Raw genomic sequence first — 72,089 nt, 5'->3', positions numbered from 1 at the left:
TACATGAGATTTTCGATCATAAATCTCAAATCCTTCGGGTTGCTCCACGTAAACCTCTTCTTTGATTGAGCCATGCAAGAACGTAGTCTTGACATCCGTCTGATGTAGGTTCCATCCTTGTGAAGCAGCAAGGGCTATGATCGAGCGGATGGTCGTATATCTGGAAACAGGTGCAAATATCTCATCATAGTCTATACCTTCCTTTTGGGAGAAACCTCGAGCAACAAAACGAGCCTTATACTTTTCCGTGCTTTCATCTGCTGCATGCTTTATCTTGTAAAGCCATTTGGAAGCAACAACAGACTTGTCCTGGGGTCTGGGAACTACTTCCCAAACATCATTCTTTATGATAGACTCATATTCTTCGGTCATAGCATCCTTCCATACTTGATGCTTGACGACATCTGAGAATTAAGAAGGCTCATTTTATATGATCGTGCTCATTATGGTCAGGTATCCTTGATACCTATTAGGTTCCTTACTTTCACGAAAGGTTCCTCGGGGTGCAGCATGTCCTTCAACATCATCAAGTAACCCCTTAAGCCATGAAGGCCTCTTCCTAGAAGAGGAAGGCTCATATGGAGGAGGATCAATCGGATACATGGGTTCTTCTACATCAGGCATTGATTCATCATCCTTTTCTTTTGGTTCCCTGGTGTCAGCTTCTTGAGAGCTCCTCAAAGTCGGAAGATTGATCACCTTGCTGAGAGCCATATCTTCGTCAAAGGTGACATCATGACTAATTATGACTTCCCTTTGACCGGCTACATAGATTCTATAGCCTTTAGTATTTTCACCATAGCCCACGAAAATTCCCTTCTTTCCAGATGCTCCCAATTTATTTCTTTTCTCTTTCGGCACATGAAAGTATACAGGGCTTCCAAAAATTTTAAAATGAGAAACATCAGGTTTCTTACTGGTGAATTTTCCTTCAGGAGTCTTGGAACCCAATGCTTGATGAGGGCATCAATTTTGTACATATACGGCAGTGTTTGTAGCTTCAGCCCATAGAAACTTAGGAAGACTTTGATCATGTAGCATGGCCCGGACAGCTTCCATAATTGTGCGGTTCTTCCTTTCTGCCACACCATTTTGTTCAGTATTATATGGTGTAGTAGACTCCCTCTTGATGCCAGCCTCTTTACAAAAATCATGGAACTCATTAGATTCATATTCAGTCCCATTGTCAGTTCTGAAGATCTTGATCTTCTTTTCGGTTTGATTCTCGATTAGGGCTTGAAGTGTCGGAACCAAGGGAACACTTCATCCTTATTTTTCAAGAAGTATATCCAGGTCTTTCGAGAATGGTCATCTGTAAAAGTGAGATAATATGAGTATCCTCCCAAGGAGTTCACAGGCATCATACCTGATATGTCTGAGTGAACTAGTTGTAATATATCAGAGGTTTTGCTTTGACTTGAAGGGAATGGTCCCCTTTTGAGCTTTCCTTCGGCACATCCCGGACATACTCCTTCTTTCTCTACTTGGAATTCAGGCATCCCTGTTACCATCTGTCTTACATCGGGTAGAGATTTGTAATGAAGGTGAGCAAACCTCCGATGCCAAAGTTCGGATTGAAGCGATGTGTCACAAGACATGACACCTAGCGGACTTCCACCGACTTGATATAAAGAATCAACTCGAAACCCAAGAGTGAAAGCATCTTTAACATCATTTTTCCATATGCGTACCTTACCATCGCTGAAGGTTACCTTATAGCCTTTGTCTTCCATTGCCGAGATGGATACCAAGTTCTTTTTTAGATCAGGTACATATAATACATCTTGTAAGTGAATCGTATTACTTTGATTCAGTTTAAGAGAAACATTGCTTACACCTTTCACTGGGTATTTCATGTCATCTCCAAGGACAATTTCCAAGTTAGTTTCTTTCTCTACCAGATTATAGAGTACTTCTTTGTAACCAGTGAAGTGTCTTGAGGCACCACTATCAATGAGAAAAATTCCCATTGAGTTCGAAGGAGTGGAGGTAGATAGAGTATCTGGTAGATAATATTCAGCCTGCTTATCGTCAACAGTGTTAGATTCATACCTGGAATTTCTAGCCTTCTTGAATGGTTGCCCTCTTCCTTGATTTCCCGCATTCCTTTTTCCTTTGTTGTTGAATTTTCCATTCCTTCGATTACCATGAGAGGGATTTTGATCATCGTCACGGTGAGAGTCCTTTCTATCAGGGCATCCCCTTGCATAGTGACCTGCTTTATTGCAAATGAAACATCGTCCTTTTCTTCCACCCTTAAATCCTTCCTTTCTTTTCGATTTAGACCCAGAATTATTTCTTTTCTTAGAATGAGAAGAAAAAGCAGCAGGAGGACCTTTAGGCAAGGGCATTTCCTACTCTTCTACCCTTGTTTGTTCTTGAATGCATCTAGCCATTAATTCCTCGAAACTAGGAATTACATTATTATTCAGAAGAGTAGTCCTGAAGACATACCATTCAGATGGTAATCCTCCAAGAGTTGTGAGCGCCATTTCTCTGTCAGTAATGGTTTCCCCAATAGATAGGAGATCGTTCTTGATCTCGGTGATTCTTAAGGAGTATGCTTGCATACTTTCATCTTTACCCTTCTTGATTTCCCTCAACTTATTTCTAGGAAACAAAACTTGATTTGCATCATTAACTTTAAATAAACTCATCATCTGTCGTAGATTTCCTTGGAGGTGTCTAGATCAGAGATGTAGGCCACCAAGCGCTTGTCGATAGAGTCCCGGATGATCTTCTTTTTTTTGACTTCTCCATTTTTCCATTTGTTCCAGGCAGCAACAGATGCATTTGATGAAGGCTCAACAATATTGCCTCTTACATGGTCTAGCACTCCTTGATCTTCAAGGGTTAGATCGATAGACATCTTCCATCCGTGATAGTCAGCTTTCTCACGGAGCTTGTCTTCGGTAGGAAAGAGTGTTGAGGACCCCATAGTTCTTTTAGGATAGCCTTGCCAATCTTCTCTTCAATGATTGCTCTTGCTCTTGCTCGGGCTTTGTCTTCATCTCAACTCTGATACCATGTTAAGTTATGGTATGTTCTATGCTTATAACAGTTTACTTCTTTTTCTTATTATATTCCACTGATTAGCAATCACATGTACATAAAGTAAAGTGCAGATAGAACATTAAACGATCGACAGAAAACAAGCCAAGATAAGAGACACAAGATGTGGCGGCTAGCCAGGGACAAACCCCACAATGTGTGGGGAAACCCTTTGATAAAATCTTCTTTTATCTTCAATAATTCAGCAAAGAGAAATAGTACAATAAATCTGATTCATATCAGCAGTAGCAAACCCTAGATCAGTAGCATCAGCATTAGCAGCTTCATTATCAAACTAGGGCAGACCATATCTCACAAACCGACAGTCGGATTGACTTCATTCCACCACCAAAAGTTTCAACTTCTAGAGGAGGTTCAAATGAACCTACAACGCAGTTCAGATGAGGAGATCTTCTAGGCCACGCAAGTCAATCTTTACTTCTGCAGTTGCAACTTCAGTTTCAGTAGTTTCCGGCTTCACATGTGTGAGAGAAAGAGACCCATTTCAGCGCAGTAGAGAAGAGACTCATATCTGCGCAGTAGAGAGAGAGAGATGTGATGAGATGAGTGAGTCTAAATGAGGAAAAGTCCTCTTATATTTATACACAACGTTGGTGGGTGAATAGATGCGACTGTTGGGCTTCTGAGCCTACATGAGTTGTAGGTCGGCTTGATAATAATTCCATAATCAAAATAAATTCAAATCTCCATGAATACTTATCGGAATTGGATGATATTTATATCAATCCTACACCTCTCGACGAGAGGAATCTAATAAAAATATTATTAGCCATGAATAAGATGACCCAATGAAGTTTTGCCCTGGTTGCCAATTTTAACAATCATTGGGTAAAATATATGGACCTTAATACACCTCCAAGCTTACTAAAATCAACTCTTCTCATAATTCTTTACATGTTTTAATTATAGTTTGCTTAATGAGACGAGTAAAAGTACGATGTTATATCTAGTGGTCTTTTGTGCATTGATTACAAGTTTTTGGGAGAAAATTATGACTAATTAAGGTTCAAGAACTCGAATGAGACAAGAAGGAGAGATTATAGGACATGGGTCTTCCTCATTAAATCCTCACTCATTCGAAGATCCCTCAATCGAATCTCACTAGCTCAGAGTTGTAGGAAGGCGAGTCATGAGGATCATTGGGAACCGAGCTAGTGATAGTTAAGAACCAGTTAATATTAATATTGGGAGCCAAGCCTCCCTATATTTAAGTAAGTTATTGGAAACTTCAGTTGTATAAATAAGGAGGCCTATAGCCTCATTAGGATTCATGTTTTTATGCAACAGAATATTGATCTTCATCACCACCGCCTCAAGTTTCTTCATATGAATTGTATGGATGCATCCTTGGGATACGAATATAGCATCATGAATGGAACAATTTGGAACAAAGCCAAATTGTTTGCCAGTGATATGTGTCAAGAGGGAATATTTTATCCTCTCTACAATAATCTTGGAAATGATCTTGTCAATAATATTGCACAAAGAGAACGGCTAGAAATCATAAAAAGGGGACAAGTTCGAGACCTTCGGAATTAGAGCAATAATGGTCGACTTAGTAGCTCCAGATATCTTCCACTTGTTTCTGGACTCCTCTACCATCACCAACATTTCCCCATTCATATTATCAAAGAAATGTATAAATAACTCCACCATCCATCTGTTTGGTACAGGAGATTTATCTCTTGCAAAATATTTGAGTACCAAAAGGAGTTCTTCCACCGTAATCAGCTTATATAGAGCTACATTTTCCACAACATCAAACATGATGGGATATTCTTCCAGTCCCTGTAAAAGGTCCTCATAATTAATCCCCTCCCTAGCATTAAACAAGTTTTAAAAAATGTGACCGCTTCCTTTCGAATTTCCTCATCTGAATATACCATGTCACCATTTTCCCAGTGATATTCCAAATGGAATTGTAGTTCCTCCTCTGATTAGAATATTGGTAGAAGAATTTGGTGTTATGGTCCCCCATCATAATCCATATGGCTCTACTCTTCAACCTCCATGTGGTCTCCTATTCTTCCAGGATCTAATTTTTCCTAGTTTCCAAAACATTTAGTCTGTTAAGTATATGTGAAGAGGGCGTCTGTGTAGTAAAGGTCTTTCCAGACTCACCTATCTCCACCAAAAATGATTTCAATTCCAGTAATAATTTTGTGTCTTTAAGTCTCTCCCATGTTCTAGTCCAACTTTTCAATCATTTGTGTTTATATATATAGAAGTTTGAGGTATGCTTTAATTATAGTATATTTATTCAAGTTGATTGATACAATCCATCATTTGAATGCTTGGAAACTAACACTAAGTAGAAGTTTAAATCTAACGGTGCAATTTTATCTACATTGTGCGTTCACAAATTTCATACCCAATTTGCATATTTTCTGGAGTGACATTGGATTCAGTAGGGATTCTCTGGGAGGTCAGCACGGGAGGTTTTATTGGGTCATGGATCTCAACGATCATGATGTGGCTATTTCCAGAGTGATATACCGATCATTTTCTTTTACCTTGACCAAAGATTTTTAAATTTTGTTTTGTATATTATTATTAATTTGTTTTCATAAGAAAAAAAACTAACTGGATATATATATTAAGTCATATATTAATTATTGAGATTTACCGAGATTTACACATAGGAATAATAAAATAACTAACAACAATACACATATATCCACTGAAAAACCCAACTCAATGAGATCTCATTACCTTTGGCGAAAAACCTCTCAATGAGACCTCATTATTTGATCTGAAAATGAAAATATTAGATTATTTTTAAGGTATTACAGACTCATGTGCATGGATTTGCCTATATTACTTGGTGCAACGGATCGATAAGATTGCGAATAGTATAGAAAATTGAGTAGTTAGAGAAACATAAGAGACAAAAACACATAAATACTACAAGTTTAATATGGAGTTCACCCAAAACTCATAGGCTACATCTCCTAGTCTAGCCTTTAGTGGTGACCTCTCTATTATGTCTTCAAGAGCAGAGTTTTAGAAAATCTAAGCTCAAATTGAGTCTCAACACAACAGATACAAAACAACAAGAGTTTTCTTGAATCCCTCAAGCCTCTCTGAGTACACAGACTCTCCCTCTCACTCTCTGTCGTTTTCTTTGCTCTGTCTCAGCACTGCTTGTCTCTGCGTTTGTTAGTCTGTGGCTTTAAATCCAATCGACGATGTCTGTTCGTTTCCCCTTCTCAGGCTCTCTGGCTCCCGGCCTTTGTCCACTCGAATTCCCCTTTGAGCATTAGCAATCATTGCTAAAATCCTTTTGGGATGATGGCCACCTATTTTGTAACGGAATGGACCATCGGTGCCTTTGAAATCCCAAAAATGATTGTTCTTTGTTTACACAGACAATAAACAGAAAACCTATAAAAATCTGCCCAAACGCAGTCTATCATACTTCAAAAATCATTAATTCTACCTTATATCCTTTTGGATCCGTCTTTGGATGCCATCGCAAGTAATCGTTGACCAACGTCGATTATTGATTTCGGGTGGCTAACATGCACAAAGATTACTCACCCGAAAAGGGTGGTTTTCTCTCTCCGGCGCCTAGCCATGTGGTAGTCAGTGTATGGGCTCGGGCAGAGCCCAGCCAAAACCACTTACCGCCTACGGCTCACCTGAAATCCCGCTCATTTTGTGGTTTCCCTTTGTATTTGAAAATACATTAAAACACTGAAAATATCGCAAAATGGCTTTATGGCGGACTTGAAAAGTTATGCAACTGCATTTACAAACCCTTTCGGGTCTAGTTTCATCACATCGGCACATTCCCTTCGCTTTTCGTTTATTTAACGAAAACACAAAAATACATAGAAAAATGTCGTTTTACGGAACTCAATATATATTAAATTTGGTTCATAATTCCGTCGGGTCCGGCCATCACATCGCATATATATATATATATATATATAGATATATATATATATATATATATATATATATATATATATATATATATATATATATATATAGATATATATATATATATATATATATATATATATATATATATATATATATATATATATATATATATATATATATATATATATATATATATATAGCCTCGCTCCTGTGTAATATTTTGACGCAATATTGCAATGGAATTATATTGTGATTGCATGTCTCATAGTCCCCGGGCCGTTTATAAGCGCTCCCCTGTGGGTTGCCGACGCGATATTTCAATTCAACTTGGGTCGTCGATCTACGTAGTTGATCGACGATCCTTGTTGACCGTGCTGATCACTATCACAATAAGTATGTGGTAGCCTCTGATAGCCTCCACCAATTGTGATATGCCAATCAGATCTGGACCGTTGATATGCCAGATCCCACGACTCTTATGCATCACTGTCCAAACCTCCGATAGGCTCTATTTCCGCTGTTTCCTTGTGTTTTTCACTCCTGATAGTGTAATCTGCCATTTTTAAAGGTTCTTCTTTTGCGATAGTTTTGCTCTTTAGAAGACTTTGAAGACTTAGAGGGTTTTCTAGGATCCATTTTGGATCATGCCTTCCCACTAAAAAAGCTTTTGAACCACCAAAAGATGGTTTTTAAGCATCAATCAAGTGAGGATACAACTTCCTCACTTGTCCAATTTCTATCCATCTTGCACTGCTTGGTTTTGAACCTTTGAGTCCAATTCTCAGGTACTCAACATCCCCTCTACACGTAGTTCTCACCTTCCTGTCCAGAACTGTGTCTTCCTACAACTCATTGAGATATTCAGGCAATAGGTCATCAATAGAAGGCAACAGACCTTGCTCTTCGGGATCTTCAATCAATGAAGGTTCATATAGTCTCAAGTTCTCTGCATTAATGACTAAATAGATATGCATATAAGCTAGCAAATCAAGGCGAAAAGCATTCTCACAAATTTTCTCAAGTATCTTGAAAGGCCCATACGTTATTGGCTTCAACTTCTTACCTTCACCTTGCATTCTGTCTTTGCTGATGTACAGCCAGACTTGATCACCAACTTGGAATCTATGCTCAATTCGATGCTTATCATGCCTTGCCTTATACTTGGCCTGGTTTCTCTCCAGTTTTTCCTGCACAGCCTAGTGAATTTCTTGGATTTGTTCAATGAACTTGGTTGCTTTGTCCACATCACTGTGTCCATCAACTATTATGTCTTTACTAAAGACAAAATCCAAGGGAGACCTTGGTGTAAAACCAAAACAAGTTTCAAAAGGAGACCTCTATGTAGAAGAGTGCTTGGCACAGTTGTAAGCATGTTGCACATAACACAAATGTTCATCCCAAAGCTTGGAATGCTTGCTGCAATAGCCTCTAAGCAACTGGATCACTATCATATTGACCACCTCTATTTGACGATCTGTTTGTGGATGAAATGTTGTGTTCTTCTTCAATCTGGTGTCCATTAACTCCCATAGACTTGACCAAAACTTCCCAACAAATCAGGAATCTTGATCAGATACAAGGGAAGTGGGTAACCCAAAATGAACCCATACATGCTGAAAGAACAACTTCGCTGTTTGTTCAACTGTAATATGCTTATTAAAAGGTATTAAAATACACATTTTGTTGAACCTGTCCATAATAACATATAAATAATCATGACCTTTTTTAGATTTTGGCAGTCCCCCAACAAAGTCCATGGAAACACTTTTCGAAGGACAAGAAGGAACTGGAAGTGGAGTGTACAAGCCTAATTTTCTATTACTCGGCTTGCTTGTAGCACACATGGTACACCCTTTAATATATCTAGAAACTATTTCATGCATTCTTGGCCAATAATAGAACCTTTGCAACTGTGCAACTGTTTTACTTACACCAAAATGACCTAATATTAGAGAAGTGTGTGCTTCTCGGATTATGTTAACTCTTTCAGTTTCAGGAATGCATAACTTTCCCAAATGATATAAGAGTTGGTCCTTAACATGATAATCCAATTCTTCTACTTGTTTTCCCTGACTTAAAGTTGCATATACATATTTAAAATCTACATCTTGAGCATATTGGTCAATGTACCTTTCATGCAATGCTGAATTATGCTCAAGTATAGTGGATGCATTTATGATTGGTCTTGATAACATATCTGCAACTTTATTGTGTATGCTCTTCTTATATCTGATGACAAGATGAAACTATTGTAGAAAACCTATCCACCTATAGTGTCTTGATTGTTGCAATTTAGTTTGTGAGTGCAAATATTGAAGTGGTTGATGATCTTTATGTATAATTGTTTCTTTTCCCATTAGGTAATGTTTCCACTTTTTCACACTCTGCACTAATGCATACAATTCTTTATCATATGTGGGATAATTAACTACTACAGAAGTAAATGTCTCAGAATGATAACATATGGGTTTACCATGTTGCATCAACACTACTCCCATGGTATAGTCACTGGCATTTGTTTCAATCTCAAATGGTCTTTGAAGATCTAGCAATGCTAGTACTGGTGTTGTACTAATTTTTTCTTTCAAAGTGTCGAAGGCTTTCTGTTGTTTGCCTCCCCACTGAAACACCTTGTTCAATCTTGTTAAAGCATGTAAGGGAACTGCAATCAAGGCAAAATTAGCAATAAACTTTCTCCAATATTGTGCTGCTCCTAGCAAACACCTAACTTCTGTAGCAGATTTGGGTTTAGGTCAGTTCACAATGACTTCAACCTTAGAGGGATCTATCTTCAATTGACCACCCCTACAATATGACCCAAATAATTTAAATATGTTTTGCCAAATTCACATTTTGATAATTTCACGTAGAGATTTTCTCTTTTCAAAACATCTAGAGTCTTCTTTACATGCTTCAAATGTTCTTCCCGTGTTTTACTGAAAACAAGAATGTCATCTAAATATACAATTACAAAATTATCAATAAAAGGTCGGAGTACATCATTCATAACTCTCATGAAAGTGGCAGGAGCATTAGTTAAGCCAAAATTCATAACCAGCCATTCATATAGCCCTTGCTTTGTTTTGAAAGCCGTTTTCCATGCATCTTGTTCTGCTACTCTAACCTGACGATAGCCACAATGCAAGTCTAACTTGGAAGAGTAAACAACTTCTTTCAGCTGATCTAATAGATCATCAATGCGAGGAAGAGGATAACGATTCTGGAACATTATTTTATTCACTACTCTGTAATCAATGCACATCCTCCATGAACCATATTTATTTCTCACCAACACGATTGGAGATCCACATGGTGATGTGCTTGGTCTTATGAATCATTTATCAAGCAGCTCCTGTACCTACTTCTTGATCTCTGCATTCTCTAAAGTGGATAACCTGTACATTCTGATGTTAGGCAATGGAGCATCTTGCTACAAATGAATATCATGTACTATTTCCCTTTTGGGTGGCAGACCTTTAGGTTCTTGAAATATGATATCATATTCTGAAACAACTTTATCTAAATCAGCTTTTTGTTTAGCATCAAAGCCTTCAAATATATTGGTCTTATCAGGGTCATTTTCCTTTACAACCATTAGTAAAAATTACTTGCATGAATTTACAATTCTTTTCATCTGCCCTGAGTTAATGAGAGTGTATTTATTTTTGAGCTGATGAGATCTTACAATATATTCTATTCCATTTTTTGTGAGTTGATACTTATTTTCAGTTCTATAGAAAATGGCTTTTCTATCATACAATACTTCCTACAACAATACCACATATATCCAAGGGAACTATATCTAACTCAACCTCATCTACAAAAGTTGACCCGATAACAAACCTAAGTTTACATTGTCTAGTCACTTGTAGCTTTGCTTTATCACATACCCAACCTAATGGATATGGCTTCTTGTGAGCTGTCGTTAGTAAGCCCAACTTCTTTACAATTGTTTCAGAAATCAATTTTACTTGTGAACCATTATCAAATAAAGTATTGATCATTTGGTGCTTGGAAATAACTCTAATATGAAAAATCTCATGTCTTTTCCTCTCATTATCTTCATTATCAATAGATTGTGCATAATTACTTGTAGATGCTTCAGAATTTTTACCTTTTATACATGTGGTTGTGACTGTTGTTTCATCACATGAGTCTGACCCCAAGTCTTTCTAAATAGTAGCAACAATCTTCTTCTTCTTATCACCGAACATCTTTGGTTTCAGCTCTGGATGGAAAGACTAGCAGTGTTCATCATCGTGTCCATCCTTCTTGCAGTGAGTGCATGAAGGTTTGTTTTTTTGTACAACATTTTCCTTCCTCTCCTTCCATTTTTGCTTCCTCTTTTCCTTGTTCTTACTTGCAATGGGTTTTGATGACCCCCCAATCGCTAGGTTCACATTCTTGCCTCTAGCCTCTAGATGTGTAGCCTAAACTGATATCTCATCTATGCTGGTAGGGTTAAACATGAGAATGGTGTGCCTCAAATAGCTATGCAGACTAGCTATATACTTCAACAATGTTTCAGGTGAGTCTAGAGAAATTCCTAGAATTAAAGATCTTTTTCTAAATTCATGGGTATAGATTTGTACACTTTTCCTCTTTAATTGGCGAAGAGTTTTCCAACTCATCATTGCTCGCTGCATATAAGCTAGTGAATAGAATTTATTTTTAATGTAAAAAACAAATTCACTCCAGGTAGAGAGAATTTTACCATGCTTCTTCAAATCATCTCGTGTCCTGCCTTCCCACCACACTAGGGTAGTTCCTCCAAGGCAAAGGCTAGCCAGCTGAATTTTTCTCCTTTCTGAATCGATGTTCTGCACCCTGCAATACACATCAATCTATCTAATCCAGTTATCTAGCTTTTCTGCATTTAATTCTCCATCATAGATTGGCAAATCAAACTTTACATCTAATTTAATCAAAGATGTTTTCTTCTTTTTATTTTCAGGGCTAGAAGGAGGTGTTGATGGAGGAGGCTCTTCCCCTTTCCCTTTGCCTTCTGAATGGGCAACTAGAAGAGGTTCCTCTACTCCTTTTCCTGTTTGAGATGCTGAAGTGCTTTCACCTCGACCTTTCTTAAATTCTCGATACATCTCTTCCACCATGGCTCTCATGGTCATGAAACTGTCCATGAACTGAGGTTTTGATTCAAAGGGAATCTCTTATGCCATTTTCCTCCGACGATAGACACTTCCAATTTCTGGATTGGCCTCAATAAGTTCTACTTTTCTCTATTTGAGCTTTGACCTAGTTAGCATTCAAAAAATCTAGCACAAGATTATCTAACCTTTGCAAACCTAAAGCTCTGATACCACTTGATCTGAAAATGAAGATCTTAGATTACTTTTATGGTATTACAGACTCATGTGCATGGATTTTCCTATATTACTTAGTGCAACGGATCGATAAGATTGTGAATAATATAGACAATTGAGCAGTTATAGAAACATAATAGACAAACACACATAAACACAACAGGTTTAATATGGAGTTCACCCAAAACTCTTGGGCTACGGCGCCTTGTTCGACCTTCAGTGGTGACCTCTCTATTATGTCTTCAAGAGCAGATTTTTACAAAATGTGAGCTCAAATTGAGTCTCAACACAACATATACAAAATAGCAGGAGTTTTCTTGAATCCCTCAAGCCTCTTTTAGTACGCAGACTCTCCCTCTCACTCTCTGTCTCTGTCTTTGCTCTGTCTTAGCACTGCTTGTCTTTATCTTTGTCAGTCTATGGTTTAAAGCCAATCAACATTGTCTGTTCATTTCCCCTTCTTGAGCTCTCTGGCTCCTAGCCTCTATCCGCTCGAATTCCCCTCTGAGCATTAGCAATCATTGGTAAAAGCCTTTAGGGATGGTGGCAACTTGTTTTGTAATGGAATGGACCATCGGTGCCTTTGAAATCCCCAAAAATGGTCGTTCTCTATTTACATAGAGAATACACAGAAAACCTATAAAAATCTGCCCAAATGCAGTCTATCGGACTTCAGAAATCATTAATTCCACCTTATATTCTTTCAGATCCATCTTTGGGCACCATCACAAGTAATCGTTGACCAACAACTATTATTGATTTCGGGTAGCTAACACGCACGGAGATTACTCGCCCGAAAAGGGTCTTTTTCTCCCTCCAACGCCTAGCCACATGGCAGGTAGTGTATGGGCTCAGGCAGAGCTCGGCCAAAACCACTTACCGCCTACGGCCCGCCCAAAATCCATTAAAACACTGAAAATACATTAAAACACTGAAAATATCGCAATATGGCTTTCTGGCGGACTTGAAATGTTATGCAACTACATTTACAAACCCTTTCGGGTCTAGTTTCATCACATCGGCACATTCCCTTTGCTTTTCTTTTATTTAACGAAAATGCAAAAATACATAGAAAGATGTCGTTTTACGAAACTCAATATATTATATTAAATTTGGTTCATATTTCTGTCGGGTTCGGCCATCTCATCGCATATATATATATATATATATATCTATATATATATATATATATATATATATATATATATATATATATATATATATATATATATATATATATATATATATAGATATATAGATATATATATATATATAGCCCCACTCCTGTATAATGCTCCGACATGATATTGCAATGCGATTATATCACGATCGCATATCGCATAGTCCCCGGGCCGTTTATAAGTGCTCCCCTATGGGTTGGCATGAATGTCAGTCTCATATGGAATTTTGTTGGTTTTTACCATGTGAGATTGATACACTTACTTTCTCTATTTTGCAAACAGGTATGTCGCTCCTTTGTAGGATTTAAATCAATACACTTTATTTCTCACCTTTTCTGTTCATTTGTATGTAAATAAATAGCTTAGCTGCTGTTAGAGTTACTAAGAATTCTTCGAATTTTTTTATATGGAACCTAATACATAAGAAAAATACTGTGTCCAATAAAAGTGCTAAAAGTATGGAAAATTGCAGGAACATATAAAATTCAAAGTGTGGAATGTGATGCAAATTCTTGAAATTTGTTATTCAGCATACACTAAATGAGGGACCAAATGAACAAATGACAAAGAAAATCAAGCAGAAAAGGAAGAATATAAATCCCCAAGATGAAATCATTATTATGATCCTTCACCCCTTCTTTAAATTCATAATATTGGCAAATAAATATTTCTTGACTTCTTACCTGTAAATGACATAAGTTGAACTATTAAATTTTTGGGAGTATTTTAATGCAATGTTATTCCAATCCCACATTCATGTGGCTTCTTGCAAATTGGATATATCCTATTTTAGTAAAACATTAGGGGCCTTAGATAGGTATGCTTCTTGTTGGTGGAGTCTATTGAATGGTTCATAACTCGTTCATTATAGTCTCTTTCTCAGATTGAATTTTATTATTTAAATATCTAAAAATAATTATGAGGTTCACTTTGTATTGTAGTTTTGAGCATGATAGATATATTTTGTTGTTTTGAATGTAATGCCTTGTTTTTGTTAAGATTTAGTTTCTTATATGAGATTCTATTTGTTGTGCAGATAGAAAAGTTGAGCATGATACATGTATCCTTCCTTTTTGAAGTTCTCTTTCAAAATATTCATTATTCAAGTAATACCAAGTTAAGTATAATAGTAGTGCTAGTTGGTGTAGCAATAAGTACTGTCACAGATGTCAGTGTCAATACTAAAGGATTTGTAGTTGTTGTGATTGCAATATGGAGAAATTCTATGCAACAATATGCATGTTTTAAATCATCCTTTGACAACACTTTTCTATGTATGTCAAAGACATACAATATTTTGTTGTTGTTTGCATATGAGGTACTCCAATTTTGTTGATTAGGCTAGTAATTTTTTGTTATTTTGTGATACAAAGCTCTTTTATGTTGTTGTATACACAGTATGTTCAGTACCTTCAAATCAAATACACATTGGGTTCTTTTCATATTCTTGGACATTCTGCGCCATTGCAATTAGCTACCTTGCTCATTTTAGGTCATTTTCTTGATTACTGGATCATAGAGAAAAGAGTGGATCTTTATGATTATTCCATAACTTCTACGGTAAGATGGAAAGGGAATAATTCCTATCTTATTGTTCTAGGTGTAGTATTTTTGTTTATTTGTTACATAAGCGAAATCACAGGCTCAAAAACTTGGGCACACGATATTCCTACATCATTAGGTTAATTAGAGTTCTATAACTAATCTTGTGTGTCATCATTGTTCAAATTTTCGTTACAATCTCATGCTTGATCGCAGTTAGCATCAATCTTAGCCAATTCATCTGCATTGACCAGTTCACAACAATCTGATTTCAAGTTCTTGGTCATATGAAGACTATCTTTGTCCTTGTATTGGAATTCATCTTTTTTGGAAAATAAGGGTTAAATCCTGGCGGTAAAGAACAACATATGTATCTGATTTCTAGTGAAAGGAACCTTAAACTTGGGGATTCCAAAGATGGAGGGCTTGCCAAAATTTAGCAAATTAGAATATGTTACTGCTTAGGTTGATTCTACACCTGATAACTTAGGTTTGCCCAATGATACACATTTCTTGTTGGATTCATTTGTTGTTGTTATAGATATTTGTCTTGGTTGGCATTACATTTAAGAGATTGTTGAGTAATGTGCCATGTGGTATAGTAACAATTTCTCCACAAATTTATTGTAAGAGCATGAATTTGTATAAGGTTGCTACCCTTTCAAAGATAGAGGAAGTAAAACATAAAATCTTTAATTCATCATCCTTGTAGTTTTATTTCATGCAAGAAAGGCTTCTACATCATCGTCTTTTTCTTGAAAAACACTCATATTTTATTGTATGTTTGTCAATTCTCAGTAAGTATTAGAGATTCAAGTCTCTTTTCTCATAATTGCAGTAAAGAGTATGTGTACGCGCTTCTCTCGTGAATCTTGTTTTGACATAATATGTTCTTGCCAATTCATTTTCTGCTAATTTATCAGAATAACTATATCTAATAAGCACATAAGAATCATTTGTGAGATGTAGTTCTTAGACAATTATATAAATAAGGGAAGAATGATTCGATTTGAGATCATAAGAGAATCATTAAGGAAATAATTCAATTATGCTATGAATGAATGTTTACTAAGATTTCTCGATAAAAGGGATGGAAATAGTGGTAATATCACTTTTGGTAGTTTTTCAAAGATGAAATCGACAAGATCATCCCTACCCCTCTGCGACTGAAAAGGGGAACTGCTGCTATATGTGACGTTGGTAAATCTAATAATAACCCCTGTAGTTGGAGTTCCTTGAGATGAACTGGGTAGGATTTTCAAAACCCCACTGGGCATTCTTCCTACTTGATGCTCTGCATAACCCTTGGACCTAAAACTCCCAATATGATAATTCTCATCCTCATCAACAATTTTGTATCCTTAAGTATACAGCTCCATCTCTTCTCTCCTTCCTTCTCAGATTAACATTGAGTCTTAACCCATTTATGGAAGGTGAGAGACCATGGATGACATTCACGTCAACAAAGAATATGTAGTTGAAGTGGTGCATCCAAATATGAGTGAGAATCTTCATAGTTTTCTAGGTCCAAAAGGTTGAATGCTTGTGTTCCATTTTTTTACTTAAACCAACGTCCTCTTCTTCCTTGTGAGCCCATAAAATATTCTTGTCATCATTTGCACGATTCAATTCTTCGCCTTTGTGCCTTCGAAAAGGGATTAGTGAATGTGGACTCCTTTGGCCATGAATTTCCACATTCTCTGAATGAAGTCACTGAATCATAAATTCTAGGATCTTTGGCACCTCTAACTCTCGGTTCCATGAGCTGGGGATGAGAAATGGAGTGCCTCTAGTTTTAGGATGCAGTGGGATCCATGGAATTGTGGTGAGAATTTGTGAGGCTAGGTAATGGAATGGCTTCATCTAACACTACACGCTCTTTCATCTATAAGTTCTTTTCATTTGGTAGGGAAAGAGAACCAGTCCTACTGTAACAACCTTGGTAAAAATTTCATGTAATAAAAGTTAATAAAGAAAAAATAAGACCACGGTTACGAGACACTTATTCCAAGATGAATGTTGCACAAATATATCCTAGTGAGCATCATTGGATGTGTGTTTTGGCTAAGGAAAATTGGAAAAGGCTAAGACAAAGGCACTAAAAGGAAAAAATGAATTTTTGGCCCATTTATTTATGAAAATAAAGGAAAATAAGAGAAAATTAAGGTGAAAGTTCACAGGTCGCATGTGAGGAGGAAATTGAAGGAAACTAATGGAAAATGAATAAATTAGAGGCCTTATTCATAAAAATGCTTCTGAGGATCAGTTGGAAATATTTTCCTAACATTTTTTCAGTTCAAGTTTGGATTAGTCTCATTATTCTCTCTCCATTTCCCACTCTTGGTCACTTAGATTTTTCTTGGAGCACAATAGCTAGGCTCAAGGAAGGAAAAGCAAGAAAAGGGAAAGGAAGGAAATGAAGGATCAAGGAAGAAGAGCAGGATCAAGAAACTTCAGCAGGAATAATTGCAGTTAACCTTTTGCATGTGTGATTTCCTAGTTGGTTTGGACATGCATGTATTTTCATGTTGGTGTATGTTTCTCTTGCTATCGGTGGAATGGTTTTTCCAGGTTATGGAAATGGTTTTTAGCCTAGCATTGCCTTTTTCTAGATGCAATGATGTTCGGATGTTTATTTCAAATTTTGAGCTTTGGTTTGCTGAATGGATTTCGGAATCTGGGGCAGAGGTGGTCTCAAGTTTCATTCCCAAAGGCCTAGGAATACCTTGACCAGTCTTGGCAGTATACATAGTAAAGCCTGAGTGAGGAGTCTCAGTTTAGGGCCTAGTGACCTGGGTTTGGATTGCAGTAAATCCTGAGAGACTAGTCTTGGTTTAGGGCCTAGTGATCCAGGATTGGATTGTCGTAAAACCTAAGAGACAAGGAGACAAAAAAATCCTCAAGGATATTGATGGATTCCAGATGGCTTCCCAAGTTCGGTTCAGTTGTGATCAAGCCACTGGTTTTGTTGTGATCATAGTGTGGTGAGGTTGGAGGTGGTTTAACCTCTGGGTTCCCTTGGTTGTTCTTGGATTGGTTTTTATATGAGATCCCACATTCATGCTTGGAATATGGAACGGGGGTGACTCGCTGAAAGAGAGAGTTGGTTTAGCCATGTCTATGGTCGGGTGGTACATGGAAGTCTCAAACCTAGTTAGATTTTTCTATGACTAATAAAAGCTAAGTTCTCTTACTTTTTCACTGGTTTATATGTGGATTAAATGGTTGTCATATCTCTGATATTTATATGATTTCATGTTGGTTATAAGCATGGCTAAATGATTGGGTCATGTCATGGTTATTTCATGTATTTGCTTGTAATTGTTAAATGGATGGATGCAAGACCTAATTGAGGATATAATAGTTCAATGGAGAAGGAGGTGATCCTTCTGGCTGTGTTTCATAAGTTCTTTCATTCATGTATGCTCTGTCTTGTATCCTAGACCTATAGATTGCATTAATGCCAAGTGTTTGACAGAATGTTAGTCCCAGTTGGGGATGCTCAGGATTAGTCATTGTTATCATGTCCTTGATGGATTTTGAAGGTAGTAGCAAGTTCTGGGCAGAGGTCAGGATTTCGGGCTAGAAAAGTTTCTCAAATCTTGTGGTCACTAGAACAGGTCTACTGAGAAAATTCCACAGTCACTAGCACGGAGGATTATGAGAGTGACTTTGAGTTGCTGGTCACTATCTTGCCTATAGCATAAGAGCAACTTTGGGTTAAGAGGCTTAAAACATCACTGGAAGCTAGGGACAGGATGTCTGGGTGGTTAACATGTCTCCTAGGGGTGTAATTGCTAATGTGGATGGGTTTGTTTGATGAGTTCTATTTATTTCATTTCCTTAAGGTCACCAAGGTGATTGAATCCCTTATAGTGACCTCTCTCATCACATGTTTTCCTGGCTTGTTGGATGCCTGGGTGGACCTGGGAGGAGGGCATGTTATAGATTAGTATCAGAGCATGGTTTCACTATCCTTGGGTGAAGGTGCTTAGTCATGCATGCATGTGAGTTGCATGTATGTCTCTTACACTTGCATTCCATGTGCTTGTTGCATTGCATCATGTTCATAATGATCGTAATAAGGTTAACATGAGGAATTTGAGTTGATTTTATGGAATGCATCGCTAGAAGTATATGATTGGGTACATGATTATGTGCATCTTGATTACATCCTTGTATGTTATGTTGAATTCTTGTATGTTTGATTACATGTATCAGACTTGTAGGTTGGTTACAAGAATTGATCGCTTATTCTCGACAATATGCGTTCATGTGTATGTGTAGTTGATTAGGCATTTCTTATGCATGTTGATGGTTTCATGTGGCAATGTGTACAATGGAGTAATGGTTGTTGTCATGCATGAGGTTATGGTTTGTGTGGTTGATATGGTCATGCATTGATGACTGGGATATAGCTAGATTGATGTGAATATGGTTTGGTACTCAAGTTTTATAAGTCTATATCCATTTTTCATGTATGTATGGTCTTGGTTATAGTTATGCATGAATAGTAGGTCAAACATGCTTTGTGAAGTCATGCTATGCAATTTAGGTCATCAGGGTGATATTCGTATGTTATGATGCTAATGTGTTGGATGAGATAGAATAGGAGATGCAGATCATCATAATGAGGTTGTAGCATTGGACTTTGGGGTAAGAATAGATCATCGTACAAGTATTGTATGTTTGGCATGTAGATATGTAAGTCAAGGATTGTTATATGCATTACATTTATATACATTAGGTTTATGTACATTTCTTTTGATGTTATGTTTACATTAATGATGGATGTTAGTTGATTAGTGTAGTTATATGCACATGCACCATATAGTAAAGAATGATAGTAACCTGTAGTTGTATGCATTGATATTGTTGTTTTATATTAGATAACTTAATGATTATGTTATATGTTGTTGATGAAGTATCTTATAGGTTAACTTGTTGTTGTTAAATGATAGTTAGAATGATGATTAGGGTTACAACATTTATACCTTGATGTTATACGTATCAAACTAAGTTGGATTGGCCTATGTAGATGGTTATGGTTACGATAGTCATGTATGAGCTGACATATTTGAGATATGGTGTTGTACTGATCTAGATTGACTTTGCATATGTGATTTCTATTCATAAATGATAATTGCTTATGAGTTAGGATGTGAACATGTTAGTTAGTGATAGTTATGGATAGCATGATATTATTTATGTTTAATTTGATGTGTTGAGAAGTTATATCATGCTAACTTGATTGATTCTGTATACAAGATTGTCTCCCTTAACATACATTAAGGTATGAGTTTGCTTATGTTGTATATTTGGTTCTTGACTGGTTGATTAGTCGTCTAGTTGATTTATTTAACATGGTATGTTTGCAAGTTGGTTGAATGTTTGATGAATTGCATAATATGAGTTTGTGTTCAAATGATCTTGTTTTGAGATGATTGTACTAATACATATGTGTTCAAACAGTTGATATGTACTTGAGTATAGTAGGTGACAGTTGTAGCGTTATGTCTAATGACTATCAGTTGACTATGGATTATGACATGATTGTTAGTCTTGCTCAATGTTGATTTCAAATTGATAGATATGATTGTCTTGATATTTGGAACATGTGGTTGACATGTGTGAGTAGTTATGGGAAGCATGTTGGTATTAGCCTGACAAGGTAATAGTTCATGTGTTTATATCACTAACAATCAGTGATGTGACAATGCATAGTAACACTCAATTGCATCAAGGAAAATCTCAAAGAAAGGAATTGTGCAAGAATTCCTTTAGCTATGTTTGGAAACCATAATTCCAAATGAATGAGTGCTTTTCCTACATGAAGTTTTCTTAACCTTAAACTTGTCTAACATCATGTGTATATATGCTAGATTCATGAACATGTACTTGAAAGATATGTTAGTTGGTCTCTAGTTTCATGTGGATCTGTTAAGGAATTAGAGTCCCTTGAGAGATGGCGTGGATGTGCTCAGTTGCAAGCAACATGCTTGGCACAACAAGATGAGTTAACTTGAGTATTGTTATGTCTATTTATGTAGTAACAATTATGTGTTTATGGTAGTATGATGCATGGAGTTGCATGGCAAGAGAGGTGCCATGAAATCTAAAATAAGGATCATGTTGAGCTTTCCTTTGGAAGCACTGGGAACCATGGGGATTGAGTCATCGTGTCTACTGCTAGTCTGGTGCTTTTGGTATTTTACAATTTTTGTGCTTGATTTGTGATTTTGTGTGTGTCTGGTGCATAGCTATGCCACTTTGCTGCAACGTTGTATCATTACTGGTTTTCATGATTTTCTTCTTGTTCATTTATTGGCTTTCCTTTTATGTTTTGAGTCTTGGGAATTGGTTTGGGGAAGAGGAAGAGTTGATGGAGCTTGGGGGAAGTTTTGTGGTACCCAAAAAATGATGTAAGACCCGAATGAAGCTCGATGCATGAGTAAGCGCAGTAGAAGGTAAGACTATGACAGTCGGTTGCACTGGTTGGGTCCATTATGGTAAATGGATGGTGGAAGCATAAACATGAGGAAGGTAACCAGAAAAGGTAAATTAAATGGATTTAAGGTGTTTGATTTCTTGGCTATGTTGGGAACCATTTTTCTCAATGCTGTGCATGAATAAAGGAAATTCTCTTAACCTAGATGTTATGTTCTCTGGTAATTATGTTATGATCATGATTATGCCAATGTTTATATATGTGTACATGTATGTATGTATGTCATTGTCTGACTGAATGATGATTGTTTTATGCTAATTATTATATATGTATGTATCCATGTATCTATGTCACTATTTGACAATGTCATCAAGGATTGTCCTTGTGGAGGAATGACTTCTTACGTAGACAAATGACAGGAAGAGGTTCCTGGTCTTACGAGGAATCAATTGAGAAGAGTAGTCATGAAAAATATACAAGGTCAATATCATATAGGTATGAGTTGACATTATCTGATTATATTATGCCTATGCTTATGTTATGGACAAGTTATACCAAGGGATACATCAACGAAATGAAATCAATGTGGTCTACACCATGCTAGGAAAAGCATGGATAAGACACTGGGAGCAAGGTTTCTTGATAGAGATAGTGTGCTTTTGGATGTGAGGTACTATTGTTGTGCATATGTTGTACATGTTGCATCTATGATGTTGTGCGCATGCAGTGTTGTGTATACATAATGTGTGTACATGTTGTTTATGTAATGTTATGTACATGATGGTACAGATAGTGTTTTGTGAATATTACATATGCAGTGCTAGGTATAGATGGTGCTATATGCGTAATGGATATGCAATGTTGTGTGCACATGGTGTTGTGAACATGTTGGATATGCAGTGTTGTGTACAAATGATGCTATGTACATGTTGGATATGTAGTTCTATGTGCATATGGTGCTTGATGCATGGTGTACATATGGTGTTGTGTGCATGATTGTACAAGTGGTGTTGTGAGCATGTCGTGTCATGTACATGTTGTACATGTGGTGTTGCATGCATATGGTGATGTGTAGATATCGCACATGCAGCCCTATGTACATATGGTGTCGCGTACATGTCGTGTGTGTGGTACTGTGTACATGTGGTATTGTGTACACGTTGTACACTGGTGCAGTTTACATGTGGTATTTGACTTGTTGTGACAAGAAGAAAACAAAATTTTAAGTGTACCTTTTTGATGAGTTACCAATGAGGTATGATTTGAGTTTATTTCAATTTATTTGAATCTAATGGAAATAATGTGATTGGAATAGGAATGCATGAAGATGCCTAGTTGGGTGGTTGAAATCGATTGCAAGAATTGGTAGCAGTGGAAAACGAAATTGGAACATACAACAATATGTTGGTAGGGTACTTCAGGAGTAGGGCCATTATGGGACACTGGTACCCAATAGTGTCCATTAATTTCCACGAGCATGCTATGACCTGTATGATGGTTTTGAGGCATGTATATGCCTTTTTTGTTGATATTATGATGTGAGAAAGCCTTTCCAAGGGATGGATCACCCGGGATAGGAGTTTCTGATGAACTTTGAAGGTGAGTGACTGCACATAAGGGGGTGATTGGATTTCCCAAGGGACTTTGTAGCAGAGAAGGGAAGGTCACAAGTGTATTTCTTTTGGTCATGATAATTTCAAGATGAAATCAGATGCACATTGGGAGTTCACCCTAGAACAATGAGACAGTAACTGTTCACTCAGGGGACAAGTGGCGCAAGATTGTAACGTTGGACATTGGATGCAACATTGACTTTGACAGTGGATTTTGGACTTCTTGGGAAGGAGGTGAATCCTACTTTGACGGTGGAGGTTTGAGCCTCTGGACTCCATTGTGTCCTTTTATTTGTTGGTTTAGTGGATGTGCATATGTGTATATCTGGTTATTATCAATACCATAATGAGTTTTATTATAAAGCTCCAGTATGTGGTATGTTGTCATGTTTTCATGATGTTTTTCTTTGGAGCAGTTCATTGATTACAAATACTGCAACGAGCTAAGTTATAAAGCTCTATAGGTAGTATATTTTCTTTTCAGTGGTCTTACTAAGGTCATGGTGTCGTTTAACACCGAGTTCAGTGTTTCCCAACGGGGATCATTCTCTAATAGCCCGGTTGAAAATTTCATGTAATAAAAGTTAATAAAGGAAAATTAAGACCACGGTTAAGGGACACCTATTACAATTTTAATGTTGGGCAAAGGTATCCTAGTGGGCATCATTGGATGTGTGTTTTATCTAAGGAAAATTGGCAAAGGCTAAGACAAAGGAAAAAGGGAATTTTTAGCACATTTATTTATGAAAATAAAGGAAAAAGGGAGAAAAGTAAGGTGAAAGGTTATAGGTTTCATGTGAGGTTGCATGGATTGTAGAATCCGGGGTGGAGGTGGTCTCAAGTTTTATTCCTAAATGCCTAGGAATCCCTTGACCAGTTTTGGCGAGATACATGGTAAATATTGAGGGAGGAGTCTCGGGTAAGGGCCTATGGACCCGGGTTTGGATTGAGTTAAAGCTTGAGAGAGTGGCCTTGGTTCAAGGCCCGGTAATCCAAGATTGGATTGTGGTAAAGCCTAAGAGACAAGGAGACGAAAAATTCCTCAACAATAGTGATGGATTCTGGATGGCATTCCAAGTTTGGTTTGGTTGTGATCAGAGCATCGGTTTTGGTGTGATCATGGTTTGGTGAGGGTGGAGGTGGTTTAACCTTTGGATTCCATTGGTTTTTCTAAGATCCAACATTCATGCTTGGAATATGGCACGAGGGTGACTAGCTGAAAGAGAGATTTGGTTCAAACATGTCTATTGACAGGTGGTACGTGGAAGTCCCAAACCTGGTTGGATTTGCCTATGATTAATAAAAGCTAATTTCTCTTAATTTTTCACTGGTTTATATGTGTATTTAATGGTTGTCATATCTTTTATATTTAGATTGTTTTATGTTGGTTATAAGCATGGGTAAATTACTGGTTCATGTCATGGTTATTTCATGTATTGACTTGCAATTGTTAAATGGATGGATGAAAGACCTAATTGATGATATATTAGTTCAACAGAGAAGGAGGGCATCCTTCTGGTTATGTTTCATAAGTTATTTCAGTCATTTATTCTCTATCATGTATCCTAGACTTGTAGGTTCCGTTGATGCCAAGTGTTTGACAGAATTTCATTCCTAGTTGGGGATGATATAGCCTAGTACTAAGGTTGATTTTTCATTTATCAACATTTTTATCATATCTTTAATGGATTCTGAAGGTTGTATAAAGTTATGGGAAGAGGTCGGGATTTTGGGCTAGAAAAGTGGTTGAAATCTTTGGGTTGCTGGCACAGGTCTGTTAAGAAAAATCCACAGTTGTTGGCACAAAGTCTTATGAGAGCGAATTTGAGTTATTGGTCGCTGTCTTGCCTATAGTATGAGAGTGAATTTGGGTTAAGAGGCTTAAAAAATCAGTGCAACCCAGGGACAGATGTCTGAGTGGCTGAGATGTCTCATGGGGGTTTGATTCCTGATGTGGATGGGTTTTTTTGATGAGTTCCATTGATTTCATTTCCTTAAGTCACCAAGGAGATTGAATCCCTTATAGTAACCTATCTCATCACATGTTTTCCTGGCTAGTTTGCTTCTTGGTTGGACTTGAGAGGAGGGGGTGTTACACCTGTGGCGCAATAATGACTATTGTTCGGGTTTCTATATCAATGAAGGTTGTATGCATTTTTTCCCTAACTGTTAGCATCACGCAACTATTTTTCCTAACTATTAATCTAAGGTCACAAAAATCTTCAATCGTCTAACATTTGATCGGAAGCTCCATACAGGGACACCGTGGCAACTTGGGGAGTTGTTTTCAAAGGGTAAAGCCTTACGACGTAAGTATTAATTAATAATAACAAATTATTAATTATTAATTACTAATAGATATCAAATCAGAAACGTTGACATCCTCTCCATTTTCCTAACGATCATATTTTATTTCTATCCCAATGGCAATATTTTATCACTATCCTCTATAATTTTGTAACAGTCATATATTTTCTCTATCCCTTCTTTATTCTTGGTTTAGCACCCTTAGTATCATTAATATGAGCTTTCTGTCCCTGAGGATGGGTGAAACCGAAAATGTAGATAAACATGAACACCATTATTCCTAGACTTCAACTAAAACAAAGAGCACATTGCATATTTTTCTAATTATTCTAATTTAATATAATTTTAATACTAATTTAATAATTTAAAATAAATATTTTACCATTTTCCACTTTAGTATTAAAATAAATTTGACCAAATTCATTATTTTATTAATTTGTTCCTTCATCCCATTTATTATATTTTTCTAATTCTTTTAATTAATATATTCTATGTATTCTATTTTTTTTAAACAGTGGTTCACGATCACTGAGTGGTCACTACATCCACGGGAAATATCGGGGAAGTTCCACCCGAAGGGATCTGCTCGTCGGCCAATCTTAACAGGCCTAACCCTGAGGGTGTCGAGGAGATTTGACCCCATGACCTCCCATCCGGGAAAGTACTTAGCAACAGGAACTCGACCAATTGAGCTATCCCTTGGGGCTAATATATTCTATTCTAAACATAACCTTTATTATATTTCATTTTAATAATAAAAAATTATTAATTATTGGTAGATATCAAATCAACAAAATTTAGATCCTCTCTATTTTTCTAACGGTCATATTTTATTACAACGTAAGGCATTCCCTTTGGAAAGAACTTCCCTCTAGTCTTTGATGTCATCATTATGCTTCATCTGATTTGATGTTAGACGATTCAAATAATTTTTACTATTGGATCAAATATCTTGCTGTCATAACTAACTTTTCAAACTACCCAACCATTTCCCTACTCAAGGAAGCATTCTTGCTCTCTAATCTTCGACAACTGCAAAAGATTCACCACGTCGATCAAATCAATTCACCATGGTAGATCGAATAACTTCGGTAGGCTTTCTGAATAGGCATAGTTGACATCTATTTTGTGTGTTTAAGTCTTCGCGACAAAGAAAATATCCATAAGTCGAAGCACCTATTCCTTTTTTTTTAAGTTTTCTTGTGTGGAATAAGGACTCTAGGAGATCCATCTCTGCTTTGTCCTGTGTAGAATTCGCTACGATGCAGAAGACGTGGTTTGACTCTATTCGCCACCATTTCTTTCACATATCTTTATCATGTTTTCATACTTAGAAAACATCATGTAAGATCGAAATTTATTATTAATAACAAATATTTCGAAGTAAGATCTCTCTAGCCATCCACTCGGGGTAGCTTAGTTGGAAATGGCCGTGGAAATGAAGTCTCACCAAACCGGAAGCATTGGGTTCAAATATTGTGCTATCCCCACCCGATCAGGCTGAGAAGTTGGAAATGATGAACATGTAGTCCTACCAAGCTTACAAACAAGAAAAGTTAAGGTCACTCTAGCTGATCATTGATTCAATCTTGAAATCCAAAAAAATCCTTTTGAGAGTTTTGAAATTATTGGGAAAATGAACTTTCAATTAACTCAATTGAATTATAAAAAGAATCTTGTGAAGAACAATTCATCTAATCTTGTTTAGGAGCCTCATCAAGATCATGAGAACCTAACATAACCAACAACAAAGGTTGAAGTGCATCAACTACTTGACAAGTATCTGAATAGTGTGATGATAAATCATAAAAATTTAAGGTCTTGGTAGGATTTACATATATAAAATAATTATCATCAGACATACCACTGAGAAAATGATTAATTAAAAAACAGGCGTTAAGGGCAGTGTTATGATTAGATCAGTCGGTTAAGGAATAATATTCTTTGTTATATGAATTATAGATGGATTGATTTGACCTGTTTCATGAATGCTTTGAATAATAGAATCATTTTCCTCCCATGTTGATTATCCAAAATCACTACCTTGTATCTGATCAAAAGAATTAAAATGAATAATAGTATAGGAAACATGGGAAATAAATTAGGATACAATGGATCAACATGTGTTGAATCAAATTCAACTTTTGTATCAACTTGAGAAATTAAATTGTCAAGTTGAGGAATTTGATTCACCAAATCACTCAATCATTCACTAAGTCTCAAAATGATTTCTTGTGCTAGAAAGAAAATGATAAGCATCATAGTACTCATAAGAAAGATAAGGAGTTGATCATTCACATAAACTGGTGATAACTTTTATCATGATAATCAAAATGATTAGCTTCATAGCTCAGAGCCTCCATGAAAGATATACATTCCAATATCAAGTTTGGTATAAGAGGCTTTCATGCAGATGAATCAACCAAAGAATAATTCTCTATCTAATAATAAATCATATCTTGAAAGTTATGAAAATTGACTTGGAAATGATAACAATATTTCAATAAGGGTTTCACACCCAATGAAACAATCTAGAGAAAAGAATTTTGCGAGAAAATACAAATTTGACATAGTTTTGGGATCTCATCAGGATCACGAGGACTTGGCATAACCATCAATGCAAGTTGAAGTGCTGCGAGTCCCTAACAAGTATCAAAACATTTAAATTTTGAATAATTACATTTTGAGACCTAAGTTAGATGGAAAATTACATGTGGACAACCACTATCAATTAAGTCAACAATATCGCTATTATTGAGATGACAACCATCTACATCACTGGTTTGATCAGATCTTACAACTTCAACAAATAGATTACTCAAGTCATAAGGTTATTCTGATTACATATCTAAGGATATATATACCAAAGGAATATCATGAGCAACCTAGACTAAAGAATTATCTTTACGCAAGAATGGAATTTGTGAAGAATGGGATGGATGCTTGATGATTTGATTAATTTCCTCTTCAGCGTATGCAACCTTCCCATTTTGTGTCAATTCAATATCCTACTTATTGGATTTTGAATTCGAAGAGCATGACCTATTTTCATCACAAGTTAATTCATTACAAGAAGTAGGATACAAGGGACAATGAGTTGGAGAAGAAGTGTCCATAACATAATCTTATTTGACCATATCATATTCTTGATTTAAACCTTTCAAATTGAAGCCTTTTTGAGGAATCAAGATATCAATTGATGTACTTGGGAATTGATCACCATATACATTAACGAGATCATTTTGATTAGGACTATGACAACCCAAGGCTTTAGATTGATTAAACATATTTATTTCATTTGATTGACTACCAAGATCACTATATTCTAAATCAACCAAGAATGAAGGAACATCATCTTGACATGGAGTATTTTGAAAGAGAGAAGAGGTATTAAGATTATCTTCACACTCCCATCCCCCTACTTGTGGAATGTGACCACCTTGTATTTGATCACAATTTGGACAAGCAACCTGAAAATCAAAAGTATTTGAAGAAGTATTGGGTAGAGCAGATTGATTAGGAAGATCAAGGTACAAAGGGTCATAACATATAAATGGTTGAGGAATATAGGTGTCCCTTGAAGAAACAACACTCTTATTAATGTTAGATTTAGGAATTCGGTTATGTACATTAATATAATTTGCGAGAATCAAGGAACTAATCTTCACCTTTGGTTTTCTCATGCAAAGAGGTAAAATGAGGATGGGATGAATGGATCAACAATCTGATTTTCAGACTTCTCAACTTCAACAATAGCACCAAAAACAACCTTGTTAGGTAATGAAAAGGGAGGAGGATAAGGGACAAAAGGAACAATAGGTTTCTCCGCAAAGATTAGGGGTGTCTCATGATTAATAAGAGTTTTGAGAGAATTATTTACCAAGGATTCAAATTCAAATTGTTTTAAGGAGATTTGAACCAAAAGCAGAAAATTTTCTTTGAAAAAATCCCAATCCATATCATCTTTACGAAACTCATAACACAAATGAAGAAATATATTAGCAAAATCCTCTATTAATTCATCATAATTGATTCTAATTTGATTATTTATTCTTTATAAACATCTCTTGGACTACTTTTTCACCTCAAAATATTAAAGGGATGGGCTTCTAGAATGTACATTTATGCTTTGCATAATTCATGTATTCCCATATATCTTAATGAAAAAGTGCCACATACGTCCAAACATTTTCTCTTATATGATATCTTGTTACTGCCAGTGCACACCACATTTCTTTCTCCAAATCTAGATATATTGTTAGAGGATTCCATATGAAATGATGTCTTAATGGTTCTAACCCATGTGTGGTTGCATTTACCCTTGATTTCCAATTTCCCTAGCTCTAGTCTATGATAATTTTGAGAATTTACACTTATTACCCATGGTTGTTCTTCAACCTCTGCCATGCATATCAGCTTATAATAGCGACAATTAAACAAAAGAGGCTCCCCCCCCATCAGTTTCAATGGCTAATGACATCACCATTTTATTTCGTTGTTTGTATAAACACACCAGCCAATAGAAAAGGCCATTGAGCATAAAGGGTTCCTTTATATGTGGTGTGAACATGTCATCCAAGTCTGGTATCTTTGTCCACGTGTTTTCCTTCACATCATAGATAAACATCCATGTAATCCTATTCGAATTAGGCCCACTTAGCATGCACCAATTTTTCTGAGAAAGGAAATCCCGATCAAGAAGTGTCACAGAGCGATTGGCATTCCCTTCGGTACCATCAAAATATTCCAGAGGTTGGGTGACATGGTATTATAGACAATTATTTTGGGGAGTTTGTGTTTTCGGTGACCCTTGAAGCACATGAATCCATCATTGGAAGACAAGTACAATGACTTTGGGCAACTGAAAGGAGGTATCCACCTAGATGTGCCACATGTCTCATCATGTATGAAGAAAATGGAATTTCCCAATGATATGGTTTTTGGGCACCAATCGATGAGATGGGAATGAAGGAAGAAATTTGGTACTGGGCGCTCATACATGGAAGCATGACAGTGGTCTAACGATAACAAGTAATTAAAATATTTACAAACCAGTCTTAGGCTCACCCATTATTTGAGGGACAAACCTTTAAAGAATCACACTTGTAGATAAATGGGAAATTTATCAAACATAATATTATATTGGTAGTGATCTTGTGTCCATTACTATTCTCGCACCAATCATTGGAATTAGCGAGAATAGTTTGTAACACAGAAATCAACATCTTTACATGGAATGGAACTTTGCAGCAAAATATGATAAATTCTAAATATAATAATCTACAATCTAGATAAAGATAATAGTCCAAAACTATTAATCCCCAACTCACTTTCTCATACATGAAAAATAATCTCAACAAAATTGTATGAGAGAAATGAAAGAGGAAGAGAATTTACCAATGCATTAAAAGAACTATGCACTCTTTTCTCAACCATGTTTTCTTATCCTCATTTATATATCTAGGTTACATTACAATGTATTATATTATATTTATAATTTCAAATTGATATATAATTAGAATCATTTAATAGTTATATATAATTAGAAAAAAAACTAGGAAATAAATAAGGAAAAACAAATAGGCACACGCATGTACATAAAAAAATAGAGTCTAATTTATAGATTAAACATGTTAAATTTAAAATATTTACAACCATATCAAAATAAGACTCCAATAATTTATAGATTACACATGTTAAATTTAACATATTTACAACCATATCAAAATAAGACTCTAGTCATTGTTATTCACTAGATGATATTTAGTATAGAATGCTTTTTGGAAATAACCATTCTATTCATGTTCATATATAAAAAAAATAGTGGTTTTCTTTAATTTTAGTATTAGATGAAACATCATGTTTAGTGAGAGTATTCATGCAACAACTCCAGTTAAATTTAGATAAAGAAACAAAATTTGTTCAAAGTTGATTGATTTGATTGCCCATGTGGATACTTTGAAACTGACACTTGGTAGAAGTCTTGAAATAATGGTCTTAGTTGTTGTGTGGTCGTCATTGTATTTACTATTTACAAATTAAAATTCTTCAGATTTTGATAAATATACTAATTTTCCATTGAAGTGGATGTTGGAGATGAGTCATTCTTAACAAGTAACCAGAAATGAGGTAAATCGTTTTCTTCTCATTTATTGCATTTTCATCACTTGGAAGAGTTTAGAACTGCAATATTGCCTCTCTTCTTTTTAACAGAATATTTTTAATTATTATTCACTTGTGAAGATCTCATGGTTTATGAGTTTGAATATTGGGTATTTAAATGAAGAAAGAAAGTATCTTGAGTTAGATGCTCCTGGTTATAATTCTCTGCATGCATAGCGGGAGGGAAACAAGTTCATTTGGATTCTTGTCTGTAGAGGATTTGAGAGAAGAATGGCTTGTCAATACTATTGTTGTATATAGTTTTCAAATGTAATTAGAAAGCTAAATTATGATCTTTCAAGTGCATCTGGTTAATAATATTTTCACTGTTGGAGGGTAAATTTTGAATTGTTTCTTTTATTCCAAAAGCATTGAAAACAACACGAGGATTTAAGAGGTACAATAATTGGTAATTGGTGTTGTGGTTGACTGGTTTTTTTAATGGTGGAAATGGATTCAGCACCATCAAGAACCTAGAGCACCCAAAACCCTAAATCAAAATTTTTGAAAGAAATAGAGCATAGCCATGAAAAGAAAATAAACTGCATCTACATTTGCCACATTAAAATACAAATACCAATTCCTAGAGTGACATATCCATCTCTCTTTGAGCATCTCTATTTAGAGAAAAAAAATTGAGTAGGTTACAAAATTTAAAATTATTTCTTTTGTTTCTTCAGGGTTTGATGAGTCCAAGTGGTGTTTCCCTTTCTAATCTGATAAGCTAAGGCAGTGTGGTTGTAGGCGATGTTGACTGTTTGAATCTGAATAAGCTAAGGCAGTAAAGTGTGATGGTGGGAAAATAATTATCTCTGACAAATTTCTACCATATTTTCTCAAAATCATACTAGAATTTCCATTGTTTTCTAACCAAAATTGTGGCCTAGTTAGACTACGGCTCTCATTGATAATTGTTGGCCTTGCAATCCCAAGTGGGAGCACCACAATAAATTATTGGCAGTCTGTGCCATTTGTAGGCATACCCGTAAATAAACTTCGTGATGGAAAATTCATTCATTGAAAATGAAAGCACACATTTATATATATGTAAAGTAGGTATGAGATAGTTCTGCCTCGATATCTTATTAACATCAAAGGAAAATTAATAATTAATTAATATTTTACAAAAATAATCCCGAAGGATTAGTTAACTTTCCCCCCTTAATCCAAAGGGAAATTGGACATGCCAAATAACATTTTTAACTTTTCAAACTTTTCACATCCTAATGATTTGGTAAAGATATCTATGATCTACTCTAAAGTAGGAAAATGTCTCAAATGAATTACTTTGGCCTCTACATAATGTCAAATCAAGTGATATTTGGTATTGATATGTTAGCTTCGATCATGAAACTTAGGATTCTTGTCCAATTGAATTGTAAAAGAGTTTTCAATGAATAGAGGAGTTGAAGGCTTTTGTTTCTCCTGTAGATCTTCAAGTATTTTTTGAAGCCAAATTATTTATTTTATAGCTTGAGTTGTTGCAATATATTTGGCTTCAGTAGTAGAATCAACCAGAACAGATTGCTTTCATGATCTCCAACTGATATTTTTTGATCTAAGGTTCATCAAATAACCAAAGGTAGAGACCCCATGCTCCTTATCTCCATCAAAATCAAAATCAAAATCTGAATAACCAATCAGATGGAAGTCTAAACCTTTGGAATATTTGATGCCATATGGCTAAGTATCTTTTAAATAGCTGAGCACTCATTTTTTTGCGATTAAATGACCTTCATAGGGTTGAAACATATACCTAGAAAGTATTCCTACAACAAAATCTATGTTAGGACGAGTAGTGGTAAGAAAAATAAAACTTCCAACAACTTTCATATACATTGTTGGATCTCCAAATGCACTTCCTTCATTTGAAGTTAGCTTTAGGTCATGCTCCATTGGAGTAGAAACATGATCACAATCTTTCATTCCAAACTTATTGAACAATTGTCCAATATACTTTTTCTAATAAATAAAGATATGCTTAGGTTTTTATCAACCTCAATTCCTAAATAGTAATTAAGAAAATCCAAATATGTCATATAAAAAAAAAATTGTATCTCCCTTTTAACAGATGTTATATAATCATCATTGTTCCTTGTGATCATCAAATCAAGAACATAGACAACTAGATATATAACAAAGCTTCCGACTTTATTGACAAAATGAGTTGCAACATCTAGGTCAAAAATTTTATGCTTCAACTTGACAAGATGTTCAATTAACTTTTCATACAATGCACGGGACACTTGCTTCAAACCATACAAAGTTTTCACCAATTTACCTACATTGCATTTTTTTCCTTTAACAAAAAAATCCTCTAGCTAAAACATATAGACATCCTCCTTCAAATACCCATTCAAAAAGGTATTTTTTACATCCATATTATGTATTTTCCATCCCTCTAGAGCTGCAAAATAAAACAAATTTCTAATGGTTCACCATTATCTATAGGAGAAAACATTTTGGTATAATAAACACCTTTTTATTCTACATACCCCTTTCTATGAGTCTTGATTTGTACTTGACAAGTGAAACATTTGCCTTATACCCTATTTTATGAACTCACTTACAAACAATGGATTTGATGCCAACTGGAAGATCCACCAACCTCCAAGTGCCATTTTTAATGAGAGCATCATACTCTCTCTACATTGCATCTTTCCATTCATCACAACTAGTAGCTTCTTCAAATGAAGTAGACTCACTAATAGTAGAATAATTAAATTCACAATGATGAGAACTATTACTTGAACTTGAGGTAACATTTCCATCATTTCCTTTACTCTATTCAGAAAAACTCCTTATATGAAAATATTCATATTTTGTTGGAAATGTCCTGCTATGTGTTGATCTTCGTAGTCATTGTTGTGGTGGTTGCTCATTTTGAAAATAAAATTCTAGAATAGTCTCTTCAAGAGCAATATTTGATCCTATAAAAAAATTATTATCATCCAATTTTTCTTCAGCAAAAACATTATTAGCATTCAATGTTAAAGGTGGGAAATTTACTGATGGAAAATCCATAGACTGATCTAGAATGGGAATCCCCCTTCAAGATGTGGAAGATCATTAACCAATTCATAATAAAACTTCTTAGAAGTGAATTTATCCAAATTACAGAGTTGTCTATCAATAGTGGAAGCATCTTTAGCAAATTCAAGAAAAATTACATCTCATGAAATAACAAATTTCGTGTTCTCCTCATCATACAACATGTAAGCTTTGGAAGTAGTAGAATATCCCAAGAAAATACATTTGTGACTCCTAACACCCAATTTCTTATGTTGAAGTTTAGCAATCAATGCATAACATAGAGAACCAAAAACTCTTAAATGTTGAATAACAGGAAGACGGTTATACCACATTTCATAAGAAGACTTATTATTGATGATAGAATAAGGGAAAATATTGCGAATATAGGTTGCACAAATTAATTATTCTCCCGAAAGCATCAACTTAACAATATTAGAAACACATCATTGATCTTACCATAATTAGCAAAGTTCTGTTCATATGTTCTGCAACACCATTTTGTTGCAGTTTATAAGGAAATCTAGTTTGATGTTTGATGCCATTGTTCTACAAATAATTCTCAAAAGCATGAGATGTGTATTCATCACCATTACTAGATTATAGTGAAAATGTTGAGTTGAGTTTCATTTTTAATCGATAAATGATTTTTTTTTAAGTTTCAAAAACTTGTGATTTTGTGATTTCTCTTTTAACAGATAAACCCAATGCATCATTGAATAGTCATTAATAAAAGTAAGCATATAGTTATTACCATTGGTAGATGGAATTGTCATAGGCTTACATAAATCAAAATGTATGAGATCTAACTTCTTGGAAGCTCTAGAAGTAGAGTTATGACGGTGTTGCTTACTGTTCTTGCCTAAACTACAAGCATCACATTGAATAAGTTTTCTTGTAAGAGTAGGAAGCCCTTTAATGCCTTTCTATTTCATAAGCATGATGATATCATAATTTATATGACCAAAATGAGCATTCCACAAAAAACTAGAAGACAAAGTATCACTTTGTTGTGTTAAATGAGTAGAATTGAATGTAGATCATGAAGTGCCTTTTAGGTTTCAATAGTTTATCTTCCTCAACACGAGTCATAATAATCATATTATCATATGCTCTATAGATTTCAAATACACCATAAAACATATGTATAGAATTCCCTTGCTTCCTGATATGTATGAGAGACATCAAGTTTCTTTCAAATTGAGGAATGTAAAGAACATCTTGTAAATATAATAACAAAGTCCTGATATTTTCAATCGAATAGATCCAATTCTTGAAGGATTTACTTGTGATTTATCAGCAAAATAAGCCACTCCATCAATAATATCACTGAAAGTTTCAAAAAAATCTCTTTTGAAGGCTATATGACAAGTGGCTCTAATATCCAATATCTAAGTATCTCGCCAATCGGAGAAAGTAGTGCTAAAGACATCATCTATATTGAAATTACAATGTGCAATAATATAGTGAGCACATTTTGGTGCTTTTCCTTTTTCAGGAGGTTTTTATTTCTCATGGTTTTGTTTTCTCTTCTCAGTAATATTTTCCCAAGGAGTGTGACAATTAGGGGAAATATGACCAAGTTTACCACATCTATACCATTTAACAATTTGTTTTATGATTTCCAGCTCTGAATGGGAGTCATAAAGTTCTTTTAAATTCTATAATGCTTCAAACATTGTGGTGCTGGAAAGAATATGTCAAATTGTTCTGTAACCATCACCTAAGCACTATTGTTTTCTTATGGTCATTATTAAATAAATCATTCAGTTTCAGTTCAATGGGTATGATTGTTTTATTCCAAGAACTTTTGTTTGAATGCTAATAATTTATGCTCAAATAAAATTGTGTCAAGCTATCTTGTAGGGTTAAATGTGAACAAATTTGAAACTAACTGCAGCATATGAACAAAACCTTATTGCTTTAAGCTACTAGCTATCTACCAGGTTAAGGTAATAAGTGTTGTGTGCTATATATGTCATATTATTTGAACTATTTCAATATTGTGGCATGAAATTATTGTTCTTATGTAATTTCTCCACTTGAATTTGGAGGTGTTAGCAAGTAGATGTTTGTTAACTATTTAGTAGGTTTTTGTTTGTATACATTTGTTTGAACAAGGATTAGGTCTTGGAACTATTTCCCTCGCCTATTACCTTTATCTTATTCCAAATTCAATATTTTTTGTTTCTTTTCCCTTTCGTTTGCATCTTTCTCTTGATTGGGGTAAGGTTCCATATCCCATCCTGATTGAGATGGATAAGTCTCCTCTTCTTGCATCTTAGAATAATTTTGTATTTGCAATTTTTCTTTGCATCAAGTCCTCTCTCAAAGAGGAAAATTCATTGTGGTTTGATCAAGCCTTCAAATTGATCAAACCTTTGTCTTGATCTTATTCTTCAATTTACTTCATTAAAGGATCAATATAAGGGAAATGTAATCTATTGTATATTTTGTATATGCATTTGTTCCTTTATTTCACGACTGTTTAATTAAGATCTATGTATAATTTTAATTTTCTTTGTAATATTTAACTAAATGAATAACTTTAATAATCTAGTTAGAATTAATATTTTCTTTTACTTTGATTAGATAGTTTATAACTTTATTAAAATACTAACATTACTTAAGATACTAATTTTTGACATTATAATAATGACATTGTAGAATATAACACTTAGAGTTAGATCTAACATTTAATTAAATAGTTAGTTTATATTTTATGATAGGAATATTAGGATTAACCCATAGTGAAATATATACATCCTAGTTAACATTAAGTTTTGTTATATGATAAAGTAACATAGGTATATTGTAGGCTTACACTAGATTAGGTTTAATATTAATATATATATCATAGTCGTTTAGTGTGTTTAGTACTACATCGGTAGCATTTAGGAATAGATTATATATAATGGATTATACATATTAGATTTAGTATTTTAGAAATATATATAGTTTAGTTAGTTTGTATGAGGATTATGTATTAAGTAATATTATTTAGAATGTGAGTGTAGAACTGGATATTAATATGTATTGATAAGTAAAAATAATGTTGGTAAACTAACATGCAATATTAGTATTACTTATTATAGTTCGATACTAACCTAATATAATACTAATTAAGAATAATATGGACATAAATATATATTAAGATAGTATTAATATAGTTATATAGATATAATTTAAAAGAGATATAGTAATATAGATTAGCAATCTATCTTAATATTACAAAAACATTAACATATATTTAACATAGTTTTATGTTAGGATTAACAACTAGAATTAACCTGACTTAGTATCATATATACTAATGTTTAGGCTAACATAAACTTTAGGATAGTTTTAGGTGATAGAGTATCTGGAACCATAACAAGTCAAAACCACCAGCTTCAATGGAAAAGGGTATAATTGGGGCCCAATCGAGTGGCCTCCCTCAACATGTTGATGAGGTCATTTTTTCCCATCATTATTTATGCCACAAGAAGGAGGGCCACATCTAGATGGCCTATGTGGAGCCTTGTTTTTTCTTTTAACAAATTATGGCCCCAATATGCATTCCTACTTTGGGTTATGCTCTTAGGTCAAACATGCCTACCAGAGACATACCCAAAAGGAAACTTGAATCCCTATCTGAATTGCGATATGACGATGAGAGTTTCATTTCTACATTAAATCATGTTGATCAGTTTATACATAAATGCCAATGTTTTAAAATCAGGTTTTTTACTCTCAATTTACAAAGAAGGATTCAGGAGTGGTACAAGATGCTACCAGATAAGTGCATTCACTCCTGGAATCAATTCATGCAGGTATTTTTCTTGGCTCATCATAATTATAGCTATGATAAATTGCACTTAGAATTTGATAACTTGATAATCTAAGAAGATGAAACTGTTAGCGATTTTTCTGATAGATTCATATTATTTTGCTACAGATTTCGTCATGAAGACTTACCCCATAAGAAAGTTTTAATTGAGAAATTTACCTCTATTGTTAAAAAACATAACGAAATAACTTATAACAAACATAAAGAGGAATCACCATTACTAAATCTTTTAATTACTTCTATTGAACACTCAAATGAAAATAATTATCTTCATCAACCATCAATATTGGGAGAATATCTTACATCTATAAATATTTCTATTGTATCTCCTTATGTTTGTGATAATGAACCAAGTTCAATATAATTAATTAATATACACAACATCAAGATTTAACAAATAATCATGATTATAATTCTTCTTCTAAAAATGAGCTAGGATCTATTTTGACAACAAATGACACATTAATAAACAAGGAAATCGAAAATGATAATCTTAAAGGACCTTGCCTTAATTTATTTTTCAATTATCATTATTTGAAATATAGTTATTTTATGGGTGAACCTGTTGGAATATCTGCTAGTTTAAGTCTTAAGAATGAATTATATCATGAAGCTCATAGGGTATCTTTAAATGATCAATTATTATTTGATATAAGTTTAGAAACTTTTATCCATCCTTTTCGTGACTATCAAGATTCTTGTAAACTATGGGAAAAGGATGTGATCTTTAACAACCATCCTAATATTTATGAGTTCATATCATTTGATTCATTTTCTAAGCACATACTTCCTTCTCTCTATTCTGATTTGGATCATCAACCCTCATTACAAGTTTTCAATATTAATCATGACATTCCTCAATACATTACATATTATGTTAAAGGCTTGTTGCAGTCATCTAACAACCCTCTTACTTTTGGAGATAATCATGGTTTTTCTAGTTGCCTTGATTCTTATGTACATATAATAGATAAATTTACGAATCCTTCTTCTTTTTCTCTTTCCTATAAAGATCAATACCTCATAGTGGAAAAATATGGTTCATTTAAACTTTTGGAGACAACTAACTCTAACATTTTCAGTATTATATAGTCTTCAAAAGAAAGCTCTTATCAGATTCTTAAAGGTTATCTTGCTAATTCTTTATCTTGTACATATTTAGTTAGATTTTAACTAGAACCTGAAGATTCTTATAATAGGATATTTTCTAATTATAATTTTATTTTATCTTTATTTTTGGGAATTAATGATCACTCTAGGACTTTTATACATAGAATAGTATTTTCTTCATCACTTTTACTAATATATGTAATGTATGTTTCTATAGGGAATAAACAGCTTGCATGGTTGCATTGGAAATATGACTATACCTAGTTATTTTCCCTCATCTAGAATTAGAATAGGAATACATTTAGCCTAGTTTAGTTTTTATTTTTACTTTGTTTGGATGGTTATTGAATAAAAAAGTGATTAGATTTCTAGATAATACATATTAATTTTTGTGAAATGATTATAATAATGTATTTTTTCTCTTTTCGCAAAGGATTCGTTGAAACAATTTCACTATAGTTGTAATGATACAATATTGGTATGCTTGTTATCAATCATTGATGGTTGTCTTTCATAGTCTTAATGCTTGCATTAGTTAAAGATCAATAAATGTAGTAATCACAACCATGTGTGAGAGTGTAACTTCTTCACATTTTTCCTTCAACTTTTAACTCTTCCTATGAGAAAGAAGTTATGCTTTTAGGATACAAACTCTTGGGATATTAAACCTCTAAGATAAATTATAACGTCTCTCTTGAATGTAAAATTCACATGTGTTTATTTTTGTCTTCTAGATTCATCTTCAATTTAATTTAGTATTTGTAATCTAATCTTTTATTTTATAGGTCTTCATTCAAGGCCCTTTCCTGTTGGCAACTTGGACCAAAATCTCATCATATGCCACTACATCAAGGGAGACTGTTAACTTTATTTTACAATATCCTTACTCTTGTGGTTAAGATTTATCTTTTTGTCTCGCCCGGTCTTGAAAATGGATTTTATGGAAATTTCACTTTGGTTTTCATGATTGAACTTGATTTTTTCAAGTAGAGTTAGTTTAGAATGATTCTTTACTTTCTTTTAAATAAATAAATTATAATTTTTTTTTGAGAAATCATCAAGTGAATAGTTTCTTGCTTATACATACTTGTAAGATTTAACATTAATTTTTAAGTCATTTAAACTTACAAGCAATTCACAATATGATCAAATCATTAAGCAAGATGGCTCACCTTGGTTAGAACACATGATTATAATTATAACTACATTTTAGTTAGGATTCTCAATAAGAAACCAAATTAATTAACACTAAACAAGACAAAGACAATTGAATCTTGACATAAACATCATTACATAAACTTTATTACATTAATCCCCTTTATTTTGTCTTGTAAGAATTTTCATATGGCTCGTTTTCTTGCTTATTTTCTTTTCAGTTTAGTATGGTTTGATTTACTTTCGATTTATTCTTTCTATTTTGATATAATATGATTTGATTGCTTCCTTTGATTTTGCTTTCCAATAAAACTAGAGGGGATTTCTTTTTGGTCCAACATCAATGAGTGATTCAAGGGAATTCTTAACTCTCTTATTTAAATGGGTTTTCATTTACCTTAAAGGGGAATCTTCATCGAATTCTGAGTCCTCTCAAATTAACTCTTTCTCTCTAGAGGAACACTCATTTTTTCCAAGTAATAGGATTCATCTTTTCAAGGAAAGAACCAACCCAAGTATAACTCAATGAATCCTACCCAATCCCCTACCACTACTAATAACCTTATAACTTATAGTTGCAGGGAAAGACATGGGAGTCAACCTTTTGAAATTATTATATCCATTTAATTTAGTCTCTTTTACCACCCCACCCCTTTAACCCAACAACATTATTACTTAGCTCAAAAATATAATTATGAAAAGGGTGTGTTATAGACATTTTTGGGCATTGCAACCCCAAGCATGAAATTTCCATAAACCAAGGGCTCCTAAGTCCCTAAAAGTGTTTTTCTAACCCCTAAAGGAACAAGGTCAACTGATTACAGCTTCTCCCAGAAGTTCTCCATGAAAAACTACTCAAAACTGGTCAAAACAGGATCATTTCAGCTGCTCCATAGGCAAAGTGCGTTGCATCTCACCTAAGTACACTTGTGGGTGCGTTGAATTTCAAAAATCCCTTCTATAGGGTGTGATGGGCGAGAAGTGACAAATGGCAGTGTCAATCCGCGAGGTGGAGAGCCATGGAATCTTCCAGAAACTTCTCCTGTGACACTTACTTCTCTGAATTCGACCAAGGATGAGTAAGAGATCATCAATCTCCAAGTGGAAGCAAGAACTATCAGAGGGAAGACACTAATCAAATCACAAGCTGACTCATCTCCCTTACAGATATCTATATATGGATCCCTCATCCCAGAGATCCAGAGGCTGGAATTTTGCATCTTGTAAGGAATTGTTGTTGGTTTCTTGAGACAACATCATAGTGTTGGGTGATCTAAGCTTTGTATGAGGTGAAGAAGGGCTTACTTGCTGAGAGGATGATGCTGGGTCAGAACAACTGGTTGTAACTCCCTTGGCTCTTTCTTGATTATCAATAAAATTTATTCAAGTTTTCCTCCATACTCTTGTGTCATTTATGTTTTATGCATTTGTATGGTCAATTTACATCTGATCCTAGATTGTTTATGATTATAGATCCATGTTCTTGTATAGTGTTATGCTACTATGATCCTACAGGTACTCTGAGAAGCTGGGCGTACAAGGGAGCAAGTAGCGAAAGACTATCAAGAGAGAGAGGAATCGAACTAGAAGATAAGCGCAAGACGGAGGTTGGTCTTCTGTGTTCTTCTCTCATCTATATTTCATAAAGGAAAAAACGAAAGTAGCTTTACTTTGTTTGTTTCTAAGGTAGCTACCACACCTTAGTGGGATAAGCAGTTCTGTGTAGACACTTTTCCCTGTAACAAAATGGCGACTCCACTGGGCACGAATTAGTTTGTTTGTTTATCTTCCTTGTTGTTTATTTTATAAACTTACAGACGGAGCCTGAAGTCGAGCCAGGTAGCTTTTGAACTGCATTTGCTATGCAAATTCAAAGTAGATAAATGTTGCTTCAGTCAATCTCCGGGTTTTGTTTAAAAATTAAACAACTGATTTACAAACTCTCTGATTGCCCCTTGTGGTAGCTCTAGTAACCTCCTTAGATCTACCCCTGATTGTTTCTTTATTGATTACCATTTTCTTAGCCAAAACCCATGAACTGAACTGCAAACTGTGACTCGGAACCCAAGCAAAGTCTCATCTCTGGCCCAGCGCAGGTTCTGTTCTGTGAATCTGAAATTCAGCGCAGTTCCCGAGTGTAGTAGGTGCGCTGCATTTCAAGTTCACTGTGCTACAGGTGCGCTAATCAGACTAGGCATTGTTCAGTTTCAGTTTCTGTGATTCATTCTTTTCAGTTCTATTCATGAATTTTGCTGCCTGTAATCAGTATATCTCTGTTTGAAACCCCTTTCCCTTAATGTTATTCCGCCTCCAATGTGCAAAGAACTGTAAATGTTTTTGTGTATTTGTTGAGTCATTTTCAGTTCTCCTTTGCAAAAAGTAATGTAATTGTACTGTCGTCCTTTGATTTGAAAGTGTCGCAAGTGTTGTTTTCAGTCATAGGAAAGAGTTTGGTTGCTATTGATAGTCAATTACCCTGTTACTATTGTATTTGGTCTGAATTTGTAGTTTTTCTAGTGTCGAAAGCAAGTATTCATTTCCAAATCGTAAAGTGTTGTGATTGTCTTCATTTTTTATTTTGAAAAGAAACTTGTTAGTAATTGTCGCTTGGAAAGTAATTCAAATTTGTGCATTAGCTTTCTTTTTACCATTCACATACTAAGGAAGTTGAAAACAAATACATGCATGTGCATTTGCATTTAGACTGTTTGATTGGTTTGATTTAGGACAATGCATTTAGTGTGTGCTCTTTGCTCTTTGTGAAAGAATACTGTCTCTCTTTCCTTAGTAGCTAGGATTTTCATTGCACAAAGAAGATAAAAGATTATTTATCATCATAGATTGCATTTTAGGAATTGTACATCTACATCTCGCGGTGAACCTGAAAGGCAAATTTCTTAAGCAAGATCAACTATAAAATAAATTTAATGAATCTAACAACGCTTTGGAAGCTAACGCACAACATCTAGAAGTCTAGGCTAGAGACGTATTCCGGTGTCGTAAAGCCTGGTAACTGTTGTTCTCACTCATGGTTGGGTGATTCCTCCACTTTGAAACGATAAGTGCCAGTACTGACTTGTGCTCCCACGTACCATCGAGTATATTTTGGGAGACCATAATAGGCTTAATCCTTTATCCATAGGAAGCCGTGTCTGCTGCCTTATCGATCGCAATGCACTGAACACAGCATTCGGGAAGATTGACTGCCGTACCGTAAAAAGTATTCTGTAGTTTTGCAATTGGTTTGGTAATCTCTCTACCTAGATTTCCAGAGCAGTCCCTTTCGTTCCTTTTCAGACTCCTTAACGGAAAAGGTCCATCTGAGCACTTGTCACTTTAGGCTCATTAAAAATCGAAGGCGACTAGAGTCATCTTTTGTTTTTTCTTGACTCTTAAAAATTGAAAAAACAAGTTGTGTCAAAGCGTCTAAAATTTATTTTAAACGGAATAATCATTACCCTTTCCTACGTTGATCTTAGGTTGAGAAAATGGAATCCACCAACCAAGGAATTCCCCTTGGAGGAAATCCTAGTCCTTTCTCCTCTTGGGGAGATGTTGGTGCACCCCATATGGCCACATTGTCGCTTCCAGGATTGACAATCGGCTTGCCCGTATGGCTCTTCTCAACCTCTGTCGTTCAGAACACCACAGTTCCTGAACAATCGAGTCAGAAACTAGACGATTCCAGAGTTGCCCACCAACCTTCTACTTCCTCTAATTCTTCCTCTCCTCCTTCCTCTTCGCTTGATGGGGCTGGTAAAGCCAAAAGTCAAGTACCTGAGAAGAAGAAGGAAAAGAAGAAGAAAGAGAAGAAGAAGAAGGAGCCAAAAGCGAAAGGGGGCAATCAAACATCGTCTAGCGAAAATCCACACACTGCACCGACCAGGCCTAAATCGCCATGTGTCATTTGCAAAGGAGACCACTATCATCGAGATTGTCCCTGTATCCCTCGGATCTTAAGGGACTGGTCTCCTCATTTGCACAACCTGGTGTCGTCAACCTCTGATGATCATGTTGAAAACACACCGTCGACTAGTGAAAGTGAAGCCCCAAGACAAAAAGGAAAATATAGATTTCCTTGTAAACTGTGCGAAGGCGATCATGTCGTCCATCGTTGTCCCTTCTTAGACGAGGCTAAAAGAGTTTTGGACGACCGCCCGGTTTCACCGTTACGACTTCCTCCTAGATACAAAAAACTCTTGCCGAGTCCGTCACTAGTTGAAAATCCGGCTAACCCACCCAGGTGGTTGGCCGAAGCATCTTTCATTGAAGACAAACCATATGAACCCATACCAGACGAAAGTCAAAAGGTCGAGGCGGCAGTTGACCCGGTCTTGCCTTCAGGGGTTCCATCTTTAGATGATACAGTCATAGAAGAGAATAAGGATGACACCGTCCAAATTCTTTTCGTAAGCACAGACTCCGATGAACATGGGGGAAATTTACCCATTCCTTTACCGCAGGAAGGAAGTTCATCAGAGTCATACCCGGCCGTCTATTCGGTCCCCCCTCCAAGCAACCTAGTTGTTTCCTTCGACTGGAATCAACTAGGGAGACCCCGTTTACCGGCTAGTGTACCATTTCGAATTATTGCTCAAATATATAGAATGGTTATGGCTGGTAACATCATAGATGAAGGGGCTTCTATGAGTATCCTTTCCTCGAGTGCTTGGAAAGCGCTTGGTTCGCCATCGCTTTTGCTTGAGATGAGAAATCTAATAGGCTTTGACAAAGGAACCAGTCGACCGTTAGGGATCCTTCCCAATGTGCCCATAACATTGAGAGGGAAAACCGTTCACATTAATGTAATGGTAGTTCAAGGACCCCTGGATTATAATCTACTCCTTGGACGAGACTATATTTATTGCATGGGAGCCATTGTCTCATCACTCTTTAGAGTAATGTGTCTTCTGCATGAAGGAAGAATGGTCAAGCTCGTAGACCAGCTTTCATTTCCCGGATCACACAGAGAAAATAGTCATATGCCATCCCTGAATGGTCTTTTCACACAAGGAATGTCTCATCAATCTCCAGTCCGTCCACCTAATGAGCGCGAGTGATTCAGGGGACATGACTGAAACCCAGGGGGCATGCACCCTAGTCTGCTTCGGCAAGAAAACTTTGGGTATAGGGTAGGTTTCCGCGAGAGATATATGACTAGACTGTACTCCCATCCGTGATTGGAAGAGGGGGTTAGACTGGAATAAGATTCTCTCATCAAAGTTATGTGAGTGGATTGTCTCACCTTTGTCTATTTCAGTAGACATCGCCGAAGAAGTGTTTTGTTTGCACTGTGAATACAACAATCTTTGGTAACCTGAAAGAGGTAGACCTTTCCTGATAAAACAAATGTTTTGTTGGAGATTTGAAAGGTGACCTTGAAACTCTGTTTTATACCTGGGGGCATGCAAACCTTTTGGCATGCAAGCGAAGAGTGACTATTTATTTTTTAAATTTGTAGGTCCTCTAACCCTTTAAACTCGTAGGATTGGTCGTTTCCTAACTTGAATAAAGAAAGGATGTGGGGCAAAACTCTAAAAATTGCCGTTTTTAAATGGGACATTCTTATTATATGACTAGATTAATCGAGCAGTTTTAGCACATAGTTCAGGCTCGTTAAAAAATAAACATAAGTCATGAGCAAATGTTTCCCCCAGTGTTTAAGCTCAATAAAAAAAAATGAACCGATTTCCGGTAAATAACCATCATGAATGCAGTACTTCAGCCTTTAAAGCCTTGGTCGTGTTTTCATCATCACCTCCACTCTGTATTGGCGGATCATTCACCTCCATTTGATTGTTTACCCCTTTTTGAGGAACAACTACAAAGAGTGATCCCACTAGCCATCCATGTAACACTATCGTGATTGGAAAATTCCAAACCTTACCTGGAATCAGCTGCTACCCAATTTTATCACTCGTTCCTCAAAAGACGAGTCTCCTTTAAGCTCTTTTCAACTAACTCATAAAATATGAAAAGATTGCCGAGCCATTAGCCTCTCCAGCTCGTTAAAGGGACCAGAAGTGCTATCCCTCCTTTAGATTTTAATCTTTTTGGACCTGAGGGATTATTACACAAAAAGATCGAGCACTTGTTTTGTTCGGCTCGTTAAAAGTATCGAAAATTCATTCCTTCTGTATTGTTTTATACTTTTTCGAACTTAAGGGATTAGATGACGAAAAAGGAATTTTGGAGTTTCCTTTACGTCCCTTTTCAGACTCTCTAAAATTGAAAAGGACCAAGTTATCTTTGTCGTTAAACTCGTTAAAACTTAATAGCGACAAACTTGTCCATAGCAGACAAGAACGAGTTTCACTATCGCTAGGCTCGTTAAAACATAGCGATGCGTTTGCCCGAAGGGAAAATTATAGAACAAGTTGCATATGTTATCCTCCTCAAGCTTGACAAAAACAAAGAGGTACTGGTCAGCAATGACTGGGGAAAAATTGGGAAGAAAACTTAAAGAAACTTTGTTGGTAGCAAGTCGCTCTTGAACATGACACTTTCACTCCACATCCAAGTTGGGTTGGGTTGTTTCATTCACCGGCCACATCACCATGGTCCCATCACACCATCCACATTTGGGGTTAATGCTACCAATCCATCACATCAGTGTCGCCGATATGTTCAAGAGAAGTCATTCAGAGAATTCACCTGTGTCTCACCCGCTACAATACATTTACACTCCATTCCTTCATGACCGCCACCCTGAACCTTATGTCATCATATCATTTTCACCTCCATTAAAATCATTTGCTTCGTTCTGTGTCATTGATGTGGGATTCATTAAGGCCCTCCTGTGACGGATCGCTTCTTGTCGACATCAACTCATTATCCAAGAAGTTGATCTAGGAACACCCCGTTCAGTACTTTGAAGCTTGCATGCCTCAATGGCAAGTTTCTCACTTCCGGCGACAGGTTTATGTCAATGGCCTTCGACCGAAAGATTTTGCGTGGTGTTCGACGTCAAGTCCTTTATTCACACCACGTGAATTGTACTGCAGTACCTTGAGGGTCATTATCATTATCGGTGATTCCTCTCACGCCTGTTAACAACTTACATCATTGGCTAGTAATCAGGCGATGTCTTTCCATGTTCGACTCTAGAACATCTCTCACATGGATAGACTTGTACTTCGAGTGAAGATCGAGCGAGATTGAAGACCTTGGATCTAGTTTCATCCATCCGGGCTGCAATATATATTCAGGGAAATAAAGACATCAAATGTACATCATTGCTGCACAGATAATCATCCAATCAAAGGGATGATGGCTCTACCAGAATCATCAGTCTACACTCAGACTATTGTCTGTCCTATGTACATGAAAATGAATTTATAAAGCTGAGCATGGGAATGCCCGCCTCAGCTAGATCATGAAAATATTACGAAGATAATGTATTGTATTGTATCTTATTATAGGTCTTCTCCCAGCTTGAAAGAACTTCGAATCCTCATAATAAAGCATTTCACCCGACATCAAAAGATTAACGACCTCATGCTTTAGGGGGCAACTGTTATAGACATTTTTGGGCAGTGCAACCCCATGCTTGAAATTTCCATAAACCAAGGGCTCCTAAGTCCCTAAAAGTGTTGTTCTAACCCCTAAAGGAACAAGGTCAACTGATTATAGCTTCTCCCAGAAGTTCTCCACGAAAAACTGCTCAAAATTGGTCAAAACAGGATCATTTCAGCTGCTCCATAGGCAAAGTGCGTTGCATCTCACCTAAGTACACTATGTGGGTGCGTTGCATTTCAAAAAGCCCTTCTATGGGGTGCGATGGGTGAGAAGTGACAAATGGCAGTGTCAATCTGCGAGGTGGAGAGGCATGGAATCTTCCAGAAACTTCTCCTGTGACACTTGCCTCTCTGAATTCGACCAAGGATGAGTAAGAGATCATCAATCTCCAAGTGGAAGCAAGAACTATCAGAGGGAAGACACTAATCAAATCACAAGCTGACTCATCTCCCTTACAGATATCTATATATGGATCCCTCATCCCAGAGATCCAGAGGTTGGAATTTTGCATCTTGTAAGGAATTGCTATTGGTTTCTTGAGACAACATCATAATGTTGGGTGATCTAAGCTTTGTATGAGGTGAAGAAGGGCTTACCTGCTGAGAGAATGATGATGGGTCAGAACAACTGGTTGTAACTCCCTTGGCTCTTTCTTGATTATCAATAAAAGCTATTCAAGTTTTCCTCCATACTCTTGTGTCATTTATGTTTTATGCATTTGTATGGTCAATTTACATCTGATCCTAGATTGTTTATGATTATAGATCCATGTTCTTGTATAGTGTTATGCTACTGTGATCCTACAAGTACTCTGTGAAGCTGGGCGTACAAGGGAGCAAGTAGCAAAAGACTATCAAGAGAGAGAGGAATCAAACTAGGAGATAAGCACAAGACAAAGGTTGGTCTTCTTTCTTCTTCTCTCATCTATATTTCATAAAGGAAAAAATGAAAGTAGCTTTACTTTGTTTGTTTCTAAGGTAGCTACCACACCTTAGTGGGATAAGCAGTTCTGTGTAGACACTTTTCCCTGTAACAGGGTGATCAAAAGGGGAAGCATGGGAAGTACAAGAAAAATCGACGGGGTACTAACCAGGCTCACTGACAGTGGGGAAAAGCTTGTACAACATTAAATACAAATTCGTTGGGGTATTGACTAGGCTTGTTGGAATCAAAATGATTTCAAAGACTATTTATATCGATGGATATATGATTTATTTGAAACTTCCTATTTGTGCTTCTTTTATCTATCACATGAGGTAAAATTAAAGTTAACGATTTCCCTCGAATATGGATTCATGGTTTTATACTTAGTTTGTTTCTAGTACTTATCTTTTTAAGAACGTCTATTACTTGATCTATTGATGTGAGACCCATGGGAAATGTTTTGATATGTGAATATTTCACGAAATTCATCACTTCAACCATTTGGTAAAATTAAACACATTACTTTTGAAAATAGAGATAACTAATTCTTCCCCGCGAGTCTCCATTATTATGGCCACAAGCCCCATAATTTTTTAGTAAAATCATGAGGACCCTTCATTTCACATCTCAAAAATTCTTTTTCTTGCCATATTATTGTTTGATCATTTCTTTTATTCTTATTTCTTAGCTTTTCATCATATTTTATCTGTCTCATTATGGCCATTATTTTTCTTATTGGATTGATTGGCATCTCTTTCCTCTCTTTTGCATTCATGACAACGCCCTCTTGATGATTACAAGAAAGTGATTGTGGCACCTTTGGTGACCACATCATCCCACATTTTGTGTTTGGTCGCATCGGTTATTTGTCTCCTCTATTTAGTTTAACAATTACATTAATAAAAAAATATATGAATAGTTATTTTTTGACCACATTGTAATAAATTTTAATATAAATTATAAATATATTCAACATATATGTGTTTGTAAATAATCGTAAAATATTCATAGTTCATCTTTTTATATATAGGTAACTTAATATATATTATAATGGATAAAAAGCATTGTTATGCATAAATTAATTATGTAACATATTGCAATTGATTGTTTTAATAATATTATAAAATAATACATATACTAAAAATCAATATATAAATTATTAATAACATTGTAATAAAATATAAATATTAATCTTTGTACTTAATTCAATTTCCTATGTACAAATATTTTAATTACTTAGCTAATTGTAAAATATTGCATATATAATAGTGTAAATTTCTTAAAATAATTTTTAACTAAAAACAAAAAGATCACATGTCACTATACAATAAAACATTGTTAAAGAAAGGAAATGAAATTATCTTCAAGGCAAGTAAACTTGGGAGTCCCTTGAAAGGCACCATATCACAAGCATAGAGTCTAGACCCTAAGCGCAACCCAACATTTAACCATTTGACCAACGCACGCACCCACGATATTCATCCGACCAACGAGACTCTTCCTTCATCGGAACTTATAAAAACTTATATTATCAATATGCACAGTGTATGTGGGATTTCAATACGATTTTTTCACAATGAACTTCGAGTGGACCGTGGAAAAAGAAATCACCATTTCGAAACTCATAGCTTTCGCACTCCAGCACTAATCACGACGTCCAATTTTAATTTGGAATTTCATGTTGCCTCCACTTGGCCTCGACACTAATTGATTTGTGAATGGGTTGCAGGTGAACGGATCTATTTGACTATTCAATCAGGAAATTGAAATTAATTCACCAATTTCCAATGGTGTGAAGACCGATTAGGTCTTGGAACTATTTCGTTGGCCTATTACATTTAATATCCTATTCTAAAGTTGACAATTCTCTGTTTTGTTTCCATTCTTTTTGCATTTTTCTCTTTCTCTGGATTGGGACAAAGTTCTGTATCCCGTCCTGACCGAGATGGATAAGTCTCCTTTCTTTGCATCTTAGAATAATTTTGTATTTGCTTTTTTTTTTTTACATCGAGTCCCCTTTCAAAGGGACAAATTCATTGTGGTTTCCTCAAGCCTTTACATTGATCAAACCATTGTGTTGATCTTATTCTTTAATTTACTTCATCAAGCTTTTACATTGATCAAACCATTGTGTTGATCTTATTCTTTAATTTACTTCATCAAAGGATCAATATTAGGGAAATGTAATTTATTATATATTTTGTATATGATTTTGTTCTTTTATTTCACAATTGTTTGATTTAGATCTGTGTATTGTTTTACAGTTTCTTTTCTTTGTCATATTTAACTAAAGGATTAATTTTAACAATCTAGTTAGAATTAACATTTTCTTTTACTTTGATTAATAATGTTGCAAAGCTAATTTTAGAATTAGAAATCAATTAAAAGAAAAGATGATTAGAAAGTTTATAAATTTATTAAAATACTAACATTACCTAAGGATACTAACTTTTTTGCATTATAATAATAACATTGTAGCATATAATACTTAGTGTTAGATTTAACATTTAATTAAATAGTTAGTTTATATTTTATCATAGGTATATTAAGGTTAACCCATAGTTAAATATATACATCTTAGTTAAGTTACATTAATATAAGTTTCTTATATGAGAAAGTAACATAGGCATATTGTAGTCTTACAATAGATTAGATTTAATATTAATATATAGAAGAGTGGTTTAGTGTAGTTAGTACTACACTTTTAGTGATAATATTGATGGAATATTTTATTTTACTGATAAATCACAAGTGATTCCTTTAAGAATTGGATCTATTCGACTAAAAATATCAATACTTATTGATTATATTTTACGAGATGTTCTTTAGGTTCCTCAATTTGAAAGAAACTTAATGTCTCTCATACATATCAGGAAGCAAGGAAATGCTATACATATATTTTATGGTGTAGTTGAAATCCATAGAGAATCTGATAATATGATAGTTATGACTAGTGTTGAAGAAGATAAACTATTGAAACTCAAAGGCACTCCTTGTTTACATTTAGTTTTTCTCATTTAACTTAGCAAAGTGATACTCTATCTTCTATTTTGTTGTGGCATGGTCATTTTGGTCATATAAATTAGATAGCATCATGTTTATAAAATAGAAATGCATTAAAGGAATTCCTACTGTTACAATAAAACTTACTCCATGTGATGATTGTATTTTAGGCTAGCATAATAAGCAACATTTTCATAAGTCTACATTGAGAGCTTCCAATAATTTAGGTCTCATACATTTTGATTTATGTCGACTTATGCCTATTCCATATTCCAATGCTAATAAAGATATGTTGAATTTTATTGATGACTACTCGATGATGCGTTGGGTTTATCTTTTGAAAGAGAAATCAAAAGCTTTTTATGCCAACTGGGGTATACTCTACATATACCAAGATAGGGGAGCAACATCTCTGACCCTATGGGTAAAAGATAGGGACAATACCCTATTGTCCAGAGATCCCTCAACCCAAGGAACCCTACATATCAATTCCTAACCCTGGGAGCTCAGACAGGGAGGAAGAGTTGTCTCAGTGTCCTCGATCAACCTAGACCCTCACTCTAGAGGGTATATCCATACATACATGTTTTTATCTATACATCAACATGCTCACATCTGGTACCAACTTAACCATCTCACTGAAGAGCTACCTCAAATGTCACCAACAAAAGAAGTACTATGTTTTCTTGTTCATGTGGGACATCAATTCAAACATTATGTTAGAATAAATATATGTCATACAAAGATATCTTATTCATCCTTCGTCTCAAGGAGGAAGTAACAACAAGCCTAAGCTTGTCCCATACATCAACACTATCTCAATCTATGAATATGTCTCAGTCCCAGATATATATGGGATTCTATGCCCATTGAAGACAACTCTTGTTATCGTAATATATCACTATCATATCCAGAGCCTTCTCAAAAAAATCTCCAAGGAGATTCCTTAACCAAACTGGCCCATAGATAGCCATGCTAGCAACAATGTACTCAATGTTCTCTTACAATTATCAATGTATCCATGAACTGAATACAACTCTTGTTATCATAATATATCACCATCATATCCAGAACCTTCTCAAACAAATCTCCAAGGAGATTCCTTAACCAAACTAGCTCGTAGATAGTGATGCTAGCAACAATGTACTCAATGTTCTCTGACAATTATCAGTGTATCCATGAATACTCATATATATGGAAGATCTTTCATCTCGAACTTAGTGGCGAGCTCCCTCTTAGGGTTAATCATCAAAGGCTCACTACCTATCAAGAATAGATCGTCAGCATATAAAATCAAAATCAAAGGCATGCCTAGGATTAACTTAGAGGTTCAGGTTAGAACTTATTCCAAGCTTCACTGGCTAACTGTTAATGTGGACATAGGCTTGGGGAGATTGCTTCAAACCATACAATGATTTCTGCTCATAAAACTCTCCACCATCTTGTCCATGACTATGGGTCTCTAATACTCCTGGTATGCTCTTGATCTTGTGCATATTAGTTCATATTTGGTTACCTACAGGCACAAACTCACCCATAAGCCTTCTTTTGTGCTTTCGTGAGGCCTATAACCACACTCTTAATCCTTTCTCCCAGCGGTTGTGGCTTCGACTGGGAGAACCCTTTTCTTCTTAGATTAGAAGTTGCCAAAAAATTCTTCAACAACATCATATGTTTATGCATGTCCAAAATCCTTCCTTCAATAGTCAAGTGTCTTTCTTTCAAATAATACCAGGTGATAAAATATCATGAAGTGTTTCTCCCTCTGAATGAGAAGCCTCTTCAATCATCGCTATTTGCATGTCAATAATATTTTCATGCTACAACAAAATTATTATATCACAAACTATATTAGCTTCTTATACATATATCATAACAAGTCACCATCATGCTATCAAACATTCGTCAAGGGTTAGTGTCATATAAGAGTATCTTCATACTTCAAGGATCATAATAATCAAGTGAAGGCTTCCAATTCTACCACATGTCAGGTTTACTAATCTTTACCATGATAAGAAATAGAATCAATATTATTGTCACACTTTTCTCATGCTTATCTTAAGAATTGACAACAAAATCAAGCTAACATATATAGAAAATAATGTTATAGCCTTCTATATGAAATCCATCATGTCTAAAACGTAATTTACTTGTCAAATATCAAGAGAACCAACACATCACATGTACCATAAATCAAACTTACTTTCATATGTATGCATCAACCATTTGTGAAGGTGATATTCTCATGATACTTTAGGTCTTACCTTTCCATCCAAAATTGAAGATGAAACATAATAGTGAAAGAATACATCATATATACCTTGTAGTATTCAGATACATATGCACCTTGACATTGACATCTAGATAATTTTGTGAACTTTTCATCATGTGCCTCTTTTTCTTTACCATCACTAGCTCTTCTCTTCCTATACTAGCCATCTTTCCCTGCACCTTAGATGATCCTCAAGAAGGATACACTTACTGCATCTTATCAAGAGGTTAGAAGTATCCCAAATCTCGAATATACATGCAATAAGTATAGTCTATGATTAAATCAATAAATCTAAACAAAAGTAAAGATATAAAGGAGTAACATAAATAGAAAAGTTCTTACCTTTCATTAGAGATGATCATTTCCCTCTTGAATGAACCTTCAAGAGTCATGACTTTCCATTGACTATATAACATTGTTGCCTTCAATATTTCAACCAACTTCATCAATAACCAAGACCTAATTGAGACTATCCCATCTAGGGCTACATCACACCTGTCACAAGTGCTATAACATATTCACATTGATCATGCTAGGGTTTCTATATTGGATATCTCAAATCTTTGTCATAATACAAGGTTTCTTCCAAACCCTAACCTCACAATATTCGTTAAACCCTAACAGTCAAATTGCCAAGGGTTTCCTTCAAACCCTAGCATTCATTTAGGTCTCCACCATATTCTCTTTCTTCCAACAAAGGTGTCTTCATAGGGGTGATATTCAATGACTTTTCTTTAGCACAACTTTGATTCCATGTTAAATTTTCCCTAGGGATATATTATTCTTTGCTTTGATAATTGCATTCCATTATTTGCATATTAAATTCTCCCCAAAGAATCATAACATTATTCAAATTTATATCATTATTCAAAAACATATGAAACTATATAAAAAGAGAAATATCATCTTCAATGCAGTGGAACATAAAGGAACAATACAAGAAAATAATTCACACATAGAGATACTAGGATTGGTCAGAGACTAGGGAAAAAGACAATGTGGAGAAAACCATTTCAAATTCTTCTTCTTATTATATTTTCGTTGAATGATTCAACAAAGAGAGAGTACAATGATCCATATCTTCAACCATAAACCTATCCAGGAAAACCAACTAAAAAGCTTCCATGAGATGAACCCAATAATGCTAATACTCAAAACCTTGATTCAGAAGCTGGTGATAAACTGTCACTATCTGAGGTCAACTACCAAACTTGTGGTCAACTGACAAAAACTTCAGTCAACTAAAAAAACCAAACACTAGGTCTCAATAGAACAAAGAGAAAGTGCCATGGGTGCAATTGAAACCCTTTAACCACATACATAAACCTACGTTCCTATGGTTATTGGTAAAAGTTTTCTATTACAAGCCTGCGAATGTGACCCAAAACCCTAGACATGTGTGCGAGCTTCAAACCCTATATTTTTGAAGTTGTGCGAGCCAATATCCATGAACTGTTTCAGACTTGTGTGAGCCAAAACTAAATAAAAGAATATATTAATGCTTCATGATCATTTCCAAATTAGGTGAGGTCACTTGTATTTATAGACTTCGAAGGGTGTCCAATTTTCTTTAGGGCTGACTTGATCAAATGTGCACATGTGTGCTATAATTAAAAAGTGCACTTTCCCTTGTCCAAATTGAGCACTTCAATAGTCAAAATTGGTCCTATAAAAATGCCAAATCTAGACCCATGATTGTAAGTTGTCCCTAAGCTTCCAAAAGTTAATATAAATAGTGGTACAATGGGAGTTTCAACCGAGAGTTTCAGCTAGGTGGGACTGTGAATTTTAACCATGGGTGCACCAAGAGATTTCATTGGGGGCACACTAAGAATTTCCTCAAGGGTGCCCTGGGATTTTTTCCTAAGGAGAACCAGGAGTTTTTTATAGGGGCAGACATAATTTTTTTTGGGGGCACATCGAGATTTTTTGTTGGCGTGAATTGGGTGTTTTTTCCATGGGTGCACCATGAGTTTTCACTGTGGTTTCATGGAGAGTTTCTTCCATTGTTCACTGGGAGCTTTTGCTTGGGGCACACTAGGATTTTTCTACGATGTTCACTATGTGGTTTTTTAGGGGCGCACCAATATTTTTCGTTGGGGGTGTACTAGGAGTTTTCGGTATGGTGCAACAACAGGTTTTGTTGGGGTCATACCAGGAGATTTTGTTGGGTTGTGACTAGGAGTTATAACTAGGGGTGGAGATGAGATTCGACATGTAATGAATGGGTCAGAAGCCATTAATAGGTTTCCATTAGGTGCTAGGAAGTTAACCACTTGGCATGATGACATGGGTCCCATGTGGCAGGGTCAATGACTTAGTGCCCTATGATTCATCAAAAACATAAAAGATCATAACTTTCATTCCAAAGGTCAAAGTGAGGTAAACTTTTATACTACCAAATTTTCCTTGATGAGACGAATGCAATGGTGATGCTTGTTTCTAGTTTTTAAGACATAATTTTTTTATATTATCTCATCTCTCTAATTGGTTACTAGGCATATTGGATTAGCAAGTGAACGTTATCTACCAAGGCTAAGGTGGGCGGTGTTGACACATGCATACTCTGTTTGAGGTGATTCTTGAACCATTGGAATGGTATCTATGTGTAGAATAGGAAACTGTGGCAGGGAACTAAAGCATCAAGGTTTTACCCCCATAAAATGTTATTTGATGCATGAAATTTCTCTAGGAAGGCTTCAAATCCCAATTTTCCAAACTGGGTCCCACTAGTAAAAATGGTCATGTGAGATGATTCATCCACTTTTTCCACTCTACAATAATAGAGATGGATGAAGAAAAATATAATGTTCCAATTCAGATCATACCTCCCCATTTTTGGAGGCTTTTATTCTCAAAAGGATTTTATTCAATGAGGTGAGAAAATTATCCCTCCACCTCCTCTCGTGTGTACCATTTAACCTTGCCTATATTCTATCCTTTGAGTATAATCTTCTAATGGGCATGTTGCCATTGTCTTCTAGTTCTTGAACTATTTTTCAAAATTGTATCTTCTATTAGCTCTTCCTTAGGATTTAGTGTCAAATATCCTTGAGAAACTAGGACCTAATCTTCTTCCTAATATAACATGGAAGGCTCATATAGTTCCATATTCTTTACATTCACAATTAAGTAAAATTCCAAGTATAGGGGTAGATTGAGTCAATAGTTGTTATCTCCCACCATTTCTAGTATCTCGAAGAGACCATACCATACACCCTTGATTTTGTTACCAAGACCCTATAACCTCTCCTTGTTCAACTATAACCATACTTTGTCTCCCACCTTGAACAAATTCTTTTTTCTATGTTGATTACACATGGATTTGTACTTTTCCTGTGACTTTTGAAATGTCTCTTGTACTTGTATATGGATTTTCTTGATCATTTCTAAAAATCTCTCTACTCTTGAGGAATTCCCAATAAGATCCTCCCTCACTCCTCCTTTCTACCCATCTGCAATGTCCAAAGGTGAAGGTGAAAAATATCCAAAACAAGTTTGAAACCAGGAATTACCAATAGAAGTTGTTATAGCTCAAAAATTCACCCCCTAGGGTCAACTAGAAGGGAACATCAGAGAGTCAAAAGTGGTTTGGATATCTCCAAAATGATGAATTTTGGCTTCAACCCTATTGTGGATGAGAAACATTAGGCCTAGCAATGCCATGTGTACACTGGGCCCTAGCCTTAGAAAACAATAGGCTAACAATTTCCTAGTGCCATTATGTTGGAGTAACAAAACACATATTCACAATGATAAGGTTTGATCAAGTCAAAATTATTTATCCAAAGAAGATAAGTATCAAAATACCAGACATGGTTAAGAAATTTTATATGTTTGATGTGATCACTCCATGAGAAAACCTATAAAAGAAAGCTCTCCATAGATTTAAAAGGAGGAAAAATATAGATATGTCAAAATGTTGTTGGAATATTAACCTATAGTTTCTCTCTGTGATAAGAAAGCATAACAAGTACAACAAATAGTGTGTGATAGTGTGGAGGAGAATACTGGTGAAGTCTACATGAGAGTGCATCCATGTATAAAAGGATTGGTCTAATACAAAGTTTCATATCCTTTCCCCCATTCTTTTGTGTATTTCATCAATCTTTGCGTGATTTAATATGAATGTATCTCCATGTATGTATTAGTTGTTATTTCAAGGAATATAGTTTAGTTGGTCTCTTTGTCTTGTGCAAGTATCCAGGAGAAGGGATAGGAGTTAAGATCTTCATGAGATCTCCATCAATCTCATTGCACCAACCAATTTTTCTCATTATAATAGTCATGACCCTTCACTCTCCTTGTGAATAATATTTTAGATATGCATGTTTGAGATTGGATTCAGATGTCTTTTGTTGTGATTCCTACACCCTCTATCTAGGTAGGTCTTGGATAGGCCTACAAGATTTAATGTAACTCATCATCATGAGTGAAATCTATCCTTAAAAATAATTGCCGACTCCATTGGGGAGACCTCAATATGTGAATTTTGGTAGCCTTTATTTTTTCTTTTAGTAGTGTTTTTTAACATTCCTCATTATTTCACAATATTCATAAGTCACATAATTAACTTGGATTTGAAACCCTAGTGCCCAAAATCTGATGATATAATATTTTCCCTTATGCTACTAGGATCTAGCTAGAACTAGAGCATTAAAGGATATATTGTTGCTCAATTAACTCTCGAACAAAGCATTGTTAGCTATTATTGCTTAGTTTTCTCTGCAACAGAGCATTGAAGCTTTATTCTATGGGTTGTTGAAGGGTTTTACTTGTATTTTCTTAGCTTTTTGGTACATTTTTTTCCCACAAGGTGTCTACTTTCAAATCCATATTTTTAATGTTTGATTATTGTGTAAATTTTCCAAATGAACTTCAAATAAGTACATTTAACTTTCTGATTTAGAGTTTTGAACTCTCTCTTGGATTTGATTCCCATCGAAGAGAATGGTTGCCCGATACCTCTCTCGTATCATTGTCTTGAAATTCCACTCTTATTTTCTTGCTTGTGAGTGTGATTTCTTGTTTTTTTTTTCAATTAGTGTATGCTTTCTTGTAAGATAGGGTTTAGGTTTTGAGTGCATCATTTTGATTTTTTTCTTTTGGGTTTTCTTGCTTCTTTCTCTTCATTTATAGTTGGTGATTATGTTTTGATTTATGTATCTCAGAGTTTAATGAGAATGAGTAAGGATTTCTTTCATCACTACATTTGTGTTAAACACACATGGACAGCAAGGGCAATATGAAAGATAATCAGGAGAGTACAATTTTTATTAACAAGAGATATATATTTATAGTACAATATGTGACCATTGGGTTTCACATCCCAAGGTCTCTTGGACTCCTTTTGTCCATTCGGCTTCCACACTAACCCATTGAGGATTAGGTGTCCAACATTCCCCCCCTTAATCTGAAGGGTTATGTATGAGTCCAAGAAGAGAGCTGAAATACAAAATGTGCAAAAATGCATGGCAGCACTAGGCTGAATGTGCTCTCTGAAATGTTGGTATAAAGGGCGGTGGTTTAAGGATGACCACCAACACTGGAACGCTTAGTGCAATTCCTGGAACTCTTCCAAAACTGGCAAGAAGCTCAATTCTTCTGCTAGAGGAAGTGCTCCTATTGATCTGAAGAGGGAAACCTTCAACCAATAGAGGGAGGTCTCACCCCACATAAAAGGGAGAACTTCAACCTGAAAAGGGAAATCTCGACCTGTGATGGTGTAAGGATGACCAACAACTCTGGAATGCTTAATGCAATCCACAGTGATCTTCCAAAACTGGCAAGAAGCTAGAGCCTTCTACTAGAGGAAGTTTTCTCAATTTTGTTCCTCGAATTCTTCCGAAACTGGCAAGAAGTTGAAGTCTTTTGCTAGAGGAAGTGTCCCAGATTACCAACTGAAGGCATGCTCAAGGGCATCTTTGTTTCTGGCTACAACTCTGAAACTGGTGTGGTAGGTTGTGGCTCAGGCTCGCTTGATGTGACTTTGAAGCTTGTAGATGACCATCATTCCCCCCCTATCAGATACAAGGTGAGATGATGGAGAAAAGTCAACTACAAGACTGTTCAATATTCTGGAACAAGTTCTGACATGTGTTTGGAATATCTTCTTGGTTGTTGATGCCCATTGCCAAGAAGCGATCCATCCAAGATGAATCTTTGTTCTTGCAGGAGGTTTGTTTTTGAAGAATCTGTTTGAAGAATGACTGGTTTTATGACAGTGCTTACATGGATGAAGATAAAAACAGTGATCTTTCAGATGGCCAACTCACGTCACAGTGTTGGCATTTCACGATCTGTGTTGTTGTTGTGGAAGAGGGGCAGAGTCTGGAACAGCTGAAGCTGAACTATCATGAGGAGCAGGTGAACTGTCATGAATGAATCCAACACTCTGAAACTGAATGGGCTTTGAGTGGTCTGGAATATGAAATGACAAGTCCTTGTCATATCCAAGACCAGTTCTATGCTTGTTGTGGACAAGCTGTTCCCAAGGTCTGACAATGGGCTTGGGAAGTGCAGATTGGTTTTTGCATCTGCATGTACAACTGCTACTTTATTGGGTACTAAATTTGAATCAACTGTAACATTATTGACTTGCTTCTGATGGGTTGCAGTCTCAATGTTCTGAACAGAAACATGTTCAGAATGACTCCTCTGTTTTAATTCTTCTTGCTATAGCTGAGATTCAAGCTGCAAAAATTTGATATTTTCCTGTGCATTTTGTAGACAGACCTGAATGTCTGTGAGAGAAACTTTGCTGACTTTTAATGTATCATGATTAGTAGACAATATCAGAGTTTTAAGGAACTGTAATACTTCACTGATTCTGGCCATTTTTTCTTCAATGTCTGATTTACACCTTAAAAACTTATCACAACTACTACTCAATGCAGAAAAGTAATATCCACTCATAGTACACAGCAATATCCTTTATAAATGTTAGCAAATGATCAGTGTGCAACACAAAAGATTACAATCAGCCCACCAAACTCCTTATGCAGCAGTCGAATCAAGGAATCAATGCATTATAATGAGTTTTAATACCACAACTGGGGCAACAGCAACTACAAACTTGCTTGGAACCTACATTGAATATTGGTGTGAACACAACAGTTGGAATCTTCGACGCACAACAAGGGTGATTCGTCGTACAACAAAGAGACTAAAGGGAATTAGCCCCTTTCTGCACTATTGATTAGACTCAACTAGAAAGATTCTCAACCTACAATTTACACAGCTGGAAACACGACCTCTTTTAACTGGAACTTTTCCCAAACAACCACAAAAAATACCTTATACAAATTAATCTCAATGTCGTCTCTCAAGTATAGAAGTCTGGAATAAAGACCGCAAGGATTCAAGGCATCAAATTTTAGTAGCCCTTAGCGCTATCATGAGCAGCAGTCAGATACTCAGCTCAGTACAATAAGATCAATTTGAAGGGTTCTTCGTCTTTAAAGATCAGCCATAAAGAAGCCCATGGACGTTGTCACTTTTCTCTTTTTCTTTTTTTTGAAAGGAAACCAATGCTTTGATTATAATCTCTCTTTAAGATACAACCCTCTACATTTGGATGAGAATGAATTTACAGAGGAATGAAAAATACAGAGATTACACTGACATTGTGCGTTTGTTGTTTAATTTGCTAACCTCGATGCTATTTTTAACATTCGAAAAGACGCTTCTCTAAAATCCATGAATCAGAAAAGAAACTTGTGGTGTAGATCGTTCCATAATTTGAAAGATTAATTTTCCTCAAAACACGAGCTACAAATTTGAAGACATTGTTGTGTACATTAAAACCTTGATAGATAAAATGTTGTACACTCAACAAACTTCCTAAAGACCCTTCAAAGCGACCAGTCCAATGTATATTTTCACACCAGCAGTGTTTCAACAGTGGTAAAGAAATGCGAAGTAGTTATTCGTTTCCTGGACCATCTTGATTAGCATTTCCCTTATTGGTGGTTGGTTTACCTCCTTTGAGTGCATTCAACATTTTCAACTTAATACTCAAAAACTGATCAACGTAAATATATATATGGCAAGCAGATTAATGCTCAACATTTATTGTATCATGATTCACGGACTAAACTTCCTGGAAAACTGTATTATTTATTAACTGACCACAAATGCTTATTTCATTGATCCACCTAAATTCTTGTTAAAGCAAGAACGCATTATTATAGATACCACCAGCAGAACTTTTATTCCACGCTCTGATTTTTATTTGCTGCCACGCTCCAATACCTTTATTTTTTGCTCTGATTTTTATTTGCTGCCACAATGTTTTCAACATAAACCCCTCGAATAGGAGTTAGGAATGACCGGCCATTGTAAGCAAGCTTGCTCAGCGCATATTGAAAGGAAACAAAATCATTCAACGCATGTTCATGCACCATTCAACGTCGGGCGACTCCCACTATTGGGCAGCTTGACTCCGATCCAACAGGGCCATGGGTTCATATCCCACTCTCAACCAGTTCCGCAACAACCTCTTAATACTTTCAGTGTGTTCAGAACTTAATGCAACAACAATTTATTTCCACCACCATTCAACAATAGTCGTGATTTGTTTCCACCAGCGTTCAAAACTCAAATCAACAACAATTTCAATCGCTGAATCAACCCATTTAATTGCTTAAATTTCGCAGAGCAGGGTGTACACACCATTGAAAGTAATAGTCATGCCCCTTTCAACGCAACAACAAAATAGTTTGCACACTCAGATTCGATGCTTCGAGAATCTATGAGACAAATATTTTCATTACAAAGAATAATGACAGAGAATATGGCAGAGGGAGCAGCATTTATTTGAAAAATGGCAGCATTCGATACCATTACATTCGCTATCATGAGCAGCATTTATTTGAAAAACGACAGCATTCGATACCATTACATTCGATATCATGAGCAGCATTTATTTGAAAAACGCATTGATACGCATTCATTTGAAATGCATTGAAACAGTCATTCATTTGAAACCATTCTAATTGATACGATGAGGTTACACCATTCATTTGAAACCATTCGAATTGATACGAATTGATACCATTACATTTGAAAAACGGCATTCATCTATACAAATACTCAAAGCAGCAAACGTATTTCAGGTAGCATGAAAAACAGTTATGTTACCGGTGGTATGTCGATTCAACAGAGGCATTCTTCTGCCTTCCGCTCTGGACCAAGTAATCATTCACCAAATTAATCCTTCAGAGGACAGAGGCGTTGAGGACAGTGCTCAGGTCAGAACGACAGAGGACAGTGCTCAGTGGATTAGTGCTCAGACCAGTTGCTCAGGGAATAACAACATGTCATTTTTTTTAACTAAGGGATAAAACCTGAGGAAGAAAACTACACAGGCCACACATCATGGCTCTGATACCATGTTAAACACACATGGGCAGCAAGGGCAATATGAAAGATAATCAGGAGAGTACAATTTTTATTAACAAGAGATATACATTTATAGTACAATATGTGACCGTTGGGTTTCACATCCCAAGGTCTCTTGGACTCCTTTTGTCCATTCGGCTTCCACACTAACCCATTGAGGATTAGGTGTCCAAAAATTTGAAACAAGAAAGATCATAACCCTTATTTACATAGGCTTCCTCAAAATCACTCTTTTTATGAGCATGTTTTGCATGGTTTATTTGAAAATACAAGTTAAAACACCACATAGGTTTCATCCAGATATCCTTGAATTAATAAACAACCGTAAAATAAAAGAATAATTAAAATTTATTCAATATTTTTACTTTATCAATTAGAAAACCCATAATATGTTAGGGTGGGGTCTTGGATTAGGGGAGTGAGGTAAAATCTCCAATACCATGAAAAAAAACCTATTATCTTGAGTTAGGGAGAGAAAATCCACTTGAAGTGACACATTGGCTAGGAAGTGATGGGCCTCCCAATTAGATAGAACATAAATAACATCTAGCCTTTTGCAAGCACATAAAAATTGTATTAGACCTTCCTTTTTGCACTTAATAGCATTGCCTTAGATTAAATAAGTTCTTAGGGAGGTTAAAAAGATTTATCATTCTTTGTGTGTCTAATATTACTGTTATGTAGGATATGGAGGATTTTTTTGCAAAGTCAACGAAAATATATAGTTAGATATATTTATGGGACCTTTCCCTTGCTATAGAAGGTTCAAACTCGGCTAGCTTGGAGAAATTAGTATTCCTCCCTATAGCTTTGAGGCTAGTTATGGAGCATGACCCTGATTTATAGGATTTTTTGACGGAAATAAATCCTCCTTTCAAGGATTTTTTCCCTCATTCATTTTTTTATAAATAGAGGGCTCAAGTAGCCCATTAGGAAACTTTTAGTGAGTAGAGGCAAGAGGATATAAATGTAGGAAGACTAGATTTCAAGTTCCACAACTTTTTTCTATGTATAAGAAATTCTTTAATCAATGAAGACATCCCTGGATTCAATTCTTAGTTTTCTTCTCCTTCATGGATTTTGGACTCCTTGGGTTAGGGATCACCCAAAGTGCTCAACATCCCTTCCTTATCATTATTATTTATGCATCTTGTTCATTTCTACAATTTACTCCTAAGTATTGTTTTATGTAACATTAATTAACTTGTTTCTAAACAATCTTTTCTTGCACAATATTTGAGAACTAGATGATAACATTAGTAGTGATTATATTTTCCAAGTAGAAAATTTATTTATGTATCTGAGTTCACTTTAGTAGTTGATGTTTATTTGTTTTCCATCATTTTTGTTTTGTTGTCACTGGAATATCCCATTGTTTTATGTCTACAAGTGACTCTACAACCACACTTTTTGCTGAATAAATCCTTCTACCATTGATATTATGATGTGGAAGTGATTGATTTATCATTTATTATGTTAGGTCCCTTTACTACTAGTGTAACCCCTTATTGTTATTAGTACAACCCCCTTACTATATTTTTGTACCCATGTAGTCTCCATATTATTATTATTGTACCCCATAGAAGCCCAGTATTGTTATTAGTGTGCCCTTACATTATTATTGTTATGTCAGCTCTGATTATATTATGACCCCTTAGAATCCTATATATAGAAAGGAGGTCTTGTCGTTTGTATCATCCAAGAATTGTTCATTTGTGTAATGTAAATGAGGTTTCCTCCTTGAATAGGCTTATTTTGAAGGTGTTATCTATCTTTTCTATCTTTTTGTGAGCTGGTTTCATAGCATTTGATATTAGAGCTTTCGATTCTGTTATAAAATTATATATTATAGAGCAATGGAACACATAAAATATTAGAGAAATATAAAAACTGAAAACACATAAAACAAGAGAGACACAAATATATGCGTTTCACCCATTTTGGTTTACGTCCACAAAGAAACAGCCAGTCCTTCATTTTATATTATCCAGCAAACTCAAGAGATACAAGCTACAACAGATCTATTGTAATTCCCTCTTCGCTCTCAATCTCCTCTCTCTTCATCACTTAGAATACAAATATACATAGACGCCATACAATTCATTCATATATAGTGAGGGGTTGCCTTCTAGGGAAAAAAAAACCCTAAATTAAACATAACTTCTACTGTTAGATGTCTGCCTAATGAATGACCCAGATTGACTACGAAATTACAACATTTTACAAGGCAATTTTATAATAGCCTCCCCCACTAGACCCCCCCTGTAGCAAATATTTTACGGGCGGTATTGCCGCCCCATTTCAAATTGGGCTTCAATTTGGTGATACCTTTGAATGCATAAGATAATCATGCTCGACACCCAACAATCTCCCACTTGGAGACTGATTATAACATCTCCATCACTGCTTCATTTGCTGGACAGTGACTCAAATTTGGACCTGGCTATTTCTCATCTTCTTCATCATACTTGAAGACCAATTGAAACTGAGCAGATTCTTAGTTTCTCCCTGGTTACAACTTTTGTTAACATATCTGCAAGATTCTGGCTAGTGTGTATCTTTTCTAGCTTCAACTGTCCATCTTCCAACGCTGACAGTCTTGAATTGTATGTGTTTAGTCTTGGAATTAAATGCAGAGTTCTTTACAAGATTTATGGCACTCTGGCTGTCATTGTATAACTTGCCCAATTCCTGCTTCTTACCCAATTCATCCAGAAACCTTTGTAACCAAATCATTTCTTTACTAGCCTCTGTAGCAGCAACATACTCTACTTTTGTTGTGGAGAGTGCAACAACACTTTGCGGTTTTGAGACCTAGTAGATAGTTTTTCCACCTATAGTAAACACATACCATGTTGTGCTCCTCTTGTTATCTCTATCACCCACCATATCTGCATCAAGATATCCCTGTAGAGCAATGTTTGAACCATGAAAGCATAATGCTTTATTTGTGGTACCTCTCAAATACCTGAGAATCCACTTCACCACCATCCAATGTTCTTTTCCTGGATTGTTCATGTACCTACTTACAACTCCCACTGCATATGCAATATCAGGCCTTGTGCAAACCATTGCATACATTAAGCTTCCAACTGCCGATGCATATGGAACTTTAGACATATGAGCCATTTCTTCCTAAGTATTGGGACACTCCTCCTTACTTAATTTGAAATGGCTAGCCAAAGGTATACTAACTGGTTTTTCATTCTGCATATTAAACCTTTTCAACACCTTTTATGTGTATTCACTTTGAGACAATGTTAATTTGTGATCCTTCCTGTCTCTAGTTATTCTCATACCAAGGATTTGTTTCGCAGCACTAAAACCTTCATTGCAAATGAGTTCTCCAATTTTCTTTTGAGCACATTTATTTCCTGCATGTTAGAACCTGTAACAAGCATGTCATCTACATAAAATTACAATATAATATAGATGCCATCATTTTTCCTTTTGAGATAAACACAATGATTAGAGTGAGATCTAGTATAACCTTGTTCAGACATAAACTTGTCAAATTTTAGATACCATTGCCTTGGAGCCTGTTTTAAGCCATACCAGCTCTTTTTCAACCTACACACTAGTTTCTCCTTCCCTTTTACCTCATATCCTTATGGCTACGACATATATATCTATTCCTCCAAATCCCCATGGAGAAATGTTGTCTTTACATCTAACTGCTCAAGATGAAAATCTTCAGCTGCTACTAGACTTAAAATAGTTTTGATTGAAGTCATTTTAACAACAGGAGAAAATATCTCATCAAATTCTATACCCTTTTTCTTTGTAAACCGTTTCACCACAAGTCTATATTTATACAATTTCCTACCTCCATCTTCTTCCTTCAACTTATAAACCCATTTATTCTGCAATGTTGTTTTACCTGCAGGCAACCTGACTAAGTCCCAAGTCTTTTTATGTGCTAAGGAGTCCATCTCTTCTCTCATGGCTTGCTCCCACTTCTTCCTGGTTTCTACCTGCACTGCTTCTTCATAACATTCTGGTTCACCAGAATCAATCAACAATACATAATATAATGAAGGAGAGTATCGTTCAGGGGGTCTACTTATTGTTGAGTCATGGAAAAGGTATGCATATATTATTTACTTTATTATCCTTTTCCTTAGTTATATAATTCTACACCCTAAAGTGTTAATATATCAAGGGATTATGGTACAAATAAGGAAATTAGCTATCATCACTCTTCATGCAGGAAAAGGACAAAACGGAACAACTGTTGTTCCATAGCCAAGAAACAGTATACAGGAAACAAGCGAAGGAAGGAGCCCGCAGTTATGGATAAGAACAAAGAAGATCACAACATCAGCGAAAAGACAAAGAGCTAACTAAAGATGGAATATTGAGCGAATCCCTCAGGATCTCTTGATCTTGAGGGATCGATGTTACTATTTTACTCTTCTTATCGCATGGCCATTATAAAAGGCATGGATTGTAAAGAGAACAGGGGAGATTATTTAGAAGTTACTATTGTATTGTTATTTTGATCATCGACTCTCGTTGTTGAAATAGAGTATGAACTACTGTAACTATTTTTCAAATGATTAAAACATAATCAAGTTGTTGTTCCTTCTCTCATACTGAAGTAATTCGGCGATGTTCACTGGCGGCTAAGGGCCTGACCCTGGTGGATTCACTTGTTGTTCCTGTATCATTTGTTTATAGTTTCTGCTGTGTGATGGTTTGGTTTGATTTCCATTTTTTGTAATCGCATCGCTTTGCTATTTTGTATTCTCAGAATTACTCTGTTTTACATGCTGAAGAAGCATTGGTTCAAGTTTTTATTCAATTACTGTTTCAATATTTCTTTATTATTTCAAATTGAGTCATTTGAGTTCAACATTCTATTTCCAATCTAGTAATTAGTTTAGTGTGATGTCTTGAGATTCTCCACTGTAAGAGCATTGATTATTGTTGTCTACGCTCTCAGACCGAGATCCTCATTGTTCAGATTAGAAAATACTTTTGGAATATCAATCAGTTGAAAGAGAAATGAGTTATTGCTACAGTATTATTGAGTGATACTTGAATGAATGTTTGATTTGATTTTATTAGCAAGATTAAGATTTCTTTTAATTGTAATTTGAGTTCACTAGCATAATCCATTTACTTTTATGTTTCAAAGCACTGTACTGCAATTTAGAAAAATTACTTTTCAGTAAATAGCCTCCACATACTATGTACACTCTTGAAATAGAAAATCTTGCCCGGGTTGATAACTAATGTGAAGATAATTAGGAGTTAAAAAGACACCTTTTATACCTCAACATTTTGGCGCCATTGCCAGGCAGAGTGTAGCCATTTCTAAGGAGTAGTGTGCATCTCATGAGTGCCTGTTAGGAGAGAATTCGATATTAAAAATGGAAGGTAAGAGCCTATGTACGAAGCATGTAAAAGCCCTGCACCCCCGCCCGTGTTCCAGTAAAATTGTTAAGAAATTAGGGTAGAAGTAAATATTTGAGTTGTGTGTATGACTAAGAAGAAAAAATATGAAAACAATCCAAATCCACTACCCAAACCTGACAAAGCTAAGGGACCAGTGACCCTTGGTCATTCAGCCTTCATAGACGACATCATCAAGAAACCCGAATCTCGGCCATCAGTAGGCCCTAGGAAAGTTGCTTCCACACAACCTACTGGCTCCCTTCGGGCCATAAATTCACCATCTGTAGCCTTTGCTAAGGTGTATAGTAAAACATAAGAGATTGAGCAAAATTTTCAAGAAATTGATATTTCTCACCCAATTTATTTACAAGAATGGAATTCTAGTAATCTCCATGAAGGAGGAGGAGAAACAAGGGAAACAAAGGAGCCAAGATCCCCTCTCAAAATAATTCAAACACTCAGCAGCCCAGATAAGGGGAGTGTTGTTAAGTTTATCCAAAAAGACGAAGGAGAAACTGAGGAAGCAAGATCCCCCCAGGTAGTAGTTCAACAAGGAACACTCATTGTCCCAGACCAAGGAAGTGTTGTTAAGCTCATTCCTATTCCTTCTAGTCATCTTAGGAATAACTCTCTGGAAATCCCAAAAGGGTATTAGCACATATTTTATCAAATGGCCCAGAACCAGGAAACACCTCAAACCTCCACACTACAGTATCCCATTGTGGCCACAACGGTTAATGCACCTATGAAAGCCATTCCTCTCCAGAATATTCCTACCTTCCATGGGCTAACATCAGAGGATCTAGATGCATTTCTGTTTGAGTTTGATGTATTATGCCAGGGGTATGACTATACCACCGATCCCCAAAAACTAAAGTTATTTCCCTCCACATTAAAAGGAGCAGCTTTACGATGGTTTATGGGGTTAGATGGGGGCGTTATAAATGACTGGGATCAGATGAAAAATTCTTTTCTAAAGAAATATCAGGACTATTGCAGATCCAAAGAATTAAAGGATGAGATATTTCAAATGATAGCAAGACCTAGTGAAACACTGGAGGAATATGTAGAACGCTTTCAATACAATCTCTAGATATCTCCTTATGCATCTTTACCCTTGCATGACAATGTGTTAAAAACTACACTAATTAAAGGAATGAAAGAACAATGGATTGAAACATTAAACATTATGGGTAAAGGTGACATATACCAAGAAAATTTTGCTAAAATAATTAATTTGTGTATCAGGTGTTCAAGAAGCAGCACAAGACTGAAGCCAGCAGAACGTGACATGATCATAAGGGATAACAAAGTCTATGGTGGAGGAATAACTCACATAGAAATTGGCAATCTACTAGAAGATTTCAAAATTGATATTCTAGGGACTCTGACAACGCAGTTGGACACTATGCAAGCCAAACAAAAGCCAATAGAAGCATAACAAAACTTAGTGATATTCTATCGTAGATGTAGAAAGAAACATAGCCACAAAGAGTGCCCACTGGATACGGTCAAAATATGTGCTATTTCTATGAAAGATCACACCACAGAAAGCTACCCATCACTCCCAGGACTGAAAGCAATCTACAAAGAAGAAGAAGAAGAAATAGAACTGGTTTACCTACTAAATCAACGCCGTCAATGGTAGTCGTGACAAACATGTATTCCCATTGATCCATCCTCTTCTTTTCAGCCTCCTCTGTATAATGCATATTAGTATAATGGAATGTGCCAGAATCAACCACCTTTCTCCAGCTCATCACAGCAGCCATTCCCCATATCACCATGGCCAAATCAAACAAATCAAACCAATTGGCCGAACTTTCCTTACTCTCCACCATTTTGGAAAAATAATGCATATTCAACACAATGGTCACCCTCCACCTCGCAGAGTCAAAACTGGCAGTCAAACTGGAAAAGACCCATAAATCATCTAGGTGGAATGATCCCTCTCCCTCAACCCACACTGGTAGCACCTTATACATTGCAACAAAACCCCTAGACCAACTTAAGACTGCAACTCCCAACCCAACCCAACCCGAACCCCAACAGCAGACTGGTTAAATCTGTGAAAATAATTGAAGTACTAGAACCAAAAACTGAGTTAAGGGAGTGAAATGACCTTCAATTAAGATCTAGGCATATAATAGAATAAGAGGGAGATAAACATGTTCAAACTGAAAATTCGTTACCTATAGAACAAACACTATAAGAAGAGAATCTGGTTAGAAAGAAAACTCATGAACAAGCAACCACCTCTTCTCCACCATTCCCAAAATGACTGATCATACCTTGCCCAATAGAACATCCTGATTTTGATCTTCTGGGAGAACTAAAAAATTTGCGTATAAAAATACCACTCCTCCAGGCTATCCAAGATATCCCAATTTATGCAAAAACCATCAAGGAACTATGTATGAAAAAGCCAAAGAGGAAAATAACAACAAATCCAACTGTCCCTGTAGTCAGTACCCTATCTGACTTACTATCAGGAAGAGAAACAACTGTGAAATATGAGGACCCAGGAAATCCTATAGTCATGGTGCAAATCAATGGATGCTCCTTTCCCAATGCATTAGTTGCTTTAGGAGCAGCAATCAATGTTCTTACAACCACCACTTATCAAAATCTTGGCATGACATCATTAGATCCAACCACAACTTCATTGGAGTTGGCTGACTGATCGGTAGTCAGACCAGAAGGCACATTACATGATGTAATGGTGTTTGTAGACTCTTGGGAATACCTTACAGACTTTCTAATCATCAACCCTAGAAATCGACTAGATGGATACCCCTTAATTCTAGGTATACCTTGGCTAGCAATTGTGGATGCTTACATTAGCTATCGAACAGGTAGCATGACTATAGCAAGAGGAAGCAATGTAAAGAACTTAGCCCTATACACTCTAG

Source organism: Pinus tabuliformis, chromosome 1_2 (genome assembly GCF_031772625.1).
Source record: "Pinus tabuliformis cultivar Carrire ecotype Pingquan chromosome 1_2, CPIR1, whole genome shotgun sequence".
Taxonomy (NCBI): domain Eukaryota; kingdom Viridiplantae; phylum Streptophyta; class Pinopsida; order Pinales; family Pinaceae; genus Pinus; species Pinus tabuliformis.
This window is presented reverse-complemented; position numbering follows the sequence as displayed.